We start from the raw sequence: 71212 nt of genomic DNA, 5'->3' as shown, positions 1-71212 counted from the left end.
CCTCCAGACATATTTCATGGGAGGAAAGGAGTAGATCAAATTGGAGAAAGGTTGGATAGATGCAATGCAAAGGCCGTGGCTCTACAAGGGCCGAAATATTTTCCATGCACGCCGCGGACGAGAAACCCATCGACGTGCCCGCCGCCTTCACCCCCGCCCGTCCCCGCAACCGCAAGCGCCCCCTTGCCACTCCCTCCTCGGCTGCGGCGGCGAGCAGGAGCACGCCTCTGCGTCGTCGTCGTCGGAGTAGTAGGCTACTGGTCAGAGCTCAGAGCCACACCAAACACGCGACGCACGGTCGAAACACAGACAGCGACCGAGCACAAGGCCCAAACGAGGAAAGCCAACCGTCGACACTCGGCGCGGCGCGGCGGTCTGATGGCGGCGGCCCGGTCGCAGACGGTGGAGGTGGTTCCGCGGAGCGGCTACTGCGCCGCCACGCGCGCGTTCCGGAGCAAGCGCGCCGACGTGCCGCTCCCGGCCGACCCGGACCTCGACGTCGTCACCTTCCTCGCCACCCGCCGCCACTCGGGCGTGGTCGCGCTCGTCGGCGCCGCCACGGGCCGCACGACCACCTTCGCCGAGCTACGGCGCGCGGTGGCCGGCGCCGCCACCGCGCTCTCCGCGCCGCCCTTCTCCATCGTCGCGCTCATCCTCTCCCCCAACTCCGTCCACTTCCCCGTCGCCGCGCTCGCCGCCATGTCCCTCGGCGCCGTCGTCACCACCGCCAACCCGCTCAACACCGCCGCCGAGATCACCAAGCCTCTGCGTCATTACGTCGAACAGGTGGTGGGCGGCCGCGGTTGAGGGCGTCGCGGCACGCGCCACCGCACGCAGCCGTGTGCGCTCCTCCATTGGTGCGGCGTAGCGGCGGTTGGAGCAGGGAGGCGAGGTGGAGGAGGCCGCGCTGCGGCGTAGGCGGCGGCCGTTGTGGCAACGGCGCCGGAGAAGGGGAGGGAGCGAGGCGACGGGGGCGGCGCACATACCTGCAGAGGCGCGCGCGGAGAGGTGCGGGCGGCGGCCGACGGCGAGGCTGCGTCGGCGACGGCGAGGCTGCGACGGCGACGGCGAGGAGCGTGCAGCGAGGAGCGTGCGTCGATGACGGCGACGGCGAGGAGCGGCGCGGCGCGGTCGTCTCTGTGCGTGTGAGGAGGGGATTTGGGGAAAAATTTCCGCGCGGCTAAGTCTAATACAGGGAGAAGACCCTTTCGTACCGGTTGGTGATACCAACCGGTACCAAAGGTATTTTTTTGTTTTCTTTTCTTTTGCTGTTTTCTTTTCTATTTCTTTTTCTTTTCTGTTTCTTTTTCTTTTCTGTTTCTTTTTCTTTTCTGTTTCTTTTTATTTTCTGTTTCTTTTTATTTTCTATCTCTTATTTTCTATTTCTCCTTTTTTCTTTTGTTTTCTATTTATTATTTTCTATTTCTTTTTCTATTTCTTATTTTCTATTTCTATTTCTATTTCTTATTTGCTGTTTCTTTTTCTTTTCTTTTTCTTTTTTCCTTTATGTTCATTTTTTTTCTATTTCTTATTTTTTTGTTTTCTATTTCTTTTTCTTTTTCCGTTTGTTTTCTTTTCTATTTCTTTTCTATAACCTTTTTTATATTTCTTTTCTACTTCTTTTCTATATATTTTCTAATTATTTTTATATTTCTTTTCTATATATTTTCTTTTTATATTTTTTACTCCCGCCACGACGCCGTCCGCGTGGGAAAGTTTCCCGCCACGTACGATGTCGCGCGGGAAACTTTCCCGCCACGACGCCGCGCGTGGGAGAAAAAAGGCGGGAAAGAAAGGGCGGGAATAAAATTTTATTACGATTGAACTCGAATTAAAAGTACATAGCTTAACTGAAAATTAAAGATACATGGCCAAATTCTACTGTTGGAGTCATTCAGTCATACTCGTGCCTAGCCCTGTAGTAGTCGCCACTGTAGTCGTCGTAGTCGCCGTCATCATCGTCGCTGGCATCGGGGTCGCGGTACTCGAACGTCGGCGGGTGAGCACGCGTGGGCTGGGACTGAGGGTAGCGCAGGCGGGGGCCACGGTAGGCCATGACGCCCTGGAGAGTCCGGCCGTGCCACCACAGCCGACGGCTGGCCTCGTTGAAGTTCGAAGGAGGCGGGCCACCCTCCTCGTGCCTGGAAAGCGCCCTCTCACGCCGATTGATGAAGAAGCTTTCCCAAGTCGGGCTGTAGTCGGGATGCCACTGGGGATTCCTCCGCTGCTCTGGCGTGAGCTCGAAGTAGTAGTGGTTCGTGATGGCCATCTCGTGCGCCACACCTAGAGGGACTGGAGGGACCGGTACGCCTCCGACGCTTAGCAACAGCCGGTCGGGACGCGGTAGCCCGGCGGGCAGGGGTAGTTCGAGGCGCAAAGCGCCTCCGCCTCCCGGGGGGTTAGAGATGCGATGGAAGCCATGGGACAGAATGATGAGGTTTGCAGATATGAGTCTAGATGTGATATGTAAATGGTGGCCAAGCCTACATATATATAGTGAAAAAATGGCGGGAAGACAGAGGCGGGAACCGGTGGAAAGCGCGGGAAGAAAATAGGCGGGAAGACAGAGGCAAACCTTTAGTACCGGTTGGTGGGTGCAACCGGTACTAAAGCTGTCGGTGGGATAAGGACGCGTGGGTAACCTTTAGTACCGGTTGGTGTCTGCAACCGGTACTAAAGCTGTCGGCAGGATAAGGACGCCCTGCTCGATGAGATAAAGTATGTAGCGCACGACGCCCTGTCGGTGGGATAAGGACGCGTGGGTAACCTTTAGTACCGGTTGGTGGGTGCAACCGGTACTAAAGCTGTCGGCAGGATAAGGACGCCCTGCTCGATGAGATAAAGTATGTAGCGCATGATGCCCTGTCGGAGGAAGAAGAAGACAAAGTAGAAGCGGCGCCGTGCCTATAAAAGGAGCATCTATACACCATGGGAAGCAGCTCAACAAGCCAACATGGATGGAGAGTTTCATCACCATGGATGGAGGAAAGGGTTGGGAAATCTCCCGTGGCGGAACTTGTCGAAGATGCCCTTGGTGCACACGCCCTATGGCATCTTCGGAAGTTCCGCCTCAGAAAAATTTCCCTGCAAGCCCGTGGAAGACTCCATCGATCTCCTCTAACAATGTTGGGGAAAGGGTTGGGAAATCTCCCGTGGCGGAACTTCTCGAATATGCCCTTGGTGCACACGCCCTATATATGGCATATTCGGAAGTTCCGCCTCGGAAAAATTTCCCTGCAAGCCCGTGAAAGCTACTTAACTAGTAAAACAAGCCAACCATCTCCATTGTTAATATCTTACATACAGTAACATCATTACACAAAAGTGATTTCCATATTGAGATACACAAGTTATCATCCCTATATGTAGCTAGCTAGTCTTCTGAGTTTTCTTCGCCCATTTCCCTTTCTTCTTACTGCGACGCAACCATGGACAATCTTCATTGTTTAAGATGATGCTTGGGTCAATTTTTACCTTGAAGGGTGGAATATCGTCAAACTTATTATAATCTTCTGACATGTCTGTCTTGTCCTCTACTCCCACGATGTTTCTTTTTCCTGAAAGAACTATGTGCCGCTTTGGCTCATCGTATGATGTGTCCTCTTGCCTTTCTTTTCTTTTTTTCGGTTTGCTAGACATATCCTTCACATAAAAAACCTGAGCCACTTCACTGGCTAGGACGAATGGTTCGGTGTCGTACCCTAGATTCTTGAAATCCACTGTAGTCATTCCGCATCGCGGGTCTACCTGTACCCGTCTTTCGGGTTGAACCATTTGCACTGAACAAAGGGACCTTGAAATTAGGTCCATAGTCAAGTTCCCATATCTCCTCTATGTACCCATAATATGTGACCTTGTTCCCATTGCCATCTTCTGCATCAAAGCGGACACCACTGTTTTGGTTGGTGCTCTTTTTGTCTTGGGCGAAAGTGTAAAATGTGTTCCCATTAATCTCGTACCCTTGAAAAGTCGATATAGTAGAAGATGGTTGCTTGGCCAACAAGTACAGCTGCTCGTCATCGGTGACATTCATGAGACGTGTTTGCAACCAACCGCCGAAAGTCTTCATGTGTTCTCCATCAATCCAATCTTCACGTTGCTCCGGGTATTTAGAGCGTAAGATATCCTTGTGTTCCTCTTTGTACGGAGCCACCAAGATGGAATTATGTAGAACTGTGTAGTGTGCTTGAGTGAAAGAATATCCGTCCATACACGTTGCTGATTTCTTTCCTAGCGTGCCTTTTCCACGCAGTCTCCCCTCATAGCGTGATTCAGGAACACCGATCGGCTTAAGGTCAGGAATAAAGTCAACACAAAACTCAATGACCTCCTCTGTTCCATAGCCCTTGGAGATGCTTCCTTCTGGCCTAGCACGGTTATGAACGTACTTCTTTAAGACTCCCATGAATCTCTCAAAGGGGAACATGTTGTGTAGAAATACAGGACCGAGAACGCCAATCTCTTCGACCAGGTGAACTAGGAGATGTGTCATAATATTGAAGAAGGATGGTGGGAACACCAACTCGAAGCTGACTAGACATTGGACCACATCCTTCTGTAAATTTTGTAGAGTAAGTGGATTGATCACCTTCTGAGAAATTGCATTGAGGAACGCACATAGCTTCACAATGGGTACTCGAACATTTTCCGGTGAAGCCCCCTCAATGCAACCGGAAGTAATTGTGTCATAATCACGTGGCAGTCATGAGCCTTTAGGTTTTGATTCTTTTTCTGCGACATGTTTATTATTCCGTTTATAGTCGACGAGAAGCCAGTCGGGACCTTGATGCTACTCAGGACTTCAAAAAAGATCTCCTTCTCCTCTTTGGTAAGAGCGTAGCAGCGGGACCTTGATACTTCTCTGGATTCAGGTTGTTTCCTTCGTGGATACTTTGCTGGTCCTGCCGTGCATCCGGTGTATCTTTTGTCTTCCCATACACGCCCAAGAAGTTTAGCAGGTTCACGCAAAGATTTTTCGTCACGTGCATCACGTCGATTGCAGAGTGAACCTCTAAGAATTTCCAGTAGGGTAGCTCCCAAAATATCGACTTCTTCTTCCACATGGGTACGTGTCCGTCAACATCATGCGGAACAGATTGTCCGCCGGGACCCTTTCCAAAGATCACTTTTAAATACTTGACCATATCATATATAACTTCCCCAGTAGGGCGGGTAGGCTTCGTTCGGTTATCTGCCTCACCTCCGAAATGCTTTCCTCTCTTTCTTACGTGATATTGTTTTGGAAGAAATCGACGATGCCCCAGGTACACATTCTTGTTTCCCAAATAATTACTGTCGGTCTCACCTAAACAGTGTGTGCATGCATTGTATCCCTTGTTTGACTGCCCTGAAATGTTACCAAGAGCAGGCCAATCATTGATGGTTACAAATAACAACGCTCGTAGGTTAAATTCCTTTTGTTCGTGCTCATCCCACACAGGTACACCTTCGTCATGCCACAACTCTAAAAGTTCTTCAACCAATGGCCTCAGGTACACATCAATGTCGTTGCCGGGTTGCTTCGGGCCCTGGATGAGCACTGGCATCATAATGAACTTCCGCTTCATGCACAACCAAGGAGGAAGGTTATAGATACATAGAGTCATTGACCAGGTGCTATGACTGGAGCTCTGCTCCCCGAAAGGATTAAAGCCATCTGTACTTAGACCAAATCTTAAGTTCCTTGCGTCATCTGAAAATGACTTGAACTCTCTGTCGATTTTTCTCCACTGCGACCCGTCAGCGGGGTGTCTCAGCATCACATCTTTCTTACGGTCCTCTTTGTGCCATCGCAACAACTTGGCATGCTCTTTGTTCTGGAACAAACATTTCAACCGTGGTATTATAGGAGCATACCACATCACCTTCGCAGGAACCCTCTTCCTGGGGGTGGACTCACCCTCAACATCGCCAGGGTCATCTCGCCTGATCTTATACCTCAATGCACTACATACCGGGCATGCATTCAAATTCTCGTACTCCCCGCGGTAGAGGATGCAGTCATTGATGCATGCATGTATCTTCTGCACCTCTAATCCTAGAGGGCAGACAACCTTCTTTGCTTCGTACGTGCTAGAGGGCAACACGTTCTCCCCTGGAAGCATCTTCTTTATTATTTTTAGCAACTTTTCAAATCCCTTGTCAGAAGTACCATTCTCTGCCTTCCATCGCACAATTCAGCGTGGTACCCAGCTTTTTCTGACCATTTTCGCAATTTGGGTACAACAGTTTGTTGTGATCCTCTAACATTTTCTCCAACTTCAACCTCTCCTTTTCATTTCCGCAGTTCATCTTCGCATCAAGAATGGCCCGACCCAAATCGTCATCCGGGTCATCAAAAATCGGCTCATCAAAAATGTGCTCTTCTTCAGCTTCGTCTTTCCCCATTCTACTACCACCGTCTTCAGTGAATAAGGGATAGTTGTCACTATCCTCTTCTTCTTCGTTGTCTTCCAATATAACCCCTTTTTCTCCGTGCTTGGTCCAACAATTATAGCTGGGCATGAAACCGTTCTCCAGCAGGTGGACGTGAAGGGTCTTCGAGGTAGAGTAATCCTTCATATTCTTACAGGAACTACATGGACAATACATGAAACCATTCGACCGCCTGTTTGCCTCAGCCACGTTGAGAAAATAATGCATGCCATTAATGAACTCGGGATGGCACCGGTCACCGTACATCCATTATCGACTCATCTGCATTTTATATGTATATCAAAAATCATTAAATACACAACATCATGGATATATGAGTGACCAACTTAATTAATATTCAAGTTCATCACATAAAACTAATTGTTTTTTATAAAAAAGAAGAGGGGCTCACCGAGGTGGTACCGTGCCGGCTAGGGGACGACGCTGGCGATCGACGGCGGTAAGGACGGGGATGATACTAATTAAAACCTACAAAACATACCATAATTTCAGCTCAAATTGCATATAAAAAAATAAAATCACTAACTTAGGCATTTCATCGAACACCTTGCTTGCACTACAAAAATAGTACGAGTTAAAACTACCAAAGAACTGAGCTAAATTAGGAACGCCGGAAGGAAGGATGATATTGCTAACCCTTGGATAGATGTATGCCATTAATCTTGTTAAAATGATGGAGAAAAATGAAGATTATTGAAGTGTGAGAGGTGCAAAATATTTGGAAATGTGAGAGGAGGAGGAGGAATGAGATATGCAGGGGGTCGGGCGCGCGGCTGCGTGCTGATATAGGGCACAGACCCTTTAGTACCGGTTCCTTACACGAACCGGTACTAAAGGTGCAACCCTGGCCCCACCACCGCCTGGAATCTGGGCTCAAACCCTTTAATACCGGTTCGTGTTACGAACCGGCATTAAAGGTCCATAACGAACCGGTATTGATGTCCCACGCACGGAACCGGTATTAATGCCTCCTTTAGTACCGGTTCGTAAGGGAACCGGTATTAAAGGCTTAGATGGATGAGAGGTTTTCTACTAGTGTTTATAAGTGATAATAAAATTTATATACTCCCTCCGATTCAGATTAATTGACTTTAATATGGATGTATCTAAAACTAAAATGTGTCTAGATACATCTATATTAGAGTCAATTAATATGAATCGGAGGGAGTACATATCCTTATATAACTTAGCAACCTCTACACGAGCCCGCCGACACGCCACTATCACCGCCCCTACCTCATCCTAGAGCTCGTGTACCTAAGAACCAGTGTAATTGTTATGACATCAAACCTACGTTACACGTATGAAAAATAAGATCAACCACTACAAGGAAATACTAGCTACTAGACCATATTTTGAGATCCTCAATGTTACCGAGGAGATCATAGCGGATAAGGTTTCAGGCCTTGAAAATGCCCACAAGATCTCATGATGAAATACTAGTAAAACCAATGGAGCATTTTCCCCGGCCTAGCCCGGGCAGCTGCCTAGGCTAGCCAGACATTGCTCTACGGGAAAATATCTGGTGTTACCAACCTCTAAATGATATCATGATATCATTTGTTAAATTTTAAAGTTTAAGTTTCTAAAAAAGTTGAAAAAAAATCTGAGTGTTCACAACATGTGTGTTTATAATCCCTATAATTTCCAGAGCCAAGATCAAAACACAGATTGAGAAACAAAAAAAAAAAAGATAAATTGATATGTGAATAGTGTCATCTGTGGACGCTGATGATGACAAGGAGGAGAAGCGACGGGAGTGCACCGATGATGACAAGGAGGAGAAGCGATGGGAACACGAGACTTTAAACCCAATCGCAATTATCCGCTTCACTCCCACTACAACCGAGGGAGATGTTGGAATATGTATACATGTTAGTTTAAACTAGGATTTTACAACATCTTGTACCCAAGTTTTCTCCCTCCGTGTACTTCCATAAATACCCATAAAAGTTACCGGAATAAACACAAAACACAATTTAGGGTTCTATAATTGAGAGTGGACTACCAGAACCGGGCGGTATGTGATCCTGGATGAAATCAGGTTCTGATTGGTCAAGTTTTTTGCGTGGGGTCCACTGCTGTATGGGTGTTTTTCATATACTGGTACAAAACGACACTGCATACCCCGTGTGGGGCTCCTCGATCCTCTCCCCCGCCCCATCAATCCTCATCCCCACGCATCGGTTCACGCGGCGTGCGCGACGGCAGAACACCACGTCCACCTGCTCGTCCAGCCCGGGAGGCGGCGGCGTTGGGGACGGAGGGTTGTCCACGCCCTCGTCCGCGGCGACAAGGAGCGTCGCGGCGCAGCGTGCGCCCGGCCAGTCGGCGCGGCCGCGGACCTCTGCTCGCGGCGTCCGCATGCGCGAGCAGGTCGGGGAGCGATTCGTGCGCGACCAGAGCGCCACGGCCTCCTGCTCCTCGTCCGCATGCCGTAGCTCGACGGCAAGCGCCCGCCGCCGGTGGTCGATCCAGAATTCCAGATCGACGCCGTCACGTCCCCGACGCCACATCGACGCCGCCCTGTCCCCGGCGCCGGCCCCGTCTCTAGTTCGCCCGGACCTCGACGCCGCCCGTCCCCGACGCCACCTAGACACCACCTTGTCCCTGACGTCGGCCCCGTCCGGCCATCCCGAGCTCGCCTGGACGTCGACGCCATCCCGTCCCCAACGCCACCTCAACGCCGGCCCCGCCCCAAGCTTGCCTCGCCATAGTGGTCGCCTCCGCGTGGTGGAGGTTCGCGGCGGAGGGCGCAGCGACGAGCGGCGGTAGCATGAAGGCGGCGCGGGCCCCGCGGTGCGCATGAGCTCGGGGCGGCGCGGAAAAATGATTGGGGAGTGGGGCGGTTGCTCACCGGAGATGCGCCGGAGGTTAGCGTGCTTCTCTCTCTCTCATTAGTGTGGACCACTCCTATGTATTGTATCTGTATCCCTTTGTATCAAAAAAATCCTCAACTGCTGTGTGGGGCCCACCGCACACCTGGACCAATGGGAGCCCGCTTTCCGGCAGGTGCACTGCCCGCCGGTTCAACCATGGATTTTCCTCTATAATTTCTCTACCATGCAGGGCACTCAGCTGGATTAATGCATACGCACGAGGGCCCTGCACCCATACGTCGAATCCGTGAGCGGCCAAAGATACCGATGACGTCAACGACGGCTGGCCCTGTACCATGCGCGTACGTACACGTACGTGTCGAAGTATTAATGAATGGCCACGTACCATGAGGAAGGACGGACGGAACGAGCTCGTCGTCCTCGGCCGTGATTTGCCATCGTACCAGAAATACGTTCGTGCCATTCCCTTTCGCTTTCATGTTTTGGTGGCGGTAGTACATGCTGAAGCGAACGGTTGATATGATCGCCCGCCCTGAAGACGCGCATTTCGTATGGGTGGGTCGGTCTGCTCCTTGATCGAAAAACACCCGGCAATCCCTTATTATCATTATCTTGTTCTGTCCCCGGAACCTTTTTCCCATAAGTAAATAAATGGAACCTTGCTTTGCCTACTTTTTTTTTGCGAAAACGAAGACGCTCACATATACGCACATACACTCACTCCTATGAATTCACGCACACCATATCCCTATGAGCATTTCTGAGACACTGCGTCCAAGAATTTCATCCGACGGATTTTTAGATTGACGAAATCACCACAGGCGCGCCGCTATTGACTGAAACGTAGCGTTCACTGAAGAATATGTTAGATTATTAGGCAATTTCCGTGTGAGTTTAATTACCGAAATCAACATTACAGATGCACAAGCATACTTAACCATACACATCAGACTAAGCACATGCATCAGATCTGAACATGGAACAAGTAGCAGTGCAAGGTAGGAGAGGAAAAGCACGTACATCGCGACCGGGAAGGTCGCACCAGCAGCAGCACCACCACCACCATGGGTATTGTTGATGTCGCTCATGGTGTAGTCGGATCTGTCGATGAAGCAGCCGGGTCGTCGAAGAAGAAGACGAACAGTAGCGAGCAGTCACGCCGAGACGCTCCCCAAAAACCTTATCGCCCGTTTCCCGGTGCAGGATCTCAACGGACGTAGTTTCGGATGCCTGCTCTCCCGGACGGCTGTGCACGCAGTCACCGGGATGAGGAAGACTAGAGAGTAGCGCAGCAAAAGGAACTTCACCAGAGAGAGGACCTAGAGAGTTCTGAGAACTGTATGTTTCTCTAGATCTGATCTGTCTCCTTGTATAGCCTGGGAAGCCGACCCAACCCGATCGCGTTGACACGCGTAGGAAGCCAGGGAAACGCGGCGAACATGCACATACAGGTCGACACGTACCCAACACAGTTGGTGCACCAAGCAAAAAGTTTAGGCTTCCTTGAGTGTGTCTCGAACTCGAACTCGAGTCACGAAACGCGACGTGCGTGCGTGACGAGGCGAGGCGGGGCGGGCGGAGGAGGAGGAGTGCGCGAGGGCTCTTTCTATTCTCACTCACTTGGAATGACTAGAACAGCAGCCCTTATATAACACTCCAACTCTCTCCCAACTAGCAATGTGGGACTAAACTGTGTCCCCCAAGGCTGTCCCAAGCTGCCAACATGATGGGCCTTGAGATTTTAGAAATTGTAGACTATATGGGCTGCCTTACTGGGCTGCAGCCCATCTACATTCAACAATCCCCCACCAGATCTCATATGCACATCAGATGACACATTAGTTCCATTCACTGTTTGATATACCTGCACTTCGGTGGAGACTGTTAAGTTGAACTTCCACTTAGGCAAGGTGCTACGCTTGACTACAACTGAACAATGGACTATGCCTTGAATTGTCAGTCTTTGTGCAGCAAGTTTCGCTCAATGCCGGCACTGTACTAGGCTACCATAGCCTTCCCCTCGGGTGGAGCTTATAAGTCATACTCCTCGGCCTTTCATGAGCTTACTAGAGATTCACCCAAATCTCCCACACTATGACCAGTAGTGTCACTCATATAGGTGTGTTCTTCAAAGATCGCCCTGTAAGACAGCGTCTTCGCTCATTAAGAGCCGCTCAGAACACATTAAGACATTGTCAACCTGCCTTACAGTAGCTATGAGAGAATTGCATCTGCAGCGGAGTGGGAGTATAAAATTTTCTCTCAACTCAGTTACTCCGGTTTGTTTTCCCAGGTCCTAGTTCACGGAATTTCCGATCACATAGGTTGGGTTACCCCCTCGGCAACTCAAGTGGGTCTCAAACCCATCTCCCTCGATGCAAGGTCTATCATGTTTCTTGATAGTCCTTTTTGTGAAAGGATCTGCCAGATTTTTAGCACTTTGGACATAATCCAATGCTATCACTCCGGAGTTCTTCAGTTTTCTGACAGACTTCAATCTCCTCTTGATATGTTTGGAACTTTTCATATTATCCTTAGAACTTTTCACTTTGATAATCACGGTTTGATTATCACAGTTCATGAGGATGGCCGGTATTGGTTTTTTAACCATAGGCAAGTCCATCAAGAGCTCACGAAGCCATTCCGCTTCGACAGTAGCTGTATCTAATGCTGTGAGTTCTGCTTCCATAGTTGACCTTGTTAAGATGGTCTGCTTGCAAGACTTCCAGGAAACAGCGCCACCACCAAGAGTGAAAACATATCCACTTGTGGCTTTCATTTTAGCATCAGAAATCCAATTGGAATCACTATACCCTTCAAGTCCTCTTGGATACTCGGTATAATGAATTCCATAACTCATGGTTCCCTTTAGATAGCGCATCACTCTCTCAAGAGCATGCCAATGATCATCTCCCGGGTTGGCCACAAACCGGCTAAGTTTGCATACAACAAACGAGATATCAGGCCTCGTAGCGCAAGCTAAATACATGAGTGAACCAATGATTTGAGAGTATCTTAATTGATCTCTAGTTGCCTTTTCATTCTTTCGAAGCAAGACACTAGGATCATAAGGTGTGAGAGAAGATTTGCAATCATCATAGCCAAATCTGCTCAACACCTTCTCAACATAATGAGATTGCACAAGTGTAATCCCATTATTCTCATCTCTCAATAACTTGATGTTCAATATAACATCAGCTTCTCCAAGATCTTTCATCTCGAAACACTGAGATAAGAAGGTTTTTACCTCCTCAATCACTTTGAGATTTGTCCCAAAAATTAGTATGTCATCCACATACAGGCATAGGACAACTCCCTCACCCCCACCATGGCGGTAATACACACATTTTTTAAGTGTAGGGATTCGTTGCATAGAAAACAAAAAATTTCCTACCGTGAGAACGCAATCCAAGCCAAGATGCAATCTAGAAGACGGGAGCAACGAGGGGATGATCAAGACTCACCCTTGAAGATTTCCAAAGCCTATAAGAGTAGGCTCTTATTGCTGCGGTAGACGATCACTTGCCGCTTGCAAAAGCGTGTAGAAGATCTTGATCACGGTGCCACGATCGGGCAGCACCTCCGTACTCGGTCACACGTGCGGTGTTGATGACGACGTCCTTCTCCCCGTTCCAGCGGGCAGCGGAAGTAGTAGCTCCTCTTGAATCCGGCAGCACGACGGCGTGGTGGCGGTGGCGGTGGAGATCTCCGGCGGAGCTTCGCTAAGCGTTGCGGGAGAGGAGGAGGAGTAGGGCGGCTAGGGTTTGGGGAGAGTGGGGCGCCGGCCACTAAGGGGTGCGGCCACCTTGTGGTCTTGGGGTGGCCGGCCCCCTCCCCTTGGCCCTCATTATATAGGTGGAAGCCCCAAGTGTTGGACTACAAGTCTTCGAATAAGACCCCAACCCAAAACCTTCCATGTGTAGGGAAACCTACGCAAGGTGGGAATCCCACTTGGGGTGGGATTCCCCCCTTCCATGAGGGGGGTTGGCCGGCCACCTTGGTGGAGCCCAAGGTGGACTCCCCCCTCTAGGGTTGGCCGGCCATAGGGAGGTGGAGTCCCTCCAGGACTCCTCCTTCCTTAGTGATTTCTTCCGGACTTTTCTAGAACCTTCCGTATAACCTTCCGGATCATTTTAAATCTTATAAAATGACTTCCTATATATGAATCTTATTCTCCGGACCATTCCGGAAATCCTCGTGATGTCCGGGATCTCATCCGAGACTTCAAACAAATCTTCGAACTCCATTCCATATTCAAGTTCTACCATTTCAACATCAAACCTTAAGTGTGTCACCCTACGGTTCGTGAACTATGCGGACATGGTTGAGTACTCTCTCCGACCAATAACCAATAGCGGGATCTAGAGATCCATAATGGCTCCCACATATTCAACGATGACTTCAGTGATCGAATGAACCATTCACATACGATACCAATTCCCTTTGTCACGCGATATTTTACTTGTCCGAGGTTTGATCATCGGTATCACTCTATACCTTGTTCAACCTCGTCTCCTGACAAGTACTCTTTACTCGTACCGTGGTATGTGGTCTCTTATGAACTTATTCATATGCTTGCAAGACATTAGACGACATTCCACCGAGAGGGCCCAGAGTATATCTATCCGTCATCGGGATGGACAAATCCCACTGTTGATCCATATGCCTCAACTCATAATTTCCGGATACTTAATCCCACCTTTATAACCACCCATTTACGCAGTGGCGTTTGATGTAATCAAAGTACCTTTCCAGCATAAGTGATTTATATGATCTCATGGTCATAAGGACTAGGTAACTATGTATCGAAAGCTTATAGCAAATAACTTAATGACATGATCTTATGCTACGCTTAATTGGGTGTGTCCATTACATCATTCATACAATGATATAACCTTGTTATTAATAACATCCAATGTTCATGATTATGAAACTAATCATCCATTAATCAACAAGCTAGTTAAGAGGCATACTAGGGACTCTTTGTTGTTCACATAACACACATGTATCAATGTTTCGGTTAATACAATTATAGCATGGTATGTAAACATTATCATAAACACAAAGATATATTATAATAACCATTTTATTATTGCCTCTTGGGCATATCTCCAACAGTCTCCCACTTGCACTAGAGTCAATAATCTAGTTTACATTTGTAAAGATATAACACATTGGCCTTCCGGTGCTTTATCATGTTTTGCTCACGGGAGAAGTTTTAGTCAACGTATCTGACATGCTCAGAAACGTATGTATTTTGCAATTCATTTGCGTCTTCACGCATCAATCATTTTCCAAATGAGTTGGCATTTATCGTATATGTTCGGTCTTCTGGTGAAACCTTAATTCCGCGGTCTGAAATATGTCACTAATATTGTCATACACAATATAGCTTCAAAGTTCTGACACTATCGGAACTACACCAAGTTCTCAAAGAACTTCTTGACTTAACATCCTCAATCATTGTCAAAACAATGACATACTCTGCCTTCTTTTGTAGAATCCATCAGAATATTTAGAACTCTTCTAAATCTAGCATTGTGCTACCTTTTAAACAACACTTAGCCTAATTTGAGATTGAAATTTTATTTTTATATGTGACAAAACCAATATCGGTGCAACACCTTACAGCGATTTGTTTGTCATTTATCCATACAAAACTATTTATATATCCTTGGTTCTTCTAAAGTACACAGGGATATTCTTACTGTTTGTCCAATGATCATCACATGAATCATTCTGGTATATGCTCCTAACATTTTAGAGCACAGGACATCTGATTGTGTACATATTAATTGTGATCTAAATCACTCATGTGTTTTTACTCATTGAGTGTCAGATACACTCAAGTCTTGTTAAAACTTCATATGACAAGAACATTTTCTTAATATTTCTATATTGAACTACTTCAATATCCTTTCTATGTACTTTGACTTAAACTTATTATGTGTTTCAATCTATCTTCATAGATCTTGACACTAAATATGTTTCAGTCCATATTCTTTCATTGAAGTTAATTCTCAATGAAACCTTTTATAATCAAGTATATAATTACATTATTTATAACCAACTATATGTCATCTACATAAAGTATTATAAATATGTCTCAGCGCTCCCACTTAATTTCTTGCAAATGCAAGCATCTTCATCGTTTCTGATGAAATCAAAAACTCTTTGACTATTTCATCCGGTGAAGATTCCAACTCCGTGATACTCACTTCATCCAATTGAAGTTCGTATACTTATCTAGTATTCCACGGACTAGCAAAACTCTTAGTTTGTATCTTGTATACACCTTTAATACACACTTCTGTTAAGTAATGTATTTTGCCATCCTACTAGCATATCTCATAAAAGAAATATGTAGTGATTACTAGAATAATCCATATAGACTTTAAGCATTGCTACAGAAGATCTAATCTTATCGTAGTCAACTCTTTGAACTTTGTCGTAAACAACTTTTCGACAAGTCGAGCTTCTTCAAGGATATTACATCCAAGTCCATCAATTTCATAGATCCATTTTCTTTCAAAAAGTATTCATCTATCTTGGATTTCATGACGTATAGCCATTTTAACGGAGTCAGGGCCCATCATAACTTCTTTGTATGTAGTTGTTTTATCATTGTTCAAAAAACAATCCTTTGTTCACAAATCATTTATTTGATCACAAAGTAAACCATACCTACAAGGTTCAATAAGTACTTCGATCTCCATGACTATAACATTTTGTAGACATGGGAGCCATGATCGTCGTGGCCGCTTCCGAAACCAATTCCGATGCTGCGCTACTCTGATCATTATGCTCATGTTCATAAACCTTATCAAGTTTTATTGTCCTCCCACTCAAATACTTCGCTAAAAACAATTTCTTGGAAATAAGTAAGAAACATAGACAAACACTTTTGTCTTTGTCTCCATAGTGGAAAGAATTCCCAATCAATTCTGTGGGATAACCAACAAAGACATTCATCCGATTTTGGTTGTAAACTTATTTACTTTATGCTATGCATTCCAAAATTTAAGAAAGGACTATTAGGGTTCATACCCATGCCATAACTCGTATGGTGTCATTTCAACGGATCATGATGATGCTCTATTTAGTGTAAAAGCGGTAGTCACTAAAGCATAATCCACAAAAATATAATAGCATCAATATTTTATCTCATCATTGACCCAACAAGGTTTGGATACATCTCTCGGATACTCCATCATCACTATGATACTCCAAGAAACGTGAGTTGTAGAACAATTTCATAACTCTCTTAGATGTTCGCTAAAACTCGTAATTCAAATATTTCCACTATGATCCAATCATAGATATTTGACTTTTCTATTACGATGATTTCCACCTCATGCTGAAATTTATTTGAATCCATTCAAATGTTTCAAACTTCTTCCTTATCGAATATATCCACATATATATACTCAATTCATTGTTGGAAGTTTTTATGAAGTAGCAGAATCTCCCGCACAACCTATGCCCAGTGAACCACATACATCATCATGTATTTTTTCACTAAGTTAGTTGCCCATTCAACTCTTGGCCTATGAACGGTATTTCAGTCATTCTCTTTAGAAAAGATTTGCAAGCGCCAAATGATTCAAAAATCGAATGACTCCAAAAATCCATTTGCATGGAGTTCCTTCATGCGTTCCTTTCTAATATGACCTAAATTGCGGTTCCACAAATAAGTGGAATTCAAATCATTTGCCTTATAGCATTTTAGCGTCAGTATTATGTATGTGTGTTTCACCATTTATAATAACTTATCCATCGTACATGGAGTAATGTCATAATTTGAACAACTCATTGTTTTCATTTGACCAGAGCAAAATAACAATTATTAAGTTCTTTATTATAAATTCTAACGGCTAGATAGGATGCCAATGACGAACATAATAACACTTTATTTTTGTTCCAGAAGTGCATTCCTATCATATTCCTTGTCAGTCACTTAGGCCATTGTATTCTTGTATTGCGTTGTTTTGTATGACATTTCATACCAACCAATATGGTACTAATACCCAAGAATTTCATTGTGTGACCAAACTAGGAATACAACCATAACATGTATATCATGTATATACACCTGAGCTAGACTTTCTAGTCTTCTCTTTTCTTTCTGCCAAAATATCTTTTGTAGTTTCTCTTTTAGCTTTCCTCATTATTCAGAAAATACTTCACCTTCAATAACTTCTAGGTTTGTTGGTCAAATACAATAACCTTGAGGTTCTTACTTTGAAGTTGATCATCATATGACAAGTGTTTCAGATTTCACTGTTAGTAACTTTGTAATATGATGAACAATTTCACTCATAATTTTATCCATCATGTCATGATGACTTTTCCGAGACCATGTCTGTACATGCTAGGCTCGTAAAGTTTAACCTCAGTATTCGCATGTGCAAATCTGGCTTGCACCCGTTGTATGCACACGTAGAATCTATAACACCCGATCATTACGTGATGCTACGAAACGACGAGTCTTAGCAACGGTGCATACTAAGGACGATCACTTCATGGATATGCGAATATCGTTAGTGCCCCAATAGTTGGAGGATTGGGACGCCTTGCGTCTTCAACCTTCCTACATTCCCATAAAACTTATGAGTTTATGTAGTCTCACCAAATTATATTCTATCATCTTGCAATAAGGTCTTAGATATCACATATATCTCATACCTTGATTATTTCTGAAAACAAAATTTTCAGCTCCTTACTTTTCAAACAGATTTGAACTTCAAGTTTCACGGAGACAAGATAACTTTAGGTACTAATTGAAACCATAGCTCTTTGAATCAACAATGTGAGGTTTACTAAAAGTTTGCAATAGTACTTAATCATTTCTTGATTCTTTAACAATACGGTACCAGTCCGTAAAGTTTCTTGTCAGATTTTAACAGTATTTCTATCTCAATTATAAGACTAGCGATTGGTAGAAAACGGATGCCAATACTACAAATTAATTCAAAATACTACTCAGACTATGTTTATGATAATTAGTTCATGTTTTAATCTAATTACTAATAAACTCCCACTTAATACAACATCCCTCATAGTTGTTAAGTGGTACACGATCCACATCCACTACACCAAAACCGATCATCACGTGAGATGATGTAGCTTCAATGGTGAACATCAACATGTTGATCATATCATCCATATGACTCGTGTTCAACCTTTCGGTTTCCGTTGTCCCGAGGCCATGTCTGTACATGCTAGGCTCGTCAAGCAAACCCAAGTATTCCGCGTGTGCAACATGGCTTACACCCGTTGTATGTGAACGTTGAGTCTATCACATCCGATCATCACGAGATGCTTCGAAACGACGAACTATGCAACGGTGCATACGAGGGGAGAACACTTTATTATCTTGATATTAATGTGAGGGATCATCTTATAATGCTACCGTCGCGATCTAAGCAAAATAAGATGCATAAAGGATTAACATCACATGCAATTCATATGTGATATGATATGGCCCTTTAGTCTTTGCGCCTTCGATCTTCATCTCCAAAGCACGGACATGATCTCCATCATCAACGGGCATGATCTCCATCATCATCGGTGTAGCGTCAAGGTCCATGGCGCCGTCTTCATGATTGTTCACCTCATGTAGCAACTATTACAACTACTTTGAAATACTACTCAACATGAAATTTAAAGACAACCATAAGGCTCCTGCCGGTTGCCACAATACAATAATGATCATCTCATACATATTCATCATCACATCATGGCCATATCACATCACCAAACCCTGCAAAAACAAGTTAGACGCCTCTAATTTGGTTTGCATATTTTACGTGGTTTAGGGTTTTCGAGTAAGATCTAATCTACCTACGAACATGAACCACAACGGTGATACTAGTGTTGTCAATAGAAAGAGTAAATTGAATCTTCACTATGGTGGGAGAGACAGACACCCGCAAAGCCACTTATGCAATACAAGTTGCCTGTCGAACGTGGAGCAAGTCTCATGAACGCGGTCATGTAAAGTTAGCCCGAGCCGCTTCATCCCACCATGCCACAAAGATGCAAAGTACTCGAACTAAAGACAACATAAACATCAACGCCCACAAAACCATTGTGTTCTACTCGTGCAACCAATGATATCAGGCCTCGTAGCGCAAGCTAAATACATGAGTGAACCAATGATTTGAGAGTATCTTAATTGATCTCTAGTTGCCTTTTCATTCTTTCGAAGCAAGACACTAGGATCATAAGGTGTGAGAGAAGATTTGCAATCATCATAGCCAAATCTGCTCAACACCTTCTCAACATAATGAGATTGCACAAGTGTAATCCCATTATTCTCATCTCTCAATAACTTGATGTTCAATATAACATCAGCTTCTCCAAGATCTTTCATCTCGAAACACTGAGATAAGAAGGTTTTTACCTCCTCAATCACTTTGAGATTTGTCCCAAAAATTAGTATGTCATCCACATACAGGCATAGGACAACTCCCTCACCCCCACCATGGCGGTAATACACACATTTGTCGGCTTCATTAACAACAAAGCCCACGGATGTCAAAGTGTAGGGATTCGTTGCATAGAAAACAAAAAAATTCCTACCGCGAGAACGCAATCCAAGCCAAGATGCAATCTAGAAGACGGGAGCAACGAGGGGATGATCAAGACTCACCCTTGAAGATTTCCAAATCCTATAAGAGTAGGCTCTTATTGCTGCGGTAGACGATCACTTGCCGCTTGCAAAAGCGCGTAGAAGATCTTGATCACGGTGCCACGATCGGGCAGCACCTCCGTACTCGGTCACACGTGCGGTGTTGATGACGACGTCCTTCTCCCCGTTCCAGCGGGCAGCGGAAGTAGTAGCTCCTCTTGAATCCGGCAGCACGACGGCGTGGTGGCGGTGGCGGTGGAGATCTCCGGCGGAGCTTCACTAAGCGTTGCGGGAGAGGAGGAGGAGTAGGGCGGCTAGGGTTTGGGGAGAGTGGGGCGCCGGCCACTAAGGGGTGCGGCCACCTTGTGGTCTTGGGGTGGCCGGCCCCCTCCCCTTGGCCCTCATTATATAGGTGGAAGCCCCAAGTGTTGGACTACAAGTCTTCGAATAAGACCCCAACCCAAAACCTTCCATGTGTAGGGAAACCTACCCAAGGTGGGAATCCCACTTGGGGTGGGATTCCCCCCTTCCATGAGGGGGGTTGGCCGGCCACCTTGGTGGAGCCCAAGGTGGACTCCCCCCTCTAGGGTTGGCCGGCCATAGGGAGGTGGAGTCCCTCCGGGACTCCTCCTTCCTTAGTGATTTCTTCCGGACTTTTCTAGAACCTTCTAGAACCTTCCGTAGAACCTTCCGGATCATTTTAAATCTTATAAAATGACTTCCTATATATGAATCTTATTCTCCGGACCATTCCGGAAATCCTCGTGATGTCCGGGATCTCATCCGAGACTTCGAACAAATCTTCGAACTCCATTCCATATTCAAGTTCTACCATTTCAACATCAAACCTTAAGTGTGTCACCATACGGTTCGTGAACTATGCGGACATGGTTGAGTACTCTCTCCGACCAATAACCAATAGCGGGATCTGGAGATCCATAATGGCTCCCACATATTCAACGATGACTTCAGTGATCGAATGAACCATCCACATACGATACCAATTCCCTTTGTCACGCGATATTTTATTTGTCCGAGGTTTGATCATCGGTATCACTCTATACCTTGTTCAACCTCGTCTCCTGACAAGTACTCTTTACTCGTACCGTGGTATGTGGTCTCTTATGAACTTATTCATATGCTTGCAAGACATTAGACGACATTCCACCGAGAGGGCCCAGAGTATATCTATCTGTCATCGGGATGGACAAATGCCACTGTTGATCCATATGCCTCAACTCATACTTTCCGGATACTTAATCCCACCTTTATAACCACCCATTTACGCAGTGGCATTTGATGTAATCAAAGTACCTTTCCAGCATAAGTGATTTATATGATCTCATGGTCATAAGGACTAGGTAACTATGTATCGAAAGCTTATAGCAAATAACTTAATGACGTGATCTTATGCTACGCTTAATTGGGTGTGTCCATTACATCATTCATACAATGATATAACCTTGTTATTAATAACATCCAATGTTCATGATTATGAAACTAATCATCCATTAATCAACAAGCTAGTTAAGAGGCATACTAGGGACTCTTTGTTGTTCACATAACACACATGTATCAATGTTTCGGTTAATACAATTATAGCATGGTATGTAAACATTATCATAAACACAAAGATATATTATAATAACCATTTTATTATTGCCTCTTGGGCATATCTCCAACACAAAGTTCTTTCAAACTTTTCATGCCATTGTTTGGGTGCTTGTTTAAGGCCATACAAAGATTTCTTTAACTTACACACCTTTCTTTCTTGACCCTGTAGTACAAAACCATCAGGCTGTTCCATGTAAATTTCCTCGTCCAACTCTCCATTTAGGAAAGCCGTCTTGACGTCCATTTGATGAACGAGAAGACCGTGTGAGGCAGCCAATGACAGTAGTACTCGAATGGTGGTCAATCTCGCCACAGGTGAGTAGGTATCGAAGAAATCTTCGCCTTCCTTTTGGGTATAGCCTTTAGCTACAAGCCGAGCCTTGTACTTCTCAATAGTACCATCAGCTTGAAGCTTCTTCTTAAATACCCATTTACATCCTACAGGTTTGCACCCATAAGGACGCTCAGATAACTCCCATGTTCCATTAGCCAAGATGGAGTCCATCTCGCTTTGAACCGCTTCCTTCCAGTAGTCTGCATCAGGAGATGCAAGAGCTTCTGAAATGGTAGTGGGAGTATCATCCACAAGATACACAATGAAATCATTACCAAAATACTTTGCAGTCCTTTGTCTCTTACTCCTTGTGGGAGCTTCATTGTTATCTTCATCAGAATCTGAACTCTCATCATCAGATTCGTCATCAGACTCCATAGGAGTTTCATGTATTGGATCAGATTCCCAACTAGACATGCCATGCATATCTTGTTGGAGATATGCCCAAGAGGCAATAATAAAAGTGGTTATTATATATCTTTGTGTTTATGATAAATGTTTATATACATGCTATAATTGTATTAACCGAAACATTGATACATGTGTGTTATGTAAACAAACAAATGAGTCCCTAGTAAGCCTCTTAACTAGCTTGTTGATTAATAGATGATTAGTTTCATAATCATGAACATTGGATGTTATTAATGACAAGGTTATATCATTATATGAATGATGTAATGAACACACCCAATTAAGCGTAGCATAAGATCACGTCATTAAGTTATTTGCTATAAGCTTTCGATACATAGTTACCTAGTCCTTATGACCATGAGATCATGTAATTCACTTATACCGGAAAGGTACTTTGATTACATCAAACGCCACTGCGTAAATGGGTGGTTATAAAGGTGGGATTAAGTATCCGGAAAGTATGAGTTGAGGCATATGGATCAACAGTGGGATTTGTCCATCCCGATGACGGATAGATATACTCTGGGCCCTCTCGGTGGAATGTCGTCTAATGTCTTGCAAGCATATGAATAAGTTCATAAGAGACCACATACCACGGTACGAGTAAAGAGTACTTGTCAGGAGACGAGGTTGAACAAGGTATAGAGTGATACCGATGATCAAACCTCGGACAAGTAAAATATCGCGTGACAAAGGGAATTGGTATCGTATGTGAATGGTTCATTCGATCACTAAGTCATCGTTGAATATGTGGGAGCCATTATGGATCTCCAGATCCCGCTATTGGTTATTGGTCGGAGTGAGTACTCAACCATGTCCGCATAGTTCGCGAACCGTAGGGTGACACACTTAAAGTTGGATGTTGAAATGGTAGAACTTGAATATGGAATGGAGTTCGAATATTCGTTCGAAGTCCCGGATGAGATCCCGGACATCACGAGGAGTTCCGGAATGGTCCGGAGAATAAGATTCATATATAGGAAGTCATTTTATGTGATTTAAAATGATCCGGAAGGTTCTATGGAAGGTTCTAGAAGGTTCTAGAAAAGTCCGGAAGAAACCACTAAGGAAGGCGGAGTCCCGGAGGGACTCCACCTCCCATGGCCGGCCAACCCTAAGGGGGAGGAGTCCCAAGTGGACTCCCCTATGGGGGCCGGCCACCCCCTGATGCGTGTGGTTGACACGTCCGTTGGGAACCCCAAGAGGAAGGTGTGATGCGCACAGCGGCAAGTTTCCCTCAGTAAGAAACCAAGGTTTAATCGAACCAGTAGGAGTCAAGAAGCACGTTGAAGGTTGATGGCGGCGGGATGTAGTGCGGCGCAACACCAGAGATTCCGGCGCCAACGTGGAACCTGCACAACACAACCAAAGTACTTTGCCCCAACGAAACAGTGAGGTTGTCAATCTCACCGGCTTGCTGTAACAAAGGATTAACCGTATTGTGTGGAAGATGATTGTTTGCAGAAAACAAGAAACAAGTATTGCAGTAGATTGTATTTCAGTATAGAGAATTGGACCGGGGTCCACAGTTCACTAGAGGTGTCTCTCCCATAAGATAAACAGCATGTTGGGTGAACAAATTACAGTTGGGCAATTGACAAATAAAGAGGGCATGACCATGCACATACATATTATGATGAGTATAGTGAGATTTAATTGGGCATTACGACAAAGTACATAGACCGCTATCCAGCATGCATCTATGCCTAAAAAGTCCACCTTCAGGTTATCATCCGAACCCCCTCCAGTATTAAGTTGCTAACAACAGACAATTGCATTAAGTATTGCGCGTAATGTAATCAGTAACTACATCCTTGAACATAGCACCAATGTTTTATCCCTAGTGGCAACAGCACATCCATAATCTTAGAGATTTCTGTCACTTCCCCAGATTCACGGAGACATGAACCCACTATCGAGCATAAATACTCCCTCTTGGAGTTACAAGCATATACTTGGCCAGAGCATCTACTAGTAACGGAGAGCATGCAAGATCATAAACAACACATAGATATAAATTGATAATCAACATAACAAATATTCTCTATTCATCGGATCCCAACAAACGCAACATATAGAATTACAGATAGATGATCTTGATCATGTTAGGCAGCTCACAAGACCCGACAATTAAGCACAATGGGGAGAAGACAACCATCTAGCTACTGCTATGGACCCATAGTCCAGGGGTAGACTACTCACTCATCACTCCGGAGGTGATCATGGCGGCGTAGAGTCCTCCGGGAGATGATTCCCCTCTCCGGCAGGGTGCCGGAGGCGATCTACTGAATCCCCCGAGATGGGATTGGCGGCGGCGGCGTCTCTGGAAGGTTTTCCGTATCGTGGCTCTCGGTACTGGGGGTTTCGCGACGGAGGCTTTAAGTAGGCGGAAGGGCAGGTCAGGGGGCCACACGAGGGGCCCACACTATAGGTCGGCGCGGCCAGGGCCTGGGCCGCGCCGCCCTAGGGTGTGGCCACCTCGTGGCCCCACTTCGTCTCCTCTTCGGTCTTCTGGAAGCTTCGTGGCAAAATAGGACCCTGGGCGTTGATTTCGTCCAATTCCGAGAATATTTCCTTACTAGGATTTCTGAAACCAAAAACAGAAGAAAACAGCAACTGGCACTTCGGCATCTTGTTAATAGGTTAGTTCCAGAAAATGCACGAATATGACATAAAGTGTGCATAAAACATGTAGATAACATCAATAATGTGGCATGGAACACAAGAAATTATCGATACGTCGGAGACGTATCAGCATCCCCAAGCTTAGTTCTGCTCGTCCCGAGCAGGTAAAACGATAACAAAGATAATTTCTGGAGTGACATGCCATCATAACCTTGATCATACTATTTGTAAAGCATATGTAGTGAATGTAGCGATCAAAACAATGTATATGACATGAGTAAACAAGTGAATCATATAGCAAAGACTTTTCATGAATAGTACTTCAAGACAAGCATCAATAAGTCTTGCATAAGAGTTAACTCATAAAGCAATAATTCATAGTAAAAGCATTGAAGCAACACAAAGGAAGATTAAGTTTGAAAGCGGTTGCTTTCAACTTGTAACATGTATATCTCATGGATATTGTCAACATAGAGTAATATAATAAGTGCAATATGCAAGTATGTAGGAATCAATGCACAGTTCACACAAGTGTTTGCTTCTTGAGATGGAGAGAAATAGGTGAACTGACTCAACATAAAAGTAAAAGAATGGTCCTTCAAAGAGGAAAGCATCGATTGCTATATTTGTGCTAGAGCTTTGATTTTGAAAACAAGAAACAATTTTGTCAACGGTAGTAATAAAGCATATGAGTTATGTAAATTATATCTTACAAGTTGCAAGCCTCATGCATAGTATACTAATAGTGCCCGCACCTTGTCCTAATTAGCTTGGACTACCGGATCATCGCAATACACATGTTTTAACCAAGTGTCACAATGGGGTACCTCCATGCCGCCTGTACAAAGGTCTAAGGAGAAAGCTCGCATTTTGGATTTCTCGCTTTTGATTATTCTCAACTTAGACATCCATACCGGGACAACATGGACAACAGATAATGGACTCCTCTTTAATGCATAAGCATGTGGCAATAATTATTATTCTCATATGAGATTGAGGATATATGTCCAAAACTGAAACTTCCACCATGAATCATGGCTTTAGTTAGCGGCCCAATGTTCTTCTCTAACAATATGCATGCTTAACCATAAGGTGGTAGATCTCTCTTACTTCAGACAAGACGGACATGCATAGCAACTCACATGATATTCAACAAAGAATAGTTGATGGCGTCCCCAGAAACATGGTTATCGCACAACAAGCAACTTAATAAGAGATAAAGTGCATAAGTACATATTCAATACCACAATAGTTTTTAAGCTATTTGTCCCATGAGCTATATATTGCAAAGGTGAATGATGGAATTTTAAAGGTAGCACTCAAGCAATTTACTTTGGAATGGCGGAGAAATACCATGTAGTAGGTAGGTATGGTGGACACAAATGGCATAGTGGTTGGCTCAAGTATTTTGGATGCATGAGAAGTATTCCCTCTCGATACAAGGTTTAGGCTAGCAAGGTTATTTGAAACAAACACAAGGATGAACGGCGCAACAAAACTCACATAAAAGACATATTGTAAACATTATAAGACTCTACACCGTCTTCCTTGTTGTTCAAACTCAATACTAGAAATTATCTAGACTTTAGAGAGACCAAATATGCAAACCAAATTATAGCATGCTCTATGTATTTCTTCATTAATGGGTGCAAAGCATATGATGCAAGAGCTTAAACATGAGCACAACAATTGCCAATTATCACATTATCCAAGACATTTTAGCAATTACTACATGTATCATTTTCCAATTCCAACCATATAACAATTTAACGAAGAAGAAACTTCGCCATGAATACTATGAGTAAAGCCTAAGGACATACTTGTCCATATGCTACAGCGGAGCGTGTCTCTCTCCCATACAGTGAATGCTAGGATCCATTTTATTCAAACAAAACAAAAACAAAAACAAACCGACGCTCCAAGAAAAGCACATAAGATGTGATGGAATAAAAATATAGTTTCAGGGGAGGAACCTGATAATGTTGTCGATGAAGAAGGGGATGCCCAGGGGTGAACCACCGGGGCATCCCCAAGCTTAGAGCTTTCACTCTCCTTGATCATATTGCATCATACTCCTCTCTTGATCCTTGAAAACTTCCTCCACACCAAACTTAGAACAACTCATTAGAGGGTTAGTGCACAATCAAAATATACATGTTCAGAGGTGACACAATCATTCTTAACACTTCTGGACATTGCATAAAGCTACTGGACATTAATGGATCAAAGAAATTCATCCAACATAGCAAAAGAGGCAATGCGAAATAAAAGGCAGAATCTGTCAAAACAGAACAGTTCGTATTGACGAATTTTATCGAGGCACCAGACTTGCTCAAATGAAAATGCTCAAATTGAATGAAAGTTGCATACATATCTTAGGATGACTCACGTAAATTGGCATAATTTTCTGAGTTACCTACAGAGAAAACAGCCCAGATTCGTGACAGCAAAGAAATCTGTTTCTGCGCAGTAATCCAAATCTAGTATGAACTTTACTATCAACGACTTTACTTGGCACAACAAAACACTAAACTAAGATAAGGAGAGGTTGCTAAAGTAGTAAACAACTTCCAAGACACAAAATAAAAACAAAGTACTGTAGTAAAAACATGGGTTGTCTCTCATAAGCGCTTTTCTTTAACGCCTTTCATCTAGGCGCAGAAAGTGTGTATCAAGTATTATCAAAGGGTGGTGCATCTTCAGCGGGGTGTGGAGTTTTCTCAACTATGCATTTTATCTTTTCTATGTGAGTTTCAGAGGCTCCCTTTTCATTAGTCTTGGGCTTGCTACTCTCATCAAACAAATCTTCAGGAACAATCCAATCAAAATTCTTTTCTAGTGCCTCACACATTCCCAAGAGCTTGCAAGGTATTGATGTTTTAATATCCCCCTCATAATTAACTTCATTAGTGTACTTTTGTCTATCGTTTTCCATCTTCTCAAGGGTACTGGCAAAGTTAGTATAAGAGCCTAGCATATTATATTTAGTGAAGACTTTTCTAGCTTCTCTCGCTATTCCCCCAAATTCTTTAAGAAGGGTTTCTAATACAAAATCTTTCTTTTCTCCTTCTTCCATATCACTGAGTGTAAGAAACATATGTTGAATCACAGGATTAAGATTAACAAATCTAGCTTCTAACGCGTGTACTAAAGAAGCAACAGTAATTTCATAAGTAGGAGCAAGTTCTACCAAGTGTCTATCTTCAAAATCTTCAACCGTACTAATATGAGTGAAAAATCTTCTATATTATCTTTCCCAAGGATAGACCCTCGACCTACCGGTACATCTTTAAGAACAAACTTAGGAGGAAACATGATGAAATAAGTAAAGCAAATACAAGTAACTAATAATTTTTTTTTGTGTTTTTGATATAGCAAACAAGATAGCAAATAAAGTAAAACTAGCAACTAATTTTTTTTGTATTTTGATTTAGTGCAGCAAACAAAGTAGTAAATAAAACTAAGCAAGACAAAAACAAAGTAAAGAGATTGGGATGTGGAGACTCCCCTTGCAGCGTGTCTTGATCTCCCCGGCAACGGCGCCAGAAATTTGCTTGATGCGTGTGGTTGACACGTCCGTTGGGAACCCCAAGAGGAAGGTGTGATGCGCACAGCGGCAAGTTTCCCTCAGTAAGAAACCAAGGTTTAATCGAACCAGTAGGAGTCAAGAAGCACGTTGAAGGTTGATGGCGGCGGGATGTAGTGCGGCGCAACACCAGAGATTCCGGCACCAACGTGGAACCTGCACAGCACAACCAAAGTACTTTGCCCCAACGAAACAGTGAGGTTGTCAATCTCACCGGCTTGATGTAACAAAGGATTAACCGTATTGTGTGGAAGATGATTGTTTGCAGAAAACAGTAAAACAAGTATTGCAGTAGATTGTATTTCAGTATAGAGAATTGGACCGGGGTCCACAGTTCACTAGAGGTGTCTCTCCCATAAGATAAACAGCATGTTGGGTGAACAAATTACAGTTGGGCAATTGACAAATAAAGAGGGCATGACCATGCACATACATATTATGATGAGTATAGTGAGATTTAATTGGGCATTACGACAAAGTACATAGACCGCTATCCAGCATGCATCTATGCCTAAAAAGTCCACCTTCAGGTTATCATCCGAACCCCTCCAGTATTAAGTTGCTAACAACAGACAATTGCATTAAGTATTGCGCGTAATGTAATCAGTAACTACATCCTTGAACATAGCACCAATGTTTTATCCCTAGTGGCAACAGCACATCCATAATCTTAGAGATTTCTGTCACTTCCCCAGATTCACGGAGACATGAACCCACTATCGAGCATAAATACTCCCTCTTGGAGTTACAAGCATCTACTTGGCCAGAGCATCTACTAGTAACGGAGAGCATGGAAGATCATAAACAACACATAGATATAAATTGATAATCAACATAACAAGTATTCTCTATTCATCGGATCCCAACAAACGCAACATATAGAATTACAGATAGATGATCTTGATCATGTTAGGCAGCTCACAAGACCCGACAATTAAGCACAATGGGGAGAAGACAACCATCTAGCTACTGCTATGGACCCATAGTCCAGGGGTAGACTACTCACTCATCACTCCGGAGGCGACCATGGCGGCGTAGAGTCCTCCGGGAGATGATTCCCCTCTCCGGCAGGATGCCGGATGCGATCTCCTGAATCCCCCGAGATGGGATTGGCGGCGGCGGCGTCTCTGGAAGGTTTTCCGTATCGTGGCTCTCGGTACTGGGGGTTTCGCGACGGAGGCTTTAAGTAGGCGGAAGGGCAGGTCAGGGGGCCACACGAGGGGCCCACACTATAGGTCGGCGCGGCCAGGGCCTGGGCCGCGCCGCCCTAGGGTGTGGCCACCTCGTGGCCCCACTTCGTCTCCTCTTCGGTCTTCTGGAAGCTTCGTGGCAAAATAGGACCCTGGGCGTTGATTTTGTCCAATTCCAAGAATATTTCCTTACTAGGATTTCTGAAACCAAAAACAGCAGAAAACAAAGAATCGGCACTTCGGCATCTTGTTAATAGGTTAGTTCCAGAAAATGCACGAATATGACATAAAGTGTGCATAAAACATGTAGATAACATCAATAATGTGGCATGGAACACAAGAAATTATCGATACGTCGGAGACGTATCACCCCCCAACATGGAAGGGGGGAATCCCACCCAAGTGGGATTCCCACCTTGGGTAGGTTTTCCTATCACATGGAAGGTTTTTGGTTCGGGTCTTATTCGGAGACTTGTAGTCCAACACTTGGGGCTTCCACCTATATAATGAGGGGCCAAGGGTAGGGGCCCGGCTACCTAAAGACCACAAGGTGGCCGCACCCCTTAGTGGCCGACGCCCCCCTCTCCCAAACCCTAGCGGCCCTCTCTCCTCCACCACATCCCGCACGCTTAGCGAAGCTCCGCCGGATTTCTCCACCACCACCGACACCACGCCGTCGTGCTGTCGGATTCAAGAGGAGCTACTACTTCCGCTGCCCGCTGGAACGGGGAGGTGGACGTCGTCTTCATCAACAACCGAACGTGTGACCGAGTACAGAGGTGCTGCCCGTTCGTGGCGCCGTGATCAAGATCTTCTACGCGCTTTTGCAAGCGGCAAGTGATCGTCTACCGCAGCAACAAGAGCCTCATCTTGTAGGCTTTGGAATCTCTTCAAGGGTGAGACTCGATAATCCCCTCGTTGCTACCGTCTTCTAGATTGCATCTTGGCTTGGATTTCGTGTTCGCGGTAGGAATTTTTTTGTTTTCTATGCTACGTTATCCTACAGTGGTATCAGAGTCGTGTCTATGCATAGATGGTTGCACGAGTAGAACACAATGGTTTTGTGGGCGTTGATGCTTTTGTTATCTTTAGTTCGAGTACTTTGCATCTTTGTGGCATAGTGGGATGAAGCGGCTCGGGCTAACTTTACATGACCGCGTTCATGAGATTTGCTCCACGCTCGACATGCAACTTGTATTGCATAAGTGGCTTTGCGGGTGTCTGTCTCTCCTACTATAGTGAAGATTCAATTTACTCTACTATTGACAACACTAGTATCACCGTTGTGGTTCATGTTCGTAGGTAGATTGGATCTTACTCGAAAACCCTAAACCACGTAAAATATGCAAACCAAATTAGAGAACGTCTAACTTGTTTTTGCAGGGTTTGGTGATGTGATATGGCCATAATGTGATGATGACTATGTATGAGATGATCATTATTGTATTGTGGCAACCGGCAAGAGCCTTATGGTTGTCTTTAAATTTCATGTTGAGTAGTATTTGAAAGTAGTTGTAATAGTTGCTACATGGAGGACAATCATGAAGACGACGCCATTGACCTTGGTGCTTCGCCAACGATGATGGAGATCATGCCCGTTGTTGATGGAGATCATGTCCGTGCTTTGGAGATGAAGATCAAAGGCGCAAAGACAAAAGGGCCATATCATATCACATATGAACTGCATGTGATGTTAATCCTTTTATGCATCTTATTTTGCTTAGATCGCGACGGTAGCATTATAAGATGATCCCTCTCACTAAAATATCAAGATAATAAAGTGTTCATCCTTAGTAGCACCGTTGCCAAGACTTTTCGTTTCGAAGCATCTCGTGATGATCGGGTGTGATAGATTCAACAAGTGCATACAACGGGTGCAAGACAGTTTTGCACATGCGAATACTAAGGTGGCCTTGACGAGCCTAGCATGTACAGACATGGTCTCGGAACACGAGATACCGAAAGGTAGAGCATGAATCATATGATTGATATGATGAACACTTTGAGTGTTCGCCATTGAAGTTACATCTTGTCTCGTGATGATCGGACTTGGTGTGGTGGATTTGGTTCGTGTGATCACTAAGACAATGCGAGGGATATTGTTTTGAGTGGGAGTTCACCTAGTTTTTAATTATGTTGAATTAAAATTTGAACTCAATTTGTCATAAACATTATTCTAAACTATTGCAAATATGTTGTAGATATGGCATCCTCAATCAATTTTAACCAGTTCCTAGAGAAAGAAAAGCTTAAGAGCAACGGTAGCAACTTCACCGACTGGTTCCGTCATGTGAGGATCTTCCTCAATGGCGGAAATCTGCAATATGTGCTTGATGCACCGCTAGGTGACCCTCCTGCAGAAACTGAAACCGATGAAGTAAAGAATGTTTACGCGACTCGGAAAACTCGGTACTCTCAAGTTCAGTGTGCCATCCTATGCGATCACGGAAGCCGATCTTCAAAAACGTTTTGAGCACCACGATCCACATGAGTTAATCAATGAGTTGAAGACTATCTTTGAAACTCATGCGGCCGTGGAATGCTATGAAGCATCGAAACACTTCTTCAGCTGCATGATGGAAGAAGGCAGCTCCGTTAGTGAGCACATGCTCGCCATGACCGGGCATGCGAAGAAACTCAGTGACTTGGGAATAGTGATTCCTAACAGACTGGGGATTAATCGTGTCCTTCAATCACTGCCACCTAGTTACAAGAACTTTGTGATGAACTACAATATGCAGAACATGAACAAAGAGTTACCTGAACTCTTCTCCATGCTGAAATCTGCTGAGATTGAAATCAAGAAAGAGCACCAAGTGTTGATGGTCAACAAAACCACCAGTTTGAAGACACAGGGCAAGTCTAAGGGAAAATTCAATAAGGGTGGCAAGAAAGCTGCCACGCCTCCTGTGAAACCTAAGACTGTCCCTAAGCCTGATGCTGAGTGCTATTACTGCAAGGAGAAGGGACACTGGAAGCGTAATTGCTCCAAGTATTTGGCGGATCTGAAGAGCGGCCTTGTCAAGAAGAAGAAAGAAGGTATATCTGATATACATGTTTATCTTACTAGTTCTCGTACTAGTACCTGGGTATTTGATACTCGTTCGGTTGCTCATATTTGTAACTCGAAACAGGAACTAAAGAATAAACGAAGACTACTAAAGGATGAAGTGACCATGCGCGTTGGAAATGGATCCAAAGTCGATGTGATCGCTGTCGGCACACTTCCTCTACATCTACCTTCGGGATTAGTTTTAAGCCTCAATAATTGTTATTTTGTACCCGGGTTGAGCATGAACATTATATCTGGATCTTGTTTAATGCAAGACGGTTATTCATTCAAGTCTGAGAATAATGGTTGTTCTATTTTTATGAATAATATCTTTTATGATCGAGCACCTGAAAAGAATGGCTTATTTCTGTTAGATCTCGATAGTAGTGATACATATATATATATAACATTGATGCTAAGTGAATTAAATTGAATGATAATTCTACTTATATGTGGCACTGTCATCTTGGTCATATTGGAGTGAAACGCATGAAGAAACTCCATACCGATGGATTACTTGAATCACTTGACTTTGAGTCACTTGATAGATGCGAAGCATGTCTAATGGGAAAAATGACTAAGACTCCATTCTCTGGTATTATGGAGCGAGCTACTGACTTATTGGAAATCATACATACCGATGTGTGCGGACCAATGAGTGTAGCATCGCGCGGTGGTTATCGTTATGTTCTAACCTTCACAGATGATCTTAGTAGATATCGGTATATCTATTTCATCAAACATAAATCCGAAACTTTTGAGAAGTTTAAGGAATTCCAAAGTGAAGTAGAAAATCAACGTAACAAGAAGATTAAATTTCTACGATCTGATCGCGGAGGTGAATATCTGAGTTATGAGTTTGGCATGCATTTAAAGAAATGCGGAATACTTTCACAATTGACACCGCCGGGAACACCACAATGAAACGGTGTGTCCGAACGTCGTAATCGAACTCTCTTAGATATGGTTCGTTCTATGATGTCTCTTACTGATTTGCCGTTATCATTTTGGAGTTATGCATTAGAGACAGCCGCATTCACTTTAAATAGAGCACCATCAAAATCCGTTGAAACAACACCGTATGAATTATGGTTTAATAAGAAACCTAAGCTGTCGTTCCTTAAAGTTTGGGGTTGCGAAGCCTATGTAAAAAAGTTACAACCGGACAAGCTAGAACCCAAAGCGGAGAAATGCGTCTTCATAGGATACCCTAAGGAAACTATAGGGTACACTTTCTATCACAGATCCGAAGGCAAGATATTTGTTGCTAAGAACGGAACCTTTCTTGAGAAAGAATTTCTCACTAAAGAAGTGACTGGAAGAAAAGTAGAACTCGATGAGATTGATGAATCTTCACTCATTGATCAGAGTAGCACAGTACCGGAAGATGTTCCTGTACCGCCTGCACCGGCAACAGAGGAAGCTAATGATAATGATCATGAAACTTCAAATGAGACAACTACTGAACCTCGCAGATCGACAAGGGAACGTGCCACTCCTGATTGGTATGATCCTTGTCTAAATGTCATGATTGTGGACAACAATGATGAAGACCCTGCGACGTATGAAGAAGCGATGATGAGCCTAGATTCCAACAAATGGCAAGAAGCCATGAAATCCGAAATGGGATCCATGTATGATAATAAAGTATGGACTTTGGTAGACTTACCTGAAAGCCGCAAGGCTGTCGAGAATAATGGATCTTCAAGAGAAAAACAGATGCTGATGGTAATATTACTGTCTATAAAGCTCGACTTGTCGCAAAGGGTTTCCGACAAATTCAAGGTGTTGACTACGATGAGACTTTCTCACCTGTAGCGAAGCTAAAATCTGTAAGGATTTTGTTAGCAATAGCTGCATTTTTCGATTATGAGATTTGGCAGATGGATGTCAAAACGGCGTTCCTTAATGGAGACATTGAGGAAGAGTTGTATATGGCACAACCCAAAGGTTTTGTCGATCCTAAAAATGCTGACAAAGTATGCAAACTTCAGCGTTCAATCTATGGACTAAAGCAAGCATCGAGAAGTTGGAACCGACGCTTTGATAAGGTGATCAAAGACTTCGGGTTTATACAGTGTCATGGAGAGGCCTGTATTTACAAGAAAGTGAGTGGGAGCTCTGTAGCATTCCTGATATTATATGTAGATGACATATTATTGATTGGGAATGATATAGAACTATTAAGCAGTGTAAAGGGTTATTTGAATAATAGTTTTTCAATGAAAGACCTTGGTGAAGCATCGTATATATTAGGCATCAAGATTTATAGAGATAGATCAAGACGTCTAATAGGGCTATCACAGAGTACATACCTGGACAAGATTCTAAAGAAGTTTAGAATGGACGAAAGTAAGAAAGGATTCTTACCTATGTTACCAGGCAAGGTCTTGAGTAAGACTCAAGGTCCGGCTACGGCAGAAGAAAGAGAAAGGATGAGTCAAATCCCCTATGCCTCGGCGAGGCTCTATCATGTATGCCATGCTATGTACAAGACCGGATATAGCACATGCCGTTAGTTTGACTAGCAGATATCAAAGTGATCCAGAATGGAACACTGGACGGTGGTCAAGAATATCTGAAGTACTTGAAAAGAACTAAGGATATGTTTCTTTGTTATGGAAGTGACCAAGAGCTCGTTGTAACAAGTTACACCGATGCAAGTTGGAACAACGATCCCGATGACTCTAAGTCACGGTCACGGGTACGTGTTTATATTGAATGGTGCTGCAGTAAGCTGGGCAAGCTCGAAGCAGTGCACGGTGGCGAAATCCTCAACAGAATCGGAGTACATAGCGGCTTCAGAGGCTTCATCAGAAGCGGTATGGATGAAGAGGTTCATTATAGAGCTCGGTGTGGTTCCTAGTGCATTGGACCCACTAGTCATCTACTGTGACAACATGGGTGCTATCGCCAATGCACAAGAACCAAGGTCACACAAGAGGCTGAAGCATATCAAGCTGCGTTATCATTCGATTCGCGAGTACATCGAAGATGGAGAAGTAAAGATTTGCAAAGTACACACTGATCTGAATGTAGCAGATCCGTTGACTAAAGCTCTCCCTAGGGCAAAGCATGACCAACACCAGAATGCCATGGGTGTTAGGTACCTTACAATGTAATCTAGATTATTGACTCTAGTGCAAGTGGGAGACTGTTGGAGATATGCCCAAGAGGCAATAATAAAAGTGGTTATTATATATCTTTGTGTTTATGATAAATGTTTATATACCATGCTATAATTGTATTAACCGAAACATTGATACATGTGTGTTATGTAAACAAACAAATGAGTCCCTAGTAAGCCTCTTAACTAGCTTGTTGATTAATAGATGATTAGTTTCATAATCATGAACATTGGATGTTATTAATGACAAGGTTATATCATTATATGAATGATATAATGAACACACCCAATTAAGCGTAGCATAAGATCACGTCATTAAGTTATTTGCTATAAGCTTTCGATACATAGTTACCTAGTCCTTATGACCATGAGATCATGTAATTCACTTATACCGGAAAGGTACTTTGATTACATCAAACGCCACTGCGTAAATGGGTGGTTATAAAGGTGGGATTAAGTATCCGGAAAGTATGAGTTGAGGCATATGGATCAACAGTGGGATTTGTCCATGCCGATGACGGATAGATATACTCTGGGCCCTCTCGGTGGAATGTCGTCTAATGTCTTGCAAGCATATGAATAAGTTCATAAGAGACCACATACCACGGTACGAGTAAAGAGTACTTGTCAGGAGACGAGGTTGAACAAGGTATAGAGTGATACCGATGATCAAACCTCGGACAAGTAAAATATCGCGTGACAAAGGGAATTGTTATCGTATGTGAATGGTTCATTCGATCACTAAGTCATCGTTGAATATGTGGGAGCCATTATGGATCTCCAGATCCTGCTATTGGTTATTGGTCGGAGTGAGTACTCAACCATGTCCGCATAGTTCGCGAACCGTAGGGTGACACACTTAAAGTTGGATGTTGAAATGGTAGAACTTGAATATGGAATGGAGTTCGAATATTTGTTCGAAGTCCCGGATGAGATCCCGGACACCACGAGGAGTTCCGGAATGGTCCGGAGAATAAGATTCATATATAGGAAGTCATTTTATGTGATTTAAAATGATCCGGAAGGTTCTATGGAAGGTTCTAGAAGGTTCTAGAAAAGTCCGGAAGAAACCACTAAGGAAGGCGGAGTCCCGGAGGGACTCCACCTCCCATGGCTGACCAACCCTAAGGGGGAGGAGTCCCAAGTGGACTCCCCTATGGGGGCCGGCCACCCCCCACATGGAAGGGGGGAATCCCACCCAAGTGGGATTCCCACCTTGGGTAGGTTTCCCTATCACATGGAAGGTTTTTGGTTCGGGTCTTATTCGGAGACTTGTAGTCCAACACTTGGGGCTTCCACCTATATAATGAGGGGCCAAGGGGAGGGGGCCGGCTACCTAAAGACCACAAGGTGGCCGCACCCCTTAGTGGCTGGCGCCCCCCTCTCCCAAACCCTAGCGGCTCTCTCTCCTCCACCACATCCCGCACGCTTAGCGAAGCTCCACCGGATTTCTCCACCACCACCGACACCACGCTGTCGTGCTGTCGGATTCAAGAGGAGCTACTACTTCCGCTACCCGCTGGAACGGGGAGGTGGACGTCGTCTTCATCAACAACCGAACGTGTGACCGAGTACGGAGGTGCTGCCCGTTCGTGGCGCCGTGATCAAGATCTTCTACGCGCTTTTGCAAGCGGCAAGTGATCGTCTACCGCAGCAACAAGAGCCTCATCTTGTAGGCTTTGGATTCTCTTCAAGGGTGAGACTCGATAATCCCCTCGTTGCTACCGTCTTCTAGATTGCATCTTGGCTTGGATTTCGTGTTCGCGGTAGGAAATTTTTTGTTTTCTATGCTACGTTATCCTACATATCTCTCATAGGAAATATATCCTCAAAGAATGTAGCATCTCTTGATTCAAAGATGGTGCCAACATTCATGTCGTTCACTCCAGATTTCACCACAAGAAATCTATAGGCAATGCTATGGGAAGCATAGCCAAGAAAGACACAATCCACGGTTTTTGGTCCAAGCTTTCGCTTCTTGGTGATTGGCAAATTTACTTTAGCCAAACAGCCCCAAGTTTGTAGGTAGGAGAGTGTTGGTCTTTTCTTTTCCCATTCCTCATAAGGGGTAATCTCTTTATTCTTGGTTGGAACACGATTTAGGACATGACACGAAGTCAATATAGCCTCCCCCCACCATTCCTTGGATAAACCCGAAACATCTAACATGCCGTTAACCAAATCTGTTAGAGTACGGTTTTTTCCTTTCCGCAATCCCATTGGATTGTGGGGAATTGGGAGGCGTCCTCTCATGGATTATACCATGTTCCGCACAGAATAAATTGAACTCATTAGAAAAGTACTCTCCACCACGATCGGACCGAACCCTTTTTTATCTTTCTTTCAAGTTGGTTCTCAACTTCAGCCTTATAGATTTTAAAGAAATCAAGAGCCCCATCTTTAGTTTTCAGGAGATACACATAACAATACCTAGTGGAATCATCAATCAAAGTCATGAAATATTTCTTTCCACCTTTTGTCAACTCACCATTCATCTCACATAGATCTGAATGTATGAGCTCTAGTGGTGCCAAGTTTCTTTCCTTCGCAGGCTTGTGAGGCTTGCGAGGCTGCTTTGCTTGCACACAAGCATGGCACTTAGAGCCTTTGATAAAGGTGAATTTCGGAATTAAACTCATATCAGCAAGCCGCGTCATACAACCGAAATTAACATGACAAAGTCGTGAATGCCAAACATTAGTTTCATTAACACTAGTGCTTACATGGTTCACAACATTATCACAGAAGTCTTCTAGAGAGAAGCGCAACATTCCCTCACACTCATATCCCTTTCCAACAAAAGTTCCATACTTAGACAGTACAACTTTATTGGACTCAAACACCAACTTAAACCCATCTTTCATAAGACGGGAGCCACTAACAAGATTCTTCTTGATAGAAGGGACATGCAGCACGTTCTTCAGTTGCACGATCTTTCCCGAAGTAAACTTCAGATCTACCGTGCCAACACCACGAACAGTAGCATGTAACCCATTCCCCATCATTACTGAGGAACCTCGGGCCTGATAAGAGGTAAACATGGAGATGTCAGCACACACATGAACATTAGCACCTGTATCAACCCACCATTCTGTGGGCTGAAACACCGAAAGAACAGTAGGTAATATATTACCATACCCTGTAGTTCCTTCCTCTGTGTTGCCAATGACCATGCTGACAGAATTTGAGTTCTGTCCAGCTTGACATTTCTTTCCTTTGCGTTGTGGACAGCGATTAGCCCAATGGCCAGTCTCGCCACACACCCAGCAAGGATCTTTCTTCTCCGTTTTCCCCTTCTTCTTGAAGTTGGTAGTCTGGGAGACTCCCTTATTCTTTCCCTTGGACTTGTGGGCATTTTTCTGCACCATATTAGCAGCAGAACGTCCCTCGGTTCCTCCAGTGTGTTTGTCTTTTGCCCTCGCCTTCTCCTCAACATCCAGAGAGCCCATGATATTCTCAACATAAAACTCATGCCTCTGATGTTTCAGGGAAGTGGCAAAGCTCCTCCATGAAGGGGGGAGCTTAGCGACAATGCATCCCGTGACAAACTTGTCCGGTAGCACACACTTGAGGAGCTCAAGTTCCTTTGCCATGATCTGTATCTCATGAGCCTGTTCTACTACAGATCGGTTCTCAACCATTCTGTAGTCATTGAACTGCTCCATAGCATACAATTCACCTCCGGCATCGGCAGCACCAAACTTAGCGTCCAGTGCATCCCACAATTCCTTCCCATTTCGTATGTGCAGATAAGCATCAACCAACTTGTCTCCAAGCACACTTAGGACGGCACCCACAAAGATTACGGTGGCATCCCCGAACGCTTTATCCTCTTCAGGAGTAAGCGGATCTCTGGGAGTACCTTCCGCAACTCGATGCACGCCCATAGAAGTGAGCCACAAGAGGGTCTTACTCTGCCATCTCTTGAAATGAGAACCCGTAAACTGGCTCGGTTTAAGCGCAACAGCAAAACCAGACGGTGAAAATTGCCTAGGCATATAAGGTTTTTGGATTGTTAGATTATTAGGCAATTTCCGTGTGAGTTTAATTACCGAAATCAACATTACAGATGCACAAGCATACTTAACCATACACATCAGACTAAGCACATGCATCAGATCTGAACATGGAACAAGTAGCAGTGCAAGGTAGGAGAAGAAAAGCACGTACATCGCGACCGGGAAGGTCGCACCAGCAGCAGCAGCACCACCACCATGGGTATTGTTGATGTCGCCCATGGTGTAGTCGGATTTGTCGATGAAGCAGCCGGGTCGTCGAAGAAGAAGACGAACAGTAGCGAGCCGTCGCGCCGAGACGCTCCCCAAAAACCTTATCGCCCGTTTCCCGGTGCAGGATCTCAACGGACGTAGTTTCGGAGGCCTGCTCTCCCGGACGGCTGTGCACGCAGTCGCCGGGATGGGGAAGACTAGAGAGTAGCGCAGCAAAAGGAACTTCACCAGAGAGAGGAACTAGAGAGTTCTGAGAACTGTATGTTTCTCTAGATCTGATCTGTCTCCTTGTATAGCCTGGGAAGCCGACCCAACCCGATCGCGTTGACACGCGTAGGAAGCCAGGTACACGCGGCGAACATGCACATGCAGGTCGACACGTACCCAAGTTGGTGCACCAAGCAAAAAGTTCAGGCTTCCTTGAGTGTGTCTCGAACTCGAACTCGAGTCACGAAACGCGACGTGCGTGCGTGCGTGCGTGCGTGCGTGACGAGGCGGGCGGAGGAGGAGGAGTGCGCGAGGGCTCTTTCTATTCTCACTCACTTGGAATGACTAGAACAACAACCCTTATATACCACTCCAACTCTCTCCCAACTAGCAATGTGGGACTAAACTGTGTGCCCCAAGGCTGTCCCAAGCTGCCAACGTGATGGGCCTTGAGATTTCAGGAATTGTAGACTATATGGGCTGCCTTACTGGGCTGCAGCTCATCTACATTCAACAGAATATTCCGCCGAGATACTAAAATATTAAAACTGAGGTTTGAACTCTGATGAATTGAAGGTGGCAAGGTGCCAGTGTCCTCCTAAACCTGATTAGCCTAGTTGCAACTTGGAACTCGCAAGCATCAATCAGCAGAGGTGCGTGCGTTGCCTGTCTACGTGTACGTGGTCGCACGTCACAAGCATGCCGCTGTGCGATGTCATTCTACACCACTACGCGCGCGTCTAACGCAGCAATATTTTGTTGTTATTATTCTAGTATGGAAGGTCAGATCCTCGTCAGTGTTACCCTTATCCTAAGGAAACCATGTCCAACTTGGCGATCGATCAAGTGACGTAGAACCCACTTTTGTTTTCCCATCCCGATCTTATCCGTGTATCACATTCTAGAGTTCATTTTTAAAAAACATTTTAGAGTTTACGCAGGGTTTTAATACCATGAAGGCCAATGCTGTCCTTGACCCAAATATATGTCTCGTACTCCCGAGTGTGGCATTTTGTAGCCCGAGCTACATCGATCCCCTTTTTTCCAAAATCCAAAAATGGCGTTTTAAAGGTTTAAAAAATTAGAAGGCCAATGCTGATGCTCTATTGATCCTTGACCCAAATATATGCCTTGTGCTCCCTCAATTCTTATTTTATTGATTTTAATTAGGACCACTGCTAGTTCATTTGTTTTGTGTAGGGATAGGAACAGAGTGGATACGGACGAAATTAAGTGCTGTCACATTTATTTTCATTTTTTTGTGGAAGCCAAACGAATACAGAATCCTCGAAAATAAAAATGGAAATCAATATTGTTATTAGCTAGAACCAAGAGAACTTTTTAATAATGCAAAAAAAAACTTAAGTATTCAAACAAGCCGACAAAGTTATTTCCCTATTTTAGGGTGGTCCTCGATTTACTATGGAATAGGGGAACGCCAAATCTTGAAACCCTCCTCAAATTCATGATGAAATTACATGGTCGTCAATTTTGAGAAAAGCCGCTTTGAAAGTTTAGATTGACAAGATCATGTGATTGGGCATGTGAGATTGAGCTATGCACATAAACCTTAAAAAAGAAATTTCATATTAGCTGGAAGCAGAAATTCCTTCCGTTTTCGCATCCACTCCGCCGAAAAATGGTGTTCCCTTTTTTTTTGTTTTCATTTCCATCAAAAGAGTTGCAGGGTGTTCCTTTTTTGTTTCCATTTCCGCCAAAAGAGTTTTGTTTCAATTTTGTTTTGCAAAATTCTGTTTTCGTTTCCATATCTTCATTCCATTTCCGTTTTCCTCCACTTTCATCCCTAGCTCTGCGTCTCTGCATCGATTTAAACCGAACAGAGGAGTATATAACTAGTTTTTTCAGGGCACTTTAAATATTGGTTACGATTTAGTTGCCTACAACCTCATATTCAGAAACATATGTAACGTTGCACGTTTTTAGACTAAAGGTGCAGACATATTTTGCCAAGTCTAAGGCAAATATATGTGCAACTTCTTGATCAACATGCAAAATTTCCCAAACAAAGACATATTCTACTCTGCCTCCTAACTAGATGTCGCTGATTTGTCTAAATTAGCTCCATCTCAAAGCTTTTAAGGCTGATACTTCTTTGAAAAAGTCGAATCAAGTAAAGTTTGATCAAAATTTTAGAAAAATCTATCAACAAATATAATATTTTGTAGATACGGCACACAAATATATTTTATTATTAAATAATAATAATATTAATCTTGTATTTTGCATGTTAATAATTTTTGGTAAAAACTTGGTCAAATTGACATAGTTTGACTTTCTAAACATAATATAAGCCTTAAGCTTTGGAATAGAGGTAGTATTTATACAGTAAAACACGTCTAGATACACACATATCCAGCGACAGAGAGAGTAGTACTCACTCCGTTTGAAAATGTAAGATGTTAAAGAATTTTATTTGGTTCATCCACTTTAGTTTGTATCTAGTCTATTTTATTTGGTTCATTCACTCATTCTGGTATGTATCTAGTTTACTTTAAAATCAACTAAACCATCTTATATTGATGCACAGAGAGAATATGTATGTGTAGTCCAACAAACTTAATTTGTCCCTCCTTTGTAGAAAACAAGCCAAGGTAAGGCGTCTTCGGCTCTGGATCAAAACTAATGAACGGTACAACATATAGCTAATGAGTGTCTCAAAAGGAATCAAACCAATCAAACATTACGAGGAGGACAACACTTCCAAGATAACCAAAGAAGCCAAGCAAGCTACCCGATCCTAGCTACTAGTGGCGCCTTTACCTTTTCTGCTTTCCGAGGTGCATGCACACACACACAGCTGCATATGCTGACTTTGCTGCATGCCTCCGTACGTATACCCAGTTCCTTTAACAAATCCACACGCGAGGATAAAATCCGCCAGCGCGATCGATCCACCGATCGCCGGCCGGCCGCCTCGTATCTTCGCTCGCGCTTTGCGCTTTTCCAGGCAGGACCCGCATCGTCTGAAACCCACTGATGATATATATCCCACACGAGCCACGAGAAGAGAGCATCGATCGATCTGACCCCAGAATCACTCCACATGAGGCACTTGCAGAATAGTTCTTGACTGATGGAATGGTATCCATGGCTGCTTTGGAGCTTCATAAACCGCGTGAAGTGGAGGTGCAGCCGTGCAGGTGCTGCAATCCTCCTCCGTGACGTTTCTGCTGTATGTCACCAGCTTAGCTAGCTTCCACCGCGATCTGGGATTAAAGAGGGCAAGAAGCAAGCAAGCAGCACGTTAAGCTCACATGTAAAGAACCACGACGGCAGGAGGAAATACATGAGGTGAAAGTTAGGTTGCAAGAGCTCGAGAGAATTCTAAAATAAGTTGCAGTTCTTCTTCTACGGCGGCACGCATATTGAATATGGTTGCAAAATTAAAATTCAATCTTGTTTGCAAGTTGTGAGTTTCTGAAAGACCAAAAAAGTATGGCAGGAGAGATTCCGAGCATGCTCAAAGATGAGCGGTTGCTTAAACTATGGGCAACGAAACGGCATGCATGTGTGCGTCGTGGTCACACACAGATGGCCAATAATCATGTGAGCAACAAGTCTTCAACGTGGCAACAGGAAGAAAGAGGGAACTTCTGCTCTACCTAATCTGGTCCTTCTAGAGCCCAGCTTTCCATTAAATTCCACAGTACCAGCATCATCCATTCATCCTCCAGTGAGAGGCCTCCAGCAGTCCAGCAACTTAACCAAAAAGCATCATTAGCGCACACGCGTTGCGGATTAGATTAGGACAAGAGAGGTCTCTCACCCAGAGCACGTTACTCAGGCGGGGAGGGTACTACCTTTCCTCCGGTGGCACCAAAGAATGAGAATCGTTGGGCTTTGGCATTTGACAAAACGTGCCTGGGATACCAGAACGGCGCGCGTCCATACGAGGAGATCTTCCGCCATGTTCCGATGCCGATCTTGTTCCGCGGCACGTCCGTCCTCCCTGTCATGCTGCGATTTGCGGAACGGACTCGCCCCTCTAGGGTATATCTCACCGCCGCAGGGAACAGATACTGGAGAATGGTGGGAGTCTCTTCTGATGATGGACTTGCTCTTGGACCTTGCAAAAGCTTCTTTGTTGATGCCTGCATCTAGTAGGAGATAACAAGTGTGAGCGTTCTGTCAGATCAAATGAAATCCGTAGTGCTGAGTACTCATGCAAACCTTCTCGTGCCAGGTGCTAGAAGTCGGCATCGCTGGTCAAGTCAATACTCATTAGTAGTAGATTGCAAAACCTGTTTGGCACGCAATTTGCACTTATGATCAAACCTGTCGATGCAAGGGAAAGGAAAGTGACAAGAGCAAACACAATCACGTTGCTAGTACAATTTACATATTCCCAACCAATCTGCCAACTCTACTACTGAAACTATGTTGGATGAGACCATCTTCACAATGATGAAATGAAATGTACCACCCTATGGAACAAGGGCATATGAAAAACAAGCAAGTGCCTTTTTGTAGCATTTACAGTTACAGAGCTCCAACGGTTCAATTTATACCAGAAATATTGTAAGTTTCTCTTGCTGCGGGCTCAGCTTGAAAATAAAAACCGTTCTCCCGTGACAAAATTTGCTCAAAATAACTTATCATCTTTACCTCCTGCAAACATGTGAGCTCTGAGTCTCTCTTATTACATCATCAAGAAAAAGAAAAGGAAATGCAAATAAAGAAGCTAACCATTACTAGGGCGCACAGAATCAAAGCACTGCCTTCTACTCTTCTCGACGGACCAAGCAATTCCCGTTACTCCACCCATCACCGAAAGCAACCCCAGCATGCTTCAGTGGCACTCTGAATGGCTGAACCGGAGCAGCGGTTCCAGTGGCATCTCCGGTATTCAACTTTGAATCCACCGTTAATTAGGAATGGGCTGGTTGTTCAGCTGCACCTCAAACCGTAGCCAAGATTCAGGCCGCATCTCCGTGATCATCATATCATTCTCCGGTGCTGGATAGTAGTCCTCCCTTAACTGCATGTCCCGCAAGTTTGGCATTTTCAGGAAGAAGCTCAAGAAGTGCTCGTGTGTGGTGCCATGGACGAAGAGCTTCCTGAGCCCGAGGGAGCGCTGGAACAGCGCGACCGCTGGCAGTGACAGGCTCCGCTGGTTCACATCCCTGTCTTGGGGAGGCCAATAGTCCAGCTCATACAAATTCTCGAGAGATTCGATGCCACTCAAGTAAAACCGCTCCCACTGTGCAAGATCCATGTGCCCCGTCGGCGCGGTGAGTGCATAGCCAACCGCCTCGCTGAGGTCCAATTTCATCTTGGATAGCACCTGGAAGGCTCCGAGGTCGCTTAAGCCAAAAACCGACACCGGAGAAGGTCGTGAACATGTCCGGAGATCGCCCTCCACCTTGATTGATATCTCCTCAAGCCGAGGGCAGCTGTCGAGCCCGGCAGAAATGAGCGGGTTGAGTTGCTGGCCCGCCGCCAACCAGAGCGAGAGTGACCGGAGCATCTCCCAGCTGCTAAAATTGTCCAGTTCCTCCATGTACCTGCATTTCTTGGATGCAGACTCATATGACGTTTCAGCAGTCTCATCATCATCCTCATGATCACATCCGTTGGCGCCGTTGGCAGGCTCATCATCCTCATGATGACATCCGTTGGCTGCATTGGCAGGCTCTTCTTCAACTTCCTCCCAGTCACAGCTGATCTCAAGACTCTCGATCCGCTCACGGATTGGATTCAGGGCAGTGAGACACGCCGCGGTGTTGAGAAACCGGCACTGCAAGACGCTGACCTCCTTGAGCGTAGACCGGAGAGCCGACGCGAGCTTCCTGATCCCAGCTGACGTGACACGGTCGCATCCTTGGATGGCGAAGGTAGCAAGCCTCCCACACCCACGGCCTATCGCGGCAAGGCTGTCGTCGGTGAGATCCTGGCAATTCTTCATGCGAAGTGACTCCAGCCCACCACAGACTGCGACGCCGTCGAGATGCACCCAGGGGGCCTTGCACAGCCCCTGGAAGCACCCCAGCGTCAGGAACCTGACCAGCGGGCACCTGCGAGCGAGCGCCTCCATCGCGGGGGCGGCCTCCAGCACGTCGTGCTGGAGGTCGAGCGTGAGATCCTCCAGCTCAGGGAGCGCATCGAAGAAGGCGATCAATCCTAGAGTGGTGATGCACGCCTGCTCACGCTGGGCGGCGGACGCCGGCTCGAAGGGCTCGCTGAGGCGCAGGAGCGTGAGCCGCGGGCAGCTGGAGGCGAGGGACCGCAGCGCGTCGTCGCCGACGGAGTCGTCGTAGCGCGGGTTGAACACGCAGGGCGCGACGAGCTTGCGGAGGTTCGGGCAGCAGCGCGCGATGGCGGCGAGGTCGGAGGCGAGGAACCCGTTGCCGGCGCCCGCGAGGCCGAGGTGGAGGTCGGTGAGCTTGGCGGCGGCGGCCGGGTGCGCGGCGAGCGCGGGGAGCACGTCCTCCGTCCAGCAGTAGAAGTCGGAGAGGTCGAGCGCGGTGAGGGCCGGGCAGGTCCGGAGCAGCGGCTCGAGATCCGCGCCGGCGGGGAGGTTGAGGGGCCGCTGGTGCCAGCGCACGAGCTTGACGGCGCGGAGCGTGCGGGCCCAGCGCGGCGCCAGGAGGGCCTCGAGGGTGGAGGGGTCGCGGCAGTAGACGGCGAGGGAGGACACGGCGGGGAAGTAGAGCGCGAGGCGGGCGGCGACGTAGGCGTTGCGCTCGGCGATCTCGTGTGGGTCGTGGGGGTCGGTGTTGGTGTAGCCGGCGGTGGGGGAGGCGGAGGAGAGCAGCGGGTGGCCCCAGGGCGAGATGAGGGAGAGGTCGAGGCGGTGGAGCGCCGGGAAGCGGAACCCCGGCGGGAGGAGGAGGAAGTCGAGCGTGCGCGGGTCCCCGCGCAGCGACATCGCCGCCCGCGTCAGCCGCTCCGCCGCGAGGAGCCGGCGGCAGGAGAGCGCGGCCCGGTAGCGCGAGCGCGGGTCGTGGAGGAAGCCCAGGATGTGCAGCAGCAGCGGCTCCGGCAGGTCGAGGAGGGGCGACGGCCCCGCCGCCGCATCCGCCACCGCTACCTCGACCTCCGCCATGGCGCGGTGTCCGGCCGCCGCGTCCGGCAGATTCTATCCCCGGCCCTCGCTGGGGGCCGTCGCGTCGCGTGCTGCAGCAGCTGTTGCGGGGAGGACGACGGATTTGGGCGGAGTGGGGAAGCTGCACTGCGAAGTGATATACTCGACAGCTCCCCCACTTTTCTTTTCTTTTCTTCCCGCTTTTGTTTATTTTTTCTTGCGCGGTTTTATCCTCTTACTGTATTATCCTCTTCGTATATTTGTTTTTTTTTTCCTCGCTTTCCTCGCCGCAAAGTACGAAGCAGTCTCCCCAGCTCTCTCTCTCCTCGTTGTACCACGGCCGTGACTCGTCGTATGCACGCGCTGTCTCGCCCCGTCCTCTCGCGCGCGCGGCCGCTGCTGCTGGCGGCGGCGATGGGGTCGTCGTCGGGGAGGGACCCGAGCGGGCACCCGGCGGTGGGGAGGCTCCGGGAGCTCTTCCGGGGCGGCGGCGACGCGGCGGGTGAGGATTTTCGCTTGATCCCTCGATTCATTGGCTGCTGCTTCCAGTCGCTGTTGGGTAGGTGGGGGAGTTGGGAGGATGAATAGGTAGGTGGTTTCTCGTCGTCGTCGAGGTCCAGCGAGTCCGCACGCCCGACCTTGGTGGGTGCCGCGATTGGTGCCCGCCCGTGAGTGTGCTCGATCGGTTCTGCTGGATCGCGGCAAGTACGCGTGTACTTGGGGAAATTTCTGCGCTAGTTGGTTGGGACTCGCCGACTCGGTCTCCGGGGTGAGGTGCTGATCTGACGTTGCTAGTAGCAGAAAATGGGTGTGGATTCTGATATGGTTGGAGAGTTTGTTGGGCGTAGGTTTTGGACACCACTGGTACCATCCATCCAACAAGAGAATCTCCTCCCATTTTTGTAGAGCACCAGCTTCGAAGAAAACTGCGCAGCAATGAATGAATTATGAAACAAGCATTGGGCAAACTCATAGCTCTTCTCTGAGACCATGCTGAGCAACAAGGGAGTGAGATCTGATTTCACTAGAGAGCAAAAGAATATGTGACCTGAGATGCGTAGGTTAGATCACTGCAAAGCAGAAAAAAAAAATGGCTGATTGTTACGAGACGGTTACTATCACACAGACATGTCTTGCTGCTTCGTACAGTTGCTAATTTGTTATTTCCACGCTGTGCTTGTTTTCTATCACGTGGAGACGCTTCCCTAATTTTAGTCGCCCTTTCTTTGCTTCTACTGATCAGATGGGTGGGACAAGTCCTGGGAGTCTGGAATAACCCCGTGGGATCTCGGGAAGCCGACGCCTGTCATCCAACACCTCGCCAAATCAGGAACTCTACCGAACGGAAGGGCTTTGGTCCCGGGATGTGGCATGGTAAGTTACACAAAAGACCATTTATCACCTGCTTCTGCCTCAACGCTGATGTATTCCCCTTCAACATATGCATATGATAATTTTTTGGCTACACCCACGGACCCGAGAAATATCGGTCATGCAAGTGTTTAATATTAAAACGGTTTTGCTATGTCTCAGTCAACTGAGATTTTCTTAAGTCTAAGTCACTTACGAAAAAGTACTTCAGTTGCACTTTTCTGTTAAACTTTTCTGGCAGAAATATGCAACTGGACCGAGTTGCATTTTTCTTTGAACTGCAGTTGCACTTTTCTAAGGTGACTGAGACTTAAGAAAATCTCAGTCAACTTAGACATAGACACACCCATATTAAAAACATCATTAGTAATCCATGTTTCTTGCTAAGAAAAAAAAATCTAATTATGATTTTCTCAATTTACATCCATTTTGTTCTCATTAGTTTATCAAAAGGATCATCTATGCCGGTAACAATGTGATCCACTTCTATGAGGCTACAAAACATTTTCAAATTTGCTTAAACAGAGAACTGTCGTATTTCGAAGTGTTCCTGGGCATATTTTGTTTTCTACAGAATGCAAGATTAATGTGACAACTAAGCCAAAAAGAATGTAGAACCTGACTTGTAAACCACAGTTGACAACTTGAAATGCAATATACTTTAAGTGGTAACCTGGTTCATGTCTACTTATATGAAAATTTTGCTAATATGTAATATTAGGAGGATTTTGGTCAGATTTTTGGATGTAACGCCATTTCATTTCTTCTCTGCAACAGGGATATGATGTGGTCGCTCTGGCAAGCCCTGAGCGATTTGTTGTTGGCTTAGAAATTTCTAATATTGCTACTGAGAAAGCTAAGCAGGTGAGATGTTAGCTGGGTAAGCACTCGATTATGAGTTAAGATAAGATTATACCATAATGGCAATTGCCTTTTTCTTATTGGATTTCTTGTTGGTAAATACGTCTGTGCAGAATGATGATTCGTCATGTATCCATGTTTGATGTTTTATCTGGTTATATGTATTTCTGCTTTATCAAAAATAAAAATAGTTATCTTTCAAGTGGTTTAGGCCCAAATTTTTGCTGGAAACGATTGGCAGTGTTTCTTGGAAGCAAAAGCGTATATGCCCATCAGAGCATGGTTATGTTTCAGTTATATTGGAGGGTATTATTTTTAAAAATAGGAAAGAAAAACCCAGCTCGGTGTTGTTCGTAATGACAAATGAACCCAGCTCTTCGTATTTGCATTGAATTAGTGTGTCACTGGATGTGGCCCATTTATTTATAAAGTCAATAATTATTCTATAAATCATAACTGGGATACATAGTATAATACAGTGTATCATTTTTCTTAAAAAAACTGTCTTGTTATCATAGGTCAGACCCTCTATGGTGCTAAACTTATATGTATTTAATCGTTTTCCCAATTGCTGTACCAGTGGTCATCATCTTTGCCAAATGCAGATTGGTTTACATTTCTAGTTGCTGATTTCTTCAAGTGGAGACCAAGTGAACCATTTGACCTTATTTTCGACTATATGTATGTGTCAATTTATCTTGTCTGTTTGTTATTCTGGTGGCAGTTTAGATCACCTTTATTAATGGACACAGGTTCTTTTGTGCACTTGATCCGAGCTTCAGGCTGGCTTGGGCAGAGACAGTTAGTCGCCTTCTGAAACCAGATGGAGAGCTTATCACCTTGATATATTTGGTGAGGACTGAATCTCTCTTCTTCTTGTTTACTTTCGCATTAGAAATTTTATTGTATTTATCATTATGATATTCTGGTGTTCAAACTAAACCTCCCATGTGATTGTTTCAATTTATTTTGCTTCGTCACTTTGGAGTGAGTGCTCTAATTGAAAACAGAGCAAGTCCTAGGCGCTTACTTCAATATCCACCCTCCATTGAAACAAGGAAAGTTGGATGGAAATATTAATGAGTATTGCTTAAATTAATCTGCATACGTGCATGAAAGCAACTGGCTTCTTTGGACGCCATTACATAATTCTGTTCACAACTGGAGAGCATTGCATATAATATTTCTTTTCGCAGATCAGTGATCAAGAAGGGGGGCCACCATACAATAATACAGTTGCTGAGTAAGTATGCATGTCCAGTTGCTATCAGAAAAGAATTAATTTCCAGTTGAAAAACTTGAGTTTTCTTGGTGATGACGCAGCTATGTGTAGGGCAAAAAGCTTATCCTGTCTTGGTTCTTGTCCTGATAACTATCCTTTATGTAACCACAGCTATCAGAAGGTACTGGAACCATTGGGTTTCAAGGCTGTTAGTATGGAAGACAATGAGCTCGCTATTAAACCACGCATGGTACATGATATACATTACTGCTCTTTTTTCATTCACCGAGTTATCTCCGACTCCTCTTGTTCCCTGCAGTTGCTGTGGCAGTTAACAGTTTGCCCATTGGCATCTGCTGTATGCACAATCTTAAGTAGTAGAGCCATGATCCCTGTTGATGTGTTTGATCTTTCACGTGCTTTCCAGGGTTACGAGAAACTTGGAAGGTGGAAGAGATGCTGCGGGCCGCAATCTTCTCTATGATGAAGCACTCGTTCATAGTCTGTACACAGTGTTCTGTGTTCGGTTCTTGATGTGCATCTCTGAAAGACATGTGGGGTGCCGGTACAACAAATTCTCAGATTGTAAACTCGTGTACATTTATTGTTTCCAGGGAGATAAACTGATTAATGTGAAATTTCCGTTTGTTCTGAATAAGTTTTTGTGGCTAAATACTATGCTTATTTTCAATATGCTGCAAGCTTATCGTATTGGCCGTATCACAACTGTAGCTTGTTGTAGATAAAAATAAAAATAAAATTAAAATTAAGATAACTTATGAAATGGAGATGGGATATATTTTTTGTGATTGAATACCCTTTTTTTGTGGCATGAAAAATCTCTTTTTTTCTCTATGGAGCGATGGAAGAGAGAATGTTAATTTTAGAGGAAAAAAAATAGAAGGATGGTTCGGTGTTATGGGCTTAGAAGAACTGCGCTGACCCGGTTATAGAATCCTAGCCCGAAATCATCGAGAAGTCTATGTAGAAAACTGTCCGAACCGAAGTCCAAGACGGGCGCGCAGCCCGGCCTGGCCCAGCCCATTTATAAACCGGGTCCTAGCCCAGGCAGCAAGGCCTCTTCTCTTCTTAACCCGCAAGAAAGAAACAGAGCCGGATAAAAGTGATACCCGAGAAGAAAAAAAACAGAAACTCACTCTCCGTCGCCTCCGCCGCTCTCTACGGCGTCGACAAGATGAGGCTGGACACCTCCGCCCTCGACAACCACTTCGCCGCCGCCGGCAACGAGTTCAGTGGCGTCCTCGCCACCGACACCAACCTGCCCTCCCTCGAGTTCCCCGAGGTCGCCACCTGCAACGACGTGAGCCACCCCGATCCCTCGATCCCCCTTTTACCGCGATCTGCCGGATTCGGCACGCTCTAGCCTCTGATCTGTGCGCTTTCTGTTCCGGTGGCAGTTCGATGGGTTCCAGAAGGCGACCAAGGAGATGCTGAACCACAAGAAGGGGACGACCACGCTCGCCTTCATCTTCGACAAGGGCGTCATCGTCGCCGCCGACTCCCGTGCCAGCATGGGCGGGTACATATGTGAGCGCCCCGGCCCCGCAAAACATGTTTTCTATTCATGAAATTGGGGCGCGCGCGATCCCTTTTCATCAAAAAAAAAAGGAGGTGAATAACTGTTCCTTAAGTTATAATGTAGAACAAAGAAACGCAAGCTTCGTAACACACAACCTCACAACAGCTGTGTTTACCGTGCTTGGCTGTTGTTTATCCATTTGGATTAGGTAACGAATACAAAGGTACTGATTGAATTTGGACGCTCCGTAGGAACTAAGAGAGATGTACTCTTTAGTGGAATTAGTGTTGATAGAGTGCCGATCAGTATATAATGATACACTAAAATGTTAGTTTTGATGATACGTGCTGTTGGATGCAAGGCTGCTAATTGAAGGTCCAATGTGTGTGCAAAACGTTTGAGCCCTCTGCGGTTTGGGGAAGGACAATAGAATGCTTGGGGCATTTTTAGTATATAAATTAAATTTGATGTTTGTGCATACTAATTTGTGTCTGTGGTTTGGAGAATGACAATAGAGTGCTTGAGGCTTTTAGCATATAAATTAGGTTTTCCGTCTGTTCTGAGCCTCAGTAAACTTGCTCTTGCATGTGTGTTTGCCATTGAGAAGGCTTTCAGAAAGAACATTTGTAGCTGTAGGAGCCGTTTGCTTCATGCAAGGATTTTAGCAAAGTGTATTTCTGTTTTACATGACCCCGTCTCTTCTTCTGCAGCTTCACAAACTGTGAGGAAAATCATCGAGATAAACCCCTACATGCTGGGAACGATGGCTGGAGGGGCTGCTGATTGCCAGTTTTGGCATAGAAACTTGGGTGTCAAGGTAAAATATCACCCGCTTCTCTACTTAAATCCCATATTTGCATAGTAGGACTAACAAGAGGTTCTTTTTTCAGTGCCGGCTCCATGAGCTCGCGAACAAGCGAAGGATCTCTATTGCTGGTTCTTCAAAGACATTGGCCAATATCCTTTATTCATATCGCGGGATGGGTCTTTCAATTGGTACAATGATTGCTGGATTTGATGAAACAGTGAGTAGTCCTTTGACAAAATTTAGTTTCCTTAAGCTGTATGGTAGGTCTATGCTTAACAATTGCTCTCTTGATCTAGGGTCCGGGCTTGTACTATGTTGATAGTGAGGGTGCAAGGCTTAAGGGAACCCGGTTCTCTGTTGGTTCTGGTTCTCTATATGCTTATGGTATCTTGGATGAGGGGTGGGTTTCTTATACCTCTCTGCTTTGTTGCTTTGCTTGCTGCTCATGTTAACTTGAAGTTGCATGCCCTTATGTTTGTACTTTACCTTTCAGTTACAAATTCAACATGCCAATTGAGGAAGCTGCCGAGTTAGCTCGGCGGGCTATCTATCATGCAACACACCGTGACGGTGCAAGTGGTGGCTGTGTTAGTGGTATGCATTCTCTTTCTGAGTCTATTTCTAGTTGTTATAGATTTTCCTGCATTACTGTTAGTTATGCAGGCTAGTCTCATACAAGACCCATCATTTTTTGTTCCTTCAGCAACAACTGCACACTTAATAACATCAAATGTTCTTCAACTGTATAATCTGTGCATACTGTTGTCAATTCAGTTGTACACCATCAAGCCTTGGTCACGTTAGCACCTTTGATATGTTTATGTTGCATCCATGATCTAATCAAGTACTACCTCCGTTCCAAAATAAGTGACTCAGTTTTGTCTAGATACGGATGTGTCTGTACGCATTTCAATGTGCCTATGTATATAGAAAAAGTTCCAAACGGAGGGAATACTAAACAAGTAATGCTGAAACCCCAGTGATAGGCTTGTAGGACATGGCCACTTATCTTTCGCCACAAACATAAGATCCCTATGGTTCTGCTCAACGTAGAGATTTTGCTTTCTTCCGCCCCTTGTGGGTCCTGATGAAGCAAGACTCTGCGTGACTTATGTGCTTCACAGAACTTTTTATGAAAGTAAAGTTGCAAAGTGAAATTCCTCTTGATCATCTGCTCCCACCTTCGTGTATGTATTGTGGCTGACATCATCTGTTTATTTCGATTTCAGTCTACTACGTCGGCCCTGATGGATGGAAGAAGCTCTCAGGAGATGATGTCGGGGAGCTGCACTACCAGTACAACCCAGTTCAGGAAGCTTTTGTCGAACAGCAAATGGCCGAGGTCCCTGCTGCATGAACCTGATCTGCTGCATGATGTGAGCTGGGCCCATGTATCCAGGGCCCGTGAACTGTGGAAGCACCTTGTTTATGAACTCTGCCTTGTTTTGTCTCCTCGATGTTAAGAGATCTCTTTTGAGACCTTCTGATGTTCCTGAGCAACCTTTACGCAGTTATTATACCAATGTGACTATAGACTGATGTTATAGATGTTTGCTTTAAGTTTCATTTGAATTCTTTCTCCATGCTCTGTTATAGTTTGTGGCGGCTGTATAGTCTACTCACCAGGTTTTCTGAGTGCAAAGGTTCGGTGGCAAATGAATGGTGTGTGGCGTGTGCGCACCCGGTGCATGAGTGCCGTGGCGCTACAACGAACTGAAAACTTATCCTGGTAGGGATGTATCAACTTTATTGTACGTGTGTACCAAATAGTGTTGAAGTCAACAGTATTGATACAGGTGCAATTACATTATAGCACACCGATTCTAAGTTTATTATAGAGATAAAATGAAAGTCAAATCGTGTTCTCGACAGGAGTCTGGGGAGGGTGAGTGAGAGAAATGACGAATGCCCAGCATATTGTGTACATTTCGTGGGAAAATGTCTAGTGATACCATGATACCACTTCTCAAAATTCAATTTTGTAAGTGCCAACAAATTCAAAACAAATTCAAAGGTGTTCACAAGATGTGTATTTATATTCCCTGGAATTTTTAGAACCGAATTTAAAATACACAAAGAGAAATACTTAAAAGAAAGGACAAATTGCTATGTCAAAGTGTCATTTTATGTTTTTATCTGACACTCTTCATGTTGGATTTTTCTTTTTGTTTCTTGGCATGCATTTCAAATTTGTTTCTGCAAGTTCTTGGTATCGTAAACACACAACTTATGAGCATCTATAAATTTATTTCGGAACTTTTTGATACTTGCAAATTTGTGGTATTATGGTACCAAGTAAGACATGGTATCACTAGATATGTACTCTTTTGCTGCCTATCACCTTCTACATCTGGGTTTTGCACTTTCCCTCCTTTATTTCTATCTGCACCTAGACGCTAAGCTTGATGCATGTGCTTTTTTTTTCGAGAGTTCGTCAAGACGTACCATATTTTTATAGAAGGCATAATTTTGAATATAATAAGATAACAGCTCACTGCAATCAAGGAGCGTGGAGGAACTCCACACCACCGACAACACGACTACAAAAGCAAAAAAAAAAGAGAGACTTGTCCTAAACTATGCACCAATGCCGCTTCTCGATCGATGCCGGTCACCTGCAAAGACCGATGACTCCCACTGACTGCCCTTATTGATCCTTGATGCCGTAAAGGATGTGGCAAGTGGATAGCGGGACTTGGCTAGGCCCAAGAAAGGCACCGTCTTGGACTCACCGACGATGATGTACATTGCGCCGTTGAGCAACAATCTTGGAAATCGATGATCATCGAGTAGCACAACATAGGATCTCCAAGCCATGTATCCAAACACGATGCCCCTAACAGAGTAATGACACCGAGGATGCCACAATCACGGCGATCCAATTCCGAATCCATGCTTTCGCCCAGAGACAGCTTCCGCACGAAGATGGCTCGTCGAGGCACGCCACCGTCTCCTGCCGCCTTTGGTGGCCTAGCGTGGCCTCCACCGTCGGCGGTGACAGCGGCCAGGAGAGAAGATCGACTATCCCTTTTTTCTACGGTTTGGGGTCCTCTGGAGTGGCCCTTTTTTCTATGCCTGTGCTTTTCGTCATCTCAACGGTAATGAAATTTGATCCCTAAAATCGCTTGGAAAAAACTATTACCACGTGTTGCGGAATGTACCGCATATTTTTGAAGTACTCCCTCCTTTCAAAATTAGGATGCCTATAGATTTTAGTTAAAGTCAAACTTTTAAAATTTGAGCAACTATATACAAAATATACTAACATCTACAATTTTAACTGCACATAATATGAAAAAAAAAAATTGACGATGGTTCTAAAATATTAATTTAGGATTATAAATGTTGACACTTTTTCTATATAATTGGTCCAACTTTAAAAAGTTTGATTTTATCTAAAATATCTCAGTACAGTAATAAATAAATATCACTATTCCCAGATTTGTTTTGCTTATTAATGATATTTGGGCGGTGCGGCAGATTTCACATTTCGGCACTCACAGTTCGGTGGCGCTGCAACCTGCAATACGCCGGCAGCCGAAAAGCACGCCGCCGCCTCGCCTCCCTCCCCTCCGCAACCAAAAAGAAACGCACGCGCCGCCCACTGCCTCGCGCAACCGGTGACCTTCTTCCCCTAATCCTCGCTCGCTTCGGTGGCGCGAGCCGACCTGCTCTGCAATGACGCGCCGACGATCAGGACGACGAGCGGGCCGTCGCGTGGAGGCAGCCCGCCGCGAGGAGCGCTTCCCCGCCGCGCCGCCGCATTACGGGGACGTCGAGCGCCGCCTCGTCGAGGAGGTGCTCTACCTCCACTCCCTCTGGCGCTCCGGCCCACCGACCGCCGCCCTGCACCCGGGGGGCGGATCCTTCGCCACCCATGTCCGCGCCGACCGGCGGAAGCGCCGCAGGCTCGAGCGCCGCGCCGAGCCCGCAGACCCCGGCCCAGATTGGCCCCTCGCGCCCTCCCCGCCGGCCTCCGCATCTCCCGGCCCCTGGCCCGACGCCCCCTCCTCCTCCTCCCCAACGCAGCAGCCGGAGCCTTCCCCCGCCCGGCTCGCGCAGCGCGCCGCCCTCCGCGCCGCGGAGGAGTTCTTCTCCGGGAACGCCTCCGACAGCGACGACGACGACGAGGAGGAGGGGTCCGAGTCGGAGGATGCTGGGGATGCGGCGGAGGGGTTCTTCGTGGGGCTGTTCGAGCGGGACGCCGAGCTCCGGGGCTACTACGAGCGCAGCTACGAGGAAGGGGAGTTCGTCTGCATCGGCTGCGCGGGGAGGAAGGCGAGGAGGGGCAGGGTCAGGAGGTTCCGGGACTGCGTCGGCCTCGTGCAGCACGCGCGCTCCGCCACGCTCTGCGGGAGGCCGCGGGCGCACCGCGCGCTCGCCTCCGCCGTCTGCCGCGTCCTCGGCTGGGACATCGAAAGGCTGCCCAGCATCGTCATCGACCCCCGCGGCACGCTCGGGCAGGCCCTGCTTGCCAGGGAGAGCGCCGCCGCTGCCGCCGCCCCAGCTCACGAGACAAAGGTTTTTACCTATCCATTCCTGCAGGTCGCTCACTGACCAGACTGTCTGCTTGTTCTTGGTCTGATTTAAGCGCTTATTGCAGGAGAATGTCGATAGTATGGAGAATGGCAACGAGGATGCAGCCAAGGTGTGTACGCCTTGTTAGCATGTTAAATGGTTGTCGACGGTTGGTCAGGTTTAATCTGGTTTGGTCGTTGATTTCAGGAGGAGGATGGTTTGGGGAGGAAGAGCTCCTCCTCGAGTGCTAAGGAGGTAACCATGGCCTGCAAACTTGTTGAGTGTTGATTGATCTCTTGACCGGGCCACGAGGCTACCGTTTCTGGTTCTGAATATGGTTGTTGATTGCAGGAGGATGCTGATATCGGGGTGAATGATAGCCCCTTGAGGGCCGGGGCTGCAACAAAGGTCCACAACATGTTAAATGATTACCGATGGATGATGAGATCGTTGCTTGGTTAGGATCTGATTTGGGTGCTACTTCCAGGAGGACGCTGATACAATGAAGAGCGGCACTTCAAGTAATGGCGATGATAGAGAGGCTCATGAGCAAGAGAATGTCACAGAAACGGCCGAAAAGGTCTGGATTAGTGATTATTAGCTGTATATACAAGTTTAAACTCCAATATGATTATGCACCAGTTTTTTTTTTTTTTTTTGATGTTTTCGCTCTCGTTCATGTTTTTCTCATTGATCTCCTTTGATGATTGAGGGATAGCTCTTTATCCGCAGCACTATAGAGTGGAATTAAAGGAAGTAACTTAAACTATGCTATGCAGGATGATACAGACCCATTGGGCTCCAAAGACACACCTATGGAGCTCCGTAAATCTGTCCAGGAGGTCAGTACTGATATTGTTTCCTTATACATAGAGTGAGACTGTGAAAACATGAAAGCTAATTTAATGACGCCTTATAGAAGTTGACCTTTGATGAGAGATTTGTTAATACACCCATGCATTTGCATTGGAAAACAAATCTAGCTAGAGACTGCAGGTGCACTATGTTTAATTTGAGAAAAGGGAAACGTTCTTGGAAGCGGATTCTTTCATTCTAGTAGTGTTTTAGAGTTAAGATTTGATTCTTTTGCTCCCTAAAATATCCACGAAACATTCTGTATGAAATAGTCCAACTAGTGCAGAGATTTCAATGATGATTCCTCTTACAAACTGATCACACGTGGTACTTCTTTCTTTCACTGTCTGAGACAACTATTCTGTGGCATGCAGGAAGAAGGTGCTATTGATGATAAACAGGAGCATGCTATGAGTGCAGATGATATGGGGGACATTTGTAATGTCAAGGTTGAAAACAATACATCGAAGGTATCTTCAGCCTCCAGGATTGCATAAATGTGATTGTTTTCTTTTGCTTATTTTACTTTTGACATGCAGGAAGAAGCTGCTACAGAGAATAAGCATGAGCATACTAACAATGTTGTTGGTACTGGAGATGGTGATATTGGTAGCCCAGGACACAATTTAATTGACTCAACAAAGGTATATTATCTCTGTCCTAAGTTGCCGCTTATCACGATGCTTGAAATCCATCTGTTTTTCACTTGAGTATATTGTGTGCAATCACTACCTTAGGTGTATTCATGCACTCATGCCATCTGGACATCACGAATGGAGATAATAGATTGACAAGCCACTCTTTGAGCGCCAGTTTGTGATACTCCACCAGTCCATACTACCCCACCAGTCTGCAACCCTCTCATCCAGCCACATACTATCCACAACCCGGCAGGGCCTACCGTGAACATGTTGCAACACCACCACAATGGCGATCTCTCATTTCTTCCGGCCAACCGAACCCTGTCACTACTGTCTCCGGCCGAGTAACCTCCACTCCCACTCTCTGCTCCCTCTCTGACCAACCATACCGGATCCAGCCACCCTGACCTCGTTGCAGCTGGATCCGACCACTGACTTGTGCGCCTCCAGGACCATCATCTGCGGGTACTCCTACTGGTTTTGCACCTTGCAGAATGTTGTCAGATTAGTTGTCCTCGGCAGTGTCAAGGATTACACGTTACCCACTATTCACTCTGGCGTACCATACATCTGCAATATTTTTTATGCATTTTTTCAGGATGGTATACTGTTTAGTTTTTCAGACGTTGTTTAGATAATGAAAGTGAGCACTCTTCTGGCCTCTTTCAAAAGATGCACAAATTTTGGGCAGTATTTTGGAAATTTTTGTACTATGTATAAGAAGATATTATACATTACAATATGCATGTCAATTGCAGTGGCGTGCATTTATATTTTGCATTTTGGTGTATTTTTTGGATCATATGTATTATAATAAAGACGTACAGAATTGTCGTATATTGTTTCTCTACTCAAAATTCTGAACTGAATGTGGGTAAGTGTTCTCAGCCAAATGTGTGTAGGACAAATGTGAAATCACACCAAGTAACATAATGTCCACGCGCCTCCATTTGCACTGGTGTACAGCAAAGTTCTTATCAGATGGTCCAAATGTCATTAGCACTAGAGTACAGCAAAGGTTTTTTTAGATTGAGGACATCGAAGATGTTGATTGCACACAATATACCTTTTTTTATAAACATTTAGGTTCCTAAATCAATGGAAATGTGCCCTGTAACTATGGACTACCGTGATGGTGCGGGTTTTCTGGCCCTGATGAGGATTAAAAAGGCACACTAAAAAAGTTATGAAGAGAATGCTGGATGCACATCAGCACATCATTGGATGAAGTACGAATCATTTTTTCCTAAAATTTCCAGTGAAAATATCATTCCACAATTTTGATGCAGTTAATTATTTGTTTTTTTTCTGGATCTGGGAAGTGCTTATTTTCCACTGTTTGCAAATGCAAACTGAGATCATCCCAACAGTTTCTGAGCTGGATTTTGTGTTAACCGTGCACTTTCATATGCCATCAGTATTTTAATGATACTACTTTTTTTTCTCGAATGCAGAGCTGAAACAGATCCTGGTAGCTATCCAATCCAACTGTGTGGAGAAGGCCGGCGACCATTACCTATTATGTTTCTGCACTAAATGTGAACTCAACCGGAGCATTATCAGATTTTGCATCCATGTAGTTAATCAATTGTTACTATTTGCTGACCTAACCGAGCATAGCTCATTCTCCCACTCGAGCACTCGTGTAAGAGAGAAGTTTCTGTTGTGATCAATTGGATCGTATCAGATTTTGCACTGATGTAGTTAGTCAACTATCGCTCTTTGGTGACCTAACCAAGGATAGATCATTCTCTAACTTGAGCACTGATGTAAGAAGTTTCTATTGTGATCAACTGGATCCAGCTGCAGTTTCTCTAAATAAAAGAGTCAAGCGATCTGGTCCGTCTTCCCCGAGTGATATTTATGAGTTTTGCTGTGGTTTTGAGCTTAAAGTTTCGACAACATATCAATAGTGTCAAGTGCATTAGGAAACGAATAACCATAACAGTTTCTGACGTTGGCATCTTATATATCGATACACCCTCTATACCTACAGCTATACAAATACATGTATCACTTAAGCTCGTGCTAAACAATTTAAATACTAGGTACTTTTGTTTCTTGAAATTATTCCTCACATACATGAGAATATGATGTTGCCTTAATTAGATGTGTTTATTACTCTTGTAAATGATGGACCTAATATGGATAAGAGGGACAAGCATTGGAGCATGATCGTGTATGGAGACGGCAGTAATCATGTGAAGATTGAAGAGAACGCTACAACTGAAAGATTTCAGAACTTTAAAGCTGTCATAAAGAGAGGATGAAAGATTTGGATAAAATATTCAAGATTATGCTTCATAATTTTGTTCATAATTTGATATGGTGCTGCACCAACTTTATTTTTTTGGCCAGATCCATGTAATTTTTGCAGCAATTGAGTCAGCCATTTTTTTAAAGTCCGTATTTAAGGAGAAAGATCTTCTAGGGGTTGGTTCGGCCACCACAACCACAGCTGGCCGAAACCATCAATTTTGAACTCAGATTTTGATTAGATTAAAAATTTAGCTATTGCTGCAACTTCGTGCACTTCTCTTGTGGCCAACGCCCAAAAGAAGATCGACTATTACGAATCCCACCATCATAATAAAGCTTTCATTTTTATCCGCAATATCTCGATTGAAATTTTGGTTCTTGTTCTTGATTACAGGCAGGAATAAAAGATCTTCGTGGTCAGGCTAATATCGTGCTTCCGCAAGATCGGTAACCTCTAGAATATTGGCCTAGGGATTGCATTCGCGCTCATTGCTTTGCACGTGTAGTCGGATCATCAAGTCCAACCTCCACCATAATTGACATATATATATATATCCATCTCATCGAAACATCAGACACCTTTATCCTATCAAGTGGTATTAGATTTCAGGTTGCTCCGTGTGATTTACAATTTTCCATTGTAGATTACTTTCACCATCGTATCTATAAACTACACAAAAGCCAAAAAAATACAATTAGGATTTTAGATCATCCGTCCTATCACCAATCTTCACCTTTTGCAATGTATTTTCAGTTTTGCATTGATGAATTTGTGCCTGCATCGTTGTGTCAAGTTATTGGTCTTAGCGTCTAGTATTCCACCTCTGGACTATAGGTTTGTGATAGTAGTTTGATCTCTCTCTCTTGTGCTATGTTGTTTAGATGCCATATAAGCTGCCTATCATGATTACGGGAAAATAATTCTATGAGACCCGGTCCAATTTGTGGACCGGGTCTCATATAATTAGTTTCCATAATTGTGGCCATATTTTTAATTCATATGTGGTGAATCTTTTATTTTATTAGATGATCTATGACGTCTAAATCTTTATTGTGTTCTTGATGTATTAATAGATGTATATTGTTACTCCCTTCTTTATTACTTGTTCTTATCAAACTTGTATGCAAGAGCATGTGTGGGGATGGTGTGTATTACATGGAGTAATATGGTGGTAGTAATGAGTTGTGAAAGCAAGCCTCATATCTACTATAGTCATTACCAATTCTTTTGTTACCTCACTAAGGATAAAGTGAAGCATGCGCTATATAATTCTTAGTGTCAGCTAAGAAGTCTTGTTTAATCTATGGATCATATGCTTCTATTGTTATATGTTTACCTCTCATATTTGTCATTCAAACATCATGTCAAAGTACCTAAAGCTATGCTATGTTAATTTTTAAATCTAGATTGCTTGGAGTGTATCCCTTTCTAGTGGAGTATAAGTAAGATGTTTAGTATCATATTTCTGTTAGGATGTGATACCCATAAGAATGTGAATCAAGACACATAATAAAATCTCAGCTATATTTAGTTATCTATTGTGTTCGTAATACCACCACGCCTTTATGAGAGAGTAGACACGTGAACCCATGAACCCTGGCCACTTTTTATCATAAGAAACAACTTTTACTTGCTTTTATATTTTTAGTATTAATTAATTTCGAAAATAAAAAATATCTTTACATCTTGCAACTACAACCAAAAACCCAAAAACATTTTTATTTACTTTTTAGTTTACTTTCTAGCTTTATTTTTATTTCTAGTATTTTACTTATTGTTATTTTACTTTACTAATACCGAAGCCTTGTGATTGACAACCACACGGTGGAGTTGGGGGCACAAGACAAAGACTTTGCTTTGCACGCTGCTAGACGGGGTTGGAAGAAGCTTCACCTTTGTTCCCCGAGAGTTCGATATAAACCCCGAGTCACCCTTGTGGAAAAAATTTCTCTTGTTGCATCGAATTGATAGACTTGCTAGACTTGTTGTAGTGTCCTTAGAGAGTTGGCCGGCGCGACACTAATGAGGCAAGGGTGGCCGAGTGAGCAAACTTCGACATCCTCTGCTCTGAAGCCACCGCCTAGGATGTTATCATGAGCAAGCAAGAGAAGCTCAGTGCTGCCATGGGCCAGGTCGTAGGCGGCAACAGTGATGCCTCAACGAAAAGCTTAGTGTCTTTCGTGAGCGCACAACCATCTCTTCGAACTCGGTTGGCATGTAGATCAGTGGAGGCCCTCTTGAAAGTGCATGGAGCCCCCATGTGTGGTTTTGGTAATTAATGACAATCCCTATGGACTAATGTTTGCATTGAGTTATACTTGTAGGAGTTGTCCATAGGCAATTCTTGAACCATATGTTGGCTTCAAGGTTGCAATAAGAAGAATTTGATGAAGGATATCAAGTGTCAAGTATGTCTTGAAGATGAAGATGAAGTGAGCCCTCAAGTTACTTCAAGACATCAACATGTTTGTATTAGGTTGCAATAAGAAGAAATTGATGAAGTATATCAAGTGTCAAGTATGTCTTGAAGATGAAGATGAAGTGTGCCCTCAAGTTACTTCAAGACATCAACATGATGAAGAATGAAGAATTGAAGTGCAAGTTCAAGATGAGCCATCTCGAAGAGATCCTTTGATTAACTCTTGTCATCCATATGGTGATCATGGATATGTGAAGTTGCGCCGAAGAAGAAGCTCTCCCATGGTGGTTTATGGGGGAGCAATCTACATGACTTCGTCAAGCAAGCACAAGCAAGAAAGGCGTTCCATCTTGTTGCGGTCAAGATCGTCATCATCGAGCTCAAGTGAAATGCGCAAGGTTAAGGTTTGCTCTTGATAGGGTTTCTTTCTCACCGGTCTCATGGTGTAGTTGGAGACCGGTTTATAGTTTAGTTGCCGTACTATCAAGAGGGCTCTCGAGTGAGTAACTCGATCGTATCGTTCGGAGAGAGCTCAAACCTTTGCATCCTTGCATCATATTTCTTGGTTGTTATTTGGATCTTATCCATGTGATGTTTTAGAGCTTGTGCTTATTCTCATGACAAGCTCTAGTTCATCGAAAACGGATTTCGCATAGATCACTTGTTGCGTTTTCGAGATTGGTGCATCATCTTTCTTGGTTTTTATTTGGATCTTATCCATGTGATGTTTTAGAGCTTGTGCTTATTCTCATGACAAGCTCTAGTTCATTGAGAATGGTTTTTCCATGGGCAACTTGTTGCATTTTCAAGATTGGAGGTTTTACCGGTATGTCTTTTTGAGATAGGTCAAACCTTTCATCATTTGTTTCTATCCTCCTTTGCTGGACTATGATGTTTCTATACATATTGTTGTAGAGCTCGTTGTTGTGATTTCAACGAGCCCAAGATCATCGAAATCGGAGTCCGGATGCAAAAGTTATGCCCGTTTTAGTTTTGGTGTTTCTGCAGTTTGCTTAGGCCGGATATTTCGGAAATATCCGGCCCCTCGAAATCGGCTAAGGACCTCAGGAATTGCTGCTCAGTATAGGGGCCGGACATTTGCCCGGATTTTGACCAGGTTTTGTCCCAGAGGCCGGATTATCCGGGGGGCGGATTATCCGGCCCTTACTTAGGCCGGATTATCCGGCCCTGGTTTTGCCCAACGGCTCGATTTTCTTGGGGGGTATAAATACCCCCCTTCTTCCTCCTTGGGCTGTAGCTTCTCTCACTCTCTCTCTCCTCCATTGTTGAACTAGAGAAGCTTGCTCTATCTCTCAATCCCTCCATGATTCTTGCCCCCATTTGAGGGAAAAGAGAGAGGAGATCTAGATCTACATTTCTACCAATCAAATCCATCTCTTTGTGAGTGGAACTCTCTAGATCTTGATCTTGGTGTTCTTTGTGAATTCCTTTGTTCTTTCTCTCTTATTCCCCCAATAGCTTTTGTAGCTTTGTTGGAATTTGAGAGAGAAGGACTTGAGCATCTTTGTGGTGTTCTTGCCATTGCATTTGGTGCATCGGTTTGAGTTCTCCACGGTGATTCGTGGTGGTGAAAACAAGAAAGTTGTTACTCTTGGGTTCTTGGAACCCTAGACGGATTCTAGGCCTTTGTGGCGACTTGTTGGGAGCCTCCAATTAAGTTGTGGATGTGTGCCCCAATCTTTGTGTAAGGCCCGGTTTCCGCCTCGAAGGAAATCCCTTAGTGGAACCGTGACCTAGGCCTTTGTGGCGAGGGTCACCGGAGATTTAGGTGAGGCGCCTTCGTGGCGTTCGGTGTGTGGTGTGAGTACCGCATCTTGGGGTGAGGCCTTTGTGGCGTTGGTGTGCATCGAGCAACCACACCTCAAGGTGAGCCTCTTGTGGCGTTCGGGAGCACTAAGCAACCGCACCTCTCCACCGGAGATTAGCACTCGCAAGAGTGTGAACTCCGGGATAAATCATCGTCTCCCGCGTGCCTCGGTTATCTCTATACCCGAGCTCTTTACTTGTGCACTTTACCTTGTGATAGCCATCGTGCTTGAAGTTATATATATCTTGCTATCACATACTTGCTTGTATTGCGTAGCATAAGTTGTTGGAGCACATAGATGAACCATTGCTTAGATTAGGTTGTTGGTGCACATAGGTGAACCATAGTATATAGGCTTTGGGCTTGACAAAGTAAACGCTAGTTTTATTCCGCATTTGTTAAGCCCATCTCGTAAAAGTTTTAAATCGCCTATTCACCCCCCCCCCTCTAGGCGACATCCGTATCCTTTCAATTGGTATCAGAGCAAGGTCTCTCATTTTAGGCTTCACCGCCTTGAGAGTAAAGATGTCGGCTAGAGGATTAGTGCACGATAACACTCTTATATTAGATGGCACAAATTATGATATTTGGAAAATTTGCATGCTTAGTCATTTTCGGGACATTGACCCTCATATGGAGAAAATTGTAGATATAGGTTTTTCTCCTCCTATGGATTCACAAAATCTATCTTTAGAGGATGAGAAAAATTTATATCTCAATTCTCAAGCTTCTTATGTTCTTATGAATGCTTTGCGAGATGTAGGTCTTTTTCCATACTTGCCTTTTTGGAGCGCTCATGAGTTATGGACAAAAATTCAAGATAAATATGATGTGTCCAATATTATTAAGGATGATTGCATTGCTTCCACTTCCGGCCGTGATGAGTTCTCATCTTCATCCACTTCACCAAAGTGTGTCAAGACACAAGGTAATGATATGGTGAGTGGTGATGAAAATTGCAATGTTGATATTGAGCTTTCTATTGATGATTCTTCATCTCTATCTCATTGCAATGCTTCATCTACGGACTCAAACACATCTAGCACTAGAAATGATTTACATGCTTGTGTTGATAGTCCTTGCATATCATGTGTAAGTTGCTTGAAAAAATCTAATGATGATATGCTTGCATTGTCTTGTGGCCATGATAAAAATGCTTCTATTTCCTCTAGTTGTTGTGTGTCTAACAATGTAGAGGAAACCAAAGATTCTATTGGTCAAGACAAGATCTTGAAAAAAGCCTCAAGTAACTCCTCATCTTTATCTCACGGTCCTCATATATGCCTTATGGCCAAGGGTTCCACGGTATCTCCTACCATGGAACCTAATATGTCTCGTGGTGATAAGGATGAGGATGAATATGAAGAAGAGGATTGGGTTGTCTCTCTACGCGATAAGGGTAAGAGTGTATTCAAGGTTCTTTGCAAAGATAAAATTGCTAGCTCTTACTTCTTTGAAATCTTGACTACCGCTATTGAGAGCCAAAAACTTATTTGGATGCATGAGAACACCATTGATAAAAAGGGTGCTCTTGAACGAGAGTATGCCAATGATGTAGCATCCCTAAAGAATGATCTTGAAGAAGAACAAGAGACCGTAGCCTCTCTTGAAGAGCAACTTGAAACCCTTGAAGTGTCTCAAAATGAAATAGTTTCTAAACTCACTAAGGAAAGAGACCATGCTAAAGCTCAAGTAAAAATGCTTAAAAAGGAAAATTCCAAAGTTGGTGTTGGTCATGATAAACTTGTTAAGGATCTAGATGATCTAGACAAGGCCCACAAGGTCTTGGAGAGCGAACACTCTATCCTCACCAAGTCCCATGAGCAACTTCAAGCTTCCTATTTAAAAGAGCATGCTATGTTACCATCTCTTCTTAATATGTCTTGTGATGATGCTTGTGCTACTAACTCTACTTCTTGTGAAGCATCTATCTTGAAGGAGAATGTTGAGCTAAGGGCTCAACTTGAATTGCTAACTAGCAATTATGGGAAGTTGGAAGAAAATCATGGAAAGCTTTCTAGCTCCCATGAGGATCTTCTAGCCTCCCATGATAGGCTAAAGTTAGCTCATGAGGCTATAATATCTAAGGCAACACCTTGTGAGCCTCATGTGGGTACTAGCACTACTACTCAAAATGTTATATTGCCATGTGCTAGTCCTTGTAATTCATCCACTCATAATATTGCTAAATCTTGTGATGAATTATCTTCCTTGACTTGTTGCTCTAACAATGAAGGTTCTACTTCCTCTAGTACTTGTGTTGTTACTAACCATGTAGAGGAAATCAAAGAGCTCAAGGCCCAAGTCTCTTCTTTGAAGAACGACTTGGTAAAGGGTCATGAAGGGAAATGCAAACTTGACAAGATGTTGAGTGTGCAACAATCCCCCAATGACAAGAGTGGACTTGGATTCAACTCCAACAACAAGAACAAGTCCAAGAACAACAAGAAGAAGAAGGGCCAAGTACAAGTCAAAGACCCGGCCAAGATTGTTTGCTTCAAGTGCAAAATTGAAGGGCATCATGTTAGATCTTGCCCTTTGAAGAAGAAGCAAAAAGGGAAGCGGCCTCAAGCTCAACCTCATATTCAACCTCAAGTTGAAGAAATGCCACTTCCCAAGAAGAATCAAGCCAATGCTCCCATTGTGGAGAAATCTAGTGAGAAGAAGGAGAAGAAAAGAACTTGCTACATATGCCGTGAGAAGGGCCACATCTCCTCCTTTTGCACTATTGGTACCTCATCCAACTCTATCACCATTGATGATGTTTATTCTCTTCGTAAGGATGAGGGTGGCAAGGTGTTTGCCAAATTTGTTGGTGCTCAAAGTGGTGTCAAGAAAAGAACCATTTGGGTTGCCAAGCCTATTGTGACTAACCTCTTAGGACCCAACTTAGTTGGGGACCAACAATCCAAAACTTGATCAATAGGTGCTTGTTGGAGGGCATTGGTGACTTGGCTACATCATGAAGAATTAAGGGACCTTCATCATTTATATTATCTCAAGCCAAGTCTTATAGTTTTCTTGCTTCTATCACATATTCAATGTTCCTCCTTGCGGTAACATGTGCTCAACTCATCTATATTGAAAGTTACTCGCCCCTTTGCATGTGTTAGTTTTTGTTCCTAACATGTGTTTGTATATGTTGTGCTTCCTACTTACTTTTCTTGAGAAATCAAGTCTATGCATGTTGGGTTGCACACCATGTATTTGTGTTTGTGTTGGAGCCATTTTGCATCTTGTTGTATCTTGTATGGCTCTTATGAGCGATTAATGGACTATCCCATTTTGGGGGAGTGATATTCCTTTGGGAATTTCATGATCCTAACAATGAGTGTACATGAGGAATATCACTTAGAATTGATATTGCAAGATTATCTAGTCTCTATGTGGTATGTCATCTTCATGAGAAATTCAAATTCTAATGTCCATTAATATCTCTAGTTGGATCTTATTTGCCTCTTGTGAAAATAAATTCCTTATCACATTATGGGGGAGTAATAAGCTTTGTGCATATTACAAGCCTAGAAAATGTGAACATTTGAGGTTGTGTCACATAGAATTGATACCGTAAATTATCTCTCTCCTATGTGGCATGTTTGCTCAAACAAGCTCCAATTTGCTTAAATGGATTTATTGCTAATATCTTTGTAGATCTTATTTGTGAAAGTTTTTCTTGGCATGGTTTTCCACAACGTGTCCCTCAATACATTTTTGGAAAACCATGTGCTTCAAGTCATACTATTAATTGCTTTGCATGTTGGTATGAATACTATTAATTGCTTTGCATGTTGGTATGAATACTATTAATTGCTTTGCATGTTGGTATGACTAAATGAAGCTATCAAGAAACTATCTTTGCATGATGGTTAACTCTTATCTTTTACCATATGCTTTATTCGTTGTAAATATGATCTTTCGTTTACTTACAAACTACCACCGGGAAATATTTCCTAAATACCTCTTGTCCTAGGACAATTGGTAATCTATTATGAGGTAGATTTTTATTGATCATATTTACATTGGCTCTTGTGTTCAAATTGCCTTATTTATTGCCATGAATTTGTTTTGCTTTGACTCTCATATGTCTTCCTTGCATCTTATGGATCTAATTTGTCTATTCAACTTTCTTAGCATTTTAGTATATATAGGTAGCGTGATGATCCTAGTTTTGTGCATTTTGTCTTCATATGAAAAATCCTAGATAATGCACTAATCTTGGGAGATATAAATTTTTTTTGGTACTTTGTGCCATCATAAAAAGTGTCGAGGGTTTGGTTTATTTGTTGGAACCTTGCTCTCTTGGGAGTTGGTTATCTCATTCCTTTGTGTTTAGGTTTAATTAGCTTCTTATAATGAGATAATTCTTTGGGGTCAATCTTGTGTTGATTTGATTCGTTGATATAATTTGGACAACCTTTGTCTCTTAATTTATTTGGTGTTTTGTACAAATTATATCTTTCTTTGGTTCTTGAAAGTATTATGCATGCATATTTAATATATGTATATCTTATGGCATGTGTTACTTTCTTTGATCCAATATATAGGGTAAACTCCATCAAATCCTAATTTGATTAAGATGTGCATGAAGTTCAATTTCATATCTATATGCACATAGAATTGTGGAGTTTGTTCTATATGTTGTAGTGTGTCTAACTACTTCGGACCCAATTAGTTTGGGGACCACTTTGTACTTACCTTTGTGTTAGGTACAATGGATATGCATTGGATGCTTGTCTCACTCTTGGAAAGAAGTGGTGACTCAATGGTAACTTGAGGCAAGCTAGGATGATCAACGAACACATATCTACTACATCCACACCAATGCTATCTTGGTAACAAGTATCTTCTCATGCATACTTTTCTTGTATCAAACCTTATGGTTGCATCTTGGAATGAATCTCTTGATTTGCAAATGTTGTGCTTCTTGCAAAAGTCTTAATGAAACCTCTTTATTGTGAATGTGAGTAATTTGAGATGAGTGCATTTGTTGGGAAGTATTTTAAATCATGCTCATGATTCATCCATCCCAACTATGCCTATCTAGCAATTTTATTGCATATCAATTCCTCAAGGCTCACGCATGTGCAATATAGATGAAAGTGCAAATTGAGTTATTTGTTGTGGTATTCTTTCTTTGTGATACTTGTTGCTCCTCTCAAAGTATCTCAACTATCTTCTTTCCCTTGTTGATATTTGTGATATCTTTGATGTGTTTGTGGTTGAAGTTCATGAATGTACAATAAGATAAAATTGAGCCTTTGGCCATGCTATTAAGCAAAAATTCTTATTGGTATATTGCATGACTTCGTCTTGGATATCATGCTATATGTTTTCTGTGTCTATTTTGTGTGTGCATGTTTCTTTGTGGATAAATATCTTAGTGATTTTGTCCACTTAGAGAGACTTATACACATAAGAGATGGTACGTCTCCATTTGATATCTTATTTTTTTGTTGCATGTTGATTGGTCATGCTAAGCAATATAAATCATTGAAGACTATGATGATGCTTTTTGCTCATCCTTGTAATAGTCTTATAATATGTTTTATCATGCCTTTCAC

At 44.2% G+C, this 71212-nt stretch overlaps 4 protein-coding genes across 8 annotated transcripts; 3 read left to right on the top strand and 1 right to left on the bottom strand.

Annotated features, from left to right (window-relative positions):
• Window positions 1–42789: 42789 nt before the first annotated feature.
• Window positions 42790–47482, bottom strand: LOC127311229 (F-box/LRR-repeat MAX2 homolog). 3 transcript variants are annotated; one of them, XM_051341606.2, is made up of 4 exons: window positions 44991–47482; window positions 44475–44545; window positions 43907–44401; window positions 42790–43510 (listed from the first exon to the last, which is right to left on the bottom strand). In XM_051341606.2, exon 1 carries the CDS (start codon window positions 47347–47349, stop codon window positions 45169–45171), a length of 2181 nt encoding a protein of 726 aa, XP_051197566.1. In that variant the 5' UTR covers window positions 47350–47482; the 3' UTR covers window positions 42790–43510; window positions 43907–44401; window positions 44475–44545; window positions 44991–45168. The 3 variants fall into 3 exon arrangements, with proteins under 3 accessions (XP_051197566.1, XP_051197570.1, XP_071679846.1); XM_051341610.2 differs by having other exon boundaries at window positions 43907–44395; XM_071823745.1 differs by lacking the exons at window positions 42790–43510; window positions 43907–44401; window positions 44475–44545 and adding an exon at window positions 44604–44912.
• A 66-nt stretch (window positions 47483–47548) lies between these two features.
• On the top strand, window positions 47549–51473 carry LOC127311232 (probable thiol methyltransferase 2). 2 transcript variants are annotated; one of them, XM_051341614.2, is made up of 8 exons: window positions 47549–47830; window positions 48572–48702; window positions 49477–49563; window positions 50141–50241; window positions 50343–50412; window positions 50757–50803; window positions 50954–51032; window positions 51210–51473. In XM_051341614.2, exons 1-8 carry the CDS (start codon window positions 47683–47685, stop codon window positions 51264–51266), a joined length of 720 nt encoding a protein of 239 aa, XP_051197574.1. In that variant the 5' UTR covers window positions 47549–47682; the 3' UTR covers window positions 51267–51473. The 2 variants fall into 2 exon arrangements, with proteins under 2 accessions (XP_051197574.1, XP_051197573.1); XM_051341613.2 differs by having other exon boundaries at window positions 47565–47830; window positions 50313–50412.
• Window positions 51474–51898: 425 nt separating this feature from the next.
• LOC127311230 (proteasome subunit beta type-5) lies at window positions 51899–54702 on the top strand. The gene is made up of 7 exons (XM_051341612.1): window positions 51899–52103; window positions 52201–52330; window positions 53033–53139; window positions 53213–53347; window positions 53427–53530; window positions 53624–53724; window positions 54360–54702. The coding sequence occupies exons 1-7, from the start codon at window positions 51978–51980 to the stop codon at window positions 54485–54487; spliced, it is 831 nt and encodes a 276-aa protein (XP_051197572.1). The 5' UTR covers window positions 51899–51977; the 3' UTR covers window positions 54488–54702.
• Window positions 54703–56605: 1903 nt separating this feature from the next.
• On the top strand, window positions 56606–60993 carry LOC127311233 (uncharacterized). Of its 2 annotated transcripts, none has more exons than XM_051341617.2 (9): window positions 56606–57651; window positions 57734–57778; window positions 57856–57903; window positions 58000–58056; window positions 58136–58228; window positions 58428–58490; window positions 58878–58973; window positions 59043–59147; window positions 59241–60075. In XM_051341617.2, exons 1-9 carry the CDS (start codon window positions 56809–56811, stop codon window positions 59292–59294), a joined length of 1404 nt encoding a protein of 467 aa, XP_051197577.1. In that variant the 5' UTR covers window positions 56606–56808; the 3' UTR covers window positions 59295–60075. The 2 variants fall into 2 exon arrangements, with proteins under 2 accessions (XP_051197577.1, XP_051197578.1); XM_051341618.2 differs by lacking the exon at window positions 59241–60075 and adding an exon at window positions 60599–60993 and having other exon boundaries at window positions 56607–57651.
• Window positions 60994–71212: the final 10219 nt, after the last annotated feature.

The sequence above is a fragment of the Lolium perenne genome, chromosome 7, assembly GCF_019359855.2.
Source record: "Lolium perenne isolate Kyuss_39 chromosome 7, Kyuss_2.0, whole genome shotgun sequence".
Lineage (NCBI taxonomy): Eukaryota > Viridiplantae > Streptophyta > Magnoliopsida > Poales > Poaceae > Lolium > Lolium perenne.
The sequence above is the reverse complement of the archived record's forward strand: the minus strand, read 5'-3'. Positions and strand labels throughout refer to the sequence as shown.

Bases quoted from the DNA above. Each gene is read 5' to 3' on its own strand.
- LOC127311233 (XM_051341617.2), top strand. From the start codon at position 56,809: ATGACGCGCCGACGATCAGGACGACGAGCGGGCCGTCGCGTGGAGGCA. The intron at 57,904-57,999 runs GTAACCATGGCC...TGTTGATTGCAG, and splicing joins CCTCCTCGAGTGCTAAGGAG to GAGGATGCTGATATCGGGGT. The intron at 58,057-58,135 runs GTCCACAACATG...TGCTACTTCCAG, and splicing joins GGGCCGGGGCTGCAACAAAG to GAGGACGCTGATACAATGAA.
- LOC127311232 (XM_051341613.2), top strand. From the start codon at position 47,683: ATGCACGCGCTGTCTCGCCCCGTCCTCTCGCGCGCGCGGCCGCTGCTG. The intron at 47,831-48,571 runs GTGAGGATTTTC...TCTACTGATCAG, and splicing joins GGGCGGCGGCGACGCGGCGG to ATGGGTGGGACAAGTCCTGG. The intron at 50,804-50,953 runs GTAAGTATGCAT...ATGTAACCACAG, and splicing joins TACAATAATACAGTTGCTGA to CTATCAGAAGGTACTGGAAC.
- LOC127311230 (XM_051341612.1), top strand. From the start codon at position 51,978: ATGAGGCTGGACACCTCCGCCCTCGACAACCACTTCGCCGCCGCCGGC. The intron at 52,104-52,200 runs GTGAGCCACCCC...TTCCGGTGGCAG, and splicing joins AGGTCGCCACCTGCAACGAC to TTCGATGGGTTCCAGAAGGC. The intron at 52,331-53,032 runs GTGAGCGCCCCG...CTTCTTCTGCAG, and splicing joins CAGCATGGGCGGGTACATAT to CTTCACAAACTGTGAGGAAA.
- LOC127311229 (XM_051341606.2), bottom strand. From the start codon at position 47,349: ATGGCGGAGGTCGAGGTAGCGGTGGCGGATGCGGCGGCGGGGCCGTCG.